At 40.9% G+C, this 60,948-nt stretch overlaps 4 protein-coding genes across 5 annotated transcripts in view; 3 read left to right on the top strand and 1 right to left on the bottom strand.

Moving 5' to 3' along the window:
* Positions 1-3,608, top strand: part of LOC124146886 — a 10,039-nt gene extending 6,431 nt beyond the window's left edge. Inside the window, exon 2 of the mRNA XM_046517408.2 lies at positions 175-3,608. Within this exon, the coding sequence (XP_046373364.2) occupies positions 559-2,496 (1,938 nt within the window). The 5' untranslated portion in view covers positions 175-558 and the 3' untranslated portion in view covers positions 2,497-3,608. The remainder of the gene's footprint in view (positions 1-174) is intronic.
* Positions 3,609-17,004: 13,396 nt separating this feature from the next.
* Positions 17,005-26,791, top strand: LOC125374605. Its single transcript, XM_048385522.1, has 2 exons — positions 17,005-17,114; positions 23,475-26,791. Exon 2 carries the CDS (start codon positions 23,525-23,527, stop codon positions 26,555-26,557), a length of 3,033 nt encoding a protein of 1,010 aa, XP_048241479.1. The 5' UTR covers positions 17,005-17,114; positions 23,475-23,524; the 3' UTR covers positions 26,558-26,791.
* Positions 26,792-29,846: 3,055 nt separating this feature from the next.
* On the bottom strand, positions 29,847-33,360 carry LOC124146853. The gene is made up of 2 exons (XM_046517336.2): positions 32,930-33,360; positions 29,847-31,276 (listed from the first exon to the last, which is right to left on the bottom strand). The coding sequence occupies exons 1-2, from the start codon at positions 33,145-33,147 to the stop codon at positions 30,493-30,495; spliced, it is 1,002 nt and encodes a 333-aa protein (XP_046373292.2). The 5' UTR covers positions 33,148-33,360; the 3' UTR covers positions 29,847-30,492.
* Positions 33,361-49,119: 15,759 nt separating this feature from the next.
* Positions 49,120-60,713, top strand: LOC124146888 (sulfotransferase 1C2A-like). 2 transcript variants are annotated; one of them, XM_046517409.2, is made up of 6 exons: positions 49,120-49,216; positions 52,269-52,459; positions 55,261-55,590; positions 56,965-57,068; positions 58,396-58,558; positions 60,410-60,713. In XM_046517409.2, the coding sequence occupies exons 2-6, from the start codon at positions 52,291-52,293 to the stop codon at positions 60,532-60,534; spliced, it is 891 nt and encodes a 296-aa protein (XP_046373365.1). In that variant the 5' UTR covers positions 49,120-49,216; positions 52,269-52,290; the 3' UTR covers positions 60,535-60,713. The 2 variants fall into 2 exon arrangements, with proteins under 2 accessions (XP_046373365.1, XP_046373366.1); XM_046517410.2 differs by lacking the exon at positions 55,261-55,590.
* Positions 60,714-60,948: the final 235 nt, after the last annotated feature.

Genomic DNA, 60,948 nt, shown 5'->3' on the forward strand with positions numbered 1-60,948 from the left:
AGGTACAGGGGATGATATTTTAAGATTTAATTATTTTATATGTGTTCCATGAGACTCGTTTAACTAAACTGCTTCCGATCTTTATACAAACCTGTCTTGGGTATCAAACTTTATTGTCCTTGTTCTCAACTACATTTTCAGCTACGTTTCAACACGACTGTTTTTCAATTTCAGGACAATGTAAAACACATAGCGCCTTCCTGATATATGATGCCTCCTGGTGGCGGGTGATATGTGCCGCCCTCTGGTGACAAGGCAAGGGAGGCAACTCGCTGACGCAATATGACGTCACATGCAATGAGTTCATTTGATGACATTATGTACTCAAAAAACCCCGAAGAAGCAGACTCCCGAACCCATGAATATCAATAACAGACTGAGAAACATGTTAGACAGACGGACCAATGTTATCAGTGTAAACCCTTGGGAGCCTTTGCAAGACACATGTTCATAAGTAGATATTGAAGAAGTTTATGAAATCAATGAAATATAATTTTGAATTTTGTTTTCGTGCGATTCCTTGGAAAGAACCAGATGCTCGTCGTGTAGGGTAATGTCATGGACACAGATAGGAAAACCAGAAGTAGCAATTCCTCAAATGAACGTGTAAACTCGGAGGTTAATAGGTTACCACCCTCGCATGAGATGGCCACTTTACGAAAGACTTCCGGTGCCAGTGATTATGAAGCTTCTGATGTTGAGAAGATGGCTGTCGCCTATAGCTCGTCGATCAATGGGAGGAAAGACGTGCACGGACGAACACATTTATATGATAAAGTTGCCGAAGAATCGTACGAAAACCCCGTGACATATGAGACGCTCAGAACAGAGGAGACACCGGAGACGTACACGAAACACGCGAGATATGAGACTTTCGTATCACAAGAAATGCAAGACGTTTATAGGAGTACAAAGTCGCAGGATTCTACGGATTCCAACTCTCGAGAGAAACCCCGAACTGTCTCCGAAATCAACATGGTTTTGTTACAGAATGCAACCATAGACACAAGGCACCTTCATCTATATGATCCGAATAATGCACATCAAGAATCCTTTTCCACAAGTGAAACGCAAATTACAGATCAGAAAGTATCTGATTTACAAAAGATAATTAATTACGATCCCGCACGTCACAGTTATTACTATCGGAAAGTATTAGCATCCGATGCGGGTGTATCTTCAATCAAAATGTTTCCCGGCGAGGATGAAACACGCTCAGTTGAAAGAAAAACCTTCAGTCCCATATCAGACCATAGGGAATCGACTTCTGACAAGTTTTCGAACAGAGATGCGGCATGCAGGACGACTGATTTGGATCAAGAAAGCACCGATGGTGAGTGTTATTCTAGGGGGGATACTTGTGATGCAAGTGGCAAAATGGAAGAGACTAATGACTGTCAAATTCCTGTTGCAATTGCAAATTTCTATTCCAGTGGAAATGATAGAAAATTCCAACGCGATCTATCATATATCATCGATTCACAGTCAAGAAATAAACTACCTCATATTAGATATATAGTCAATAAGAAAGCCGAGGATATTGCCTCCTCTGAGGCATCAAACAATGTGAAGCAAGGCGATAAGCCTTTTTCAGTTGAGATACATGGAGAACCCATCACAAGTGTTTCATCTCATATGAATAGTGACATACCGATCATCGAGAGAGATCTCCACATTGACGCATCTCATGCAAAGGACGCTATATTATACATTGCTCAAACAAAGGATGCTGCATTATATCTTGCTCAAACAAAGGATGCCAACCTGTATGTAGATCCTAGTAAGGATACAACTATATATATCGCTCAAGCAAAGGACCTCGCTCTTTATGCCCAGGCTCCCTTAGAACGATACGCTGCTGTTGAGGCACCGCGGCCCGAGGAGTCCTTGAAGTATATTGACAGACAGACCCTGGAAAAACATGTTGAAACTTCCCAGAGAAAAGACACATTTGTGTATGGACCAACTCCCACGTCTGAAACGTCCAATGACACAGAAACTGCAGAGGTGTCGAAAGATGACGTCGACGATCTGTCTCTCACCAGGCGTTCTGTCTTGAACAACAGCAAACATGCTGTGGAGAGATTCGACACCAGTGCCACCATTGTCGGAGATGCCTATTCCAGCAACATCTCTAGCAGCGATACGTCGTCTTCAACCGCTGACGTTACTGCTGTTCGAGATGTTGGTAACGTTGACGTCAGCTCGCAAGATGACCTTCAGGACGAATCAGATGTGTCTACCACCAATTCTACCCAAATCAAAAAGCGTCCAAGGAGAAGCGGATCAACATCTTCAAAGAGAAGCAGATCTGAAGCTGGGTACAAGTCCTACAAATGTACCTCTTGTGAGCGCTTCTTTCCGTGTTCCAGTGCACTGGACAGGCACAGACAGAACAAACACCCCCCACATGTGGTGTGTCACACATGTTCCATCTGTGGCAAGGCTCTGTACCACCCAAGTCATATCTATATCCATATGAGGACACATGTGTGATCAACAATGCGTCATCCAACGGGAAACAAGTGCAATCTGTCTTAGGACGAGGTAGGTATGTCGTTGTAAGTGATCCATATCGGAAAGACACGTTTCTTTAAATTTGTTATGTTCACCGAAAGCGAAGTGATTCGGGACATCCTGTGTCATCCGTATGTATCTTCATCTCGGTAATGTTACCGTTAGACAGAGGTGACACAAGATAACTGGTCATCAGGTCGTTGATGTTGATAAAGACACATATTTGATCATTTGAGCCACAGTAATTTTGAAGGGAGCCTATTTGAAACGAAAGCCACGTGCTTAATAACATATATGAAATTGTCGATGATCGTATCTGTTACGAAATAAGGCAACTGACCAATTTCGTTCATACATATCTCATGAAATTGGTAATGGGCGTGAAATTTATATATTGCAATGGGTGTGTCCAAACATGTGTTCTACTGAATATGTGGTTTTAAGAATAGAATCGGTACAGTTTGTGGTACAGTCTTTTATTACTGGGCTAGGTCTTATTTGTGATCATGGGGTGATACTCCAAGTTCAATATCACGATTTGTCGTTTGGTGGACATTCAAATATAGTGTTACTGAGAAAATGCATGACAATGTCGTTTTCCTATTAAATATATTTATAGGGAACTTGGATAGGAAATGGAAAAATGTGGTTGACTCAATGTGATGTAACAATACTGTAGACATAGTGGCGCCACTAATCCAGAAAAGAAGTTTAAGTTTATTGTACTTGTGTACATACATGTATACTCTATTTATGGATTATCTCGATGTAGCTGATTCATTGAAGCAAGTGATCCAGGCTTCTAAGACGCATGTAACATATCTCCAATTCTCTTTTTTCACTTTTCTCATTATGTCTTTCTAGTTTTTGAATGACCAGTTTCATATGACCTTTTCAAATATTTCAAATGTGATGTTTCTTTATGATCCTGTATTTTTACAAATGATCACAATCATAAATATGTTACGTGCTTTGCATATCAATTTCAGGACCGGACATTTATTATGGGGGGGTCGGTGAGATTAAAGTGAGTCCTGAAAAATGACAGAGTGAAAGAAGGGGAGGGGGGACGCGAAATTGACACATCTATTTTTTCATTATCGTGGGGGGGGGGGGGGGGGGGGGGGGGGTGCTTGAAAAATGTTACATGCATTATTGGGGGTGGGTGGGTCTGTTAATGAAAAAAATGCTGTTTAACATGGGTGGTGGGCTGTAAAACCAAACCAAACCATTCATACCGCCCCCTCCCCACACCCCCCGCACACACCCCTATAATAAAAGTACGGTCCCTTATAAGTTTACGTGGTTGTTGTCTTGCGGTTGCTTTGTCCTACATAAAGCACGGTGTTTAAGCACATATTTGGGAAAATGTGATGCTGAAATTTAGATATATATATATATATATATACCAGGTGCTGTAGTCATGTCTGAGAGGTCTTATTTCGTTGTAACAAATACATATCCACTTTTGGATATGTATCGAAACAGGTGCTGTTGATGATTATGGAGACACACGTGGATATCTTGTTTAGTCACGTGTCAGATATCACCGATGTTTATATGTAGTATCAGTGATTTGAAACAGGTGTACCTTGTAAAGAAGTAATGCCATGTTTGCATAAAAAAAACATATTTATCTATTTTCTCGAAGTTACCTCCTTGTGTTTTGTTTCGAATGTGTATATATGTTGGAACTTTTTGGAACATGGCGACTTCGAGACCAGTAAACTGGTGTTCATATTGACATTATCTATAGCTTGATCTGATTCTGGACATATTAGCCACATTCCTGTTACTAATTTGGTGCTGTAAATAGAAGCAACAAAACCCTTTCCATATTCTTAAGAACTCTCTGCCAAAAGCACAGTCGATTATTATTTTTATTTACGATTCCGATCATGAGCGTGTGTTCGCGAAAAGGGGGGCGTATCCTGCCCAACCGGTGGCACCCATCACAAACACATGCAATGGCAAGTTAATTCTTCACCTGAAAAAACACGGGAATACATGGTACAAGTCAAAATAGGGAATTGCAACGGACATCATTCTTGTAACTGATGCGTCAAATTCGGAAATGTTCTCCAACCTTTTGAAAACTTTACTGAGGCCTTGAATGTTGTAATCTTGATCAAGCATCTTCTGAGCAAGAGTTGCATAACGCTCTTTGAAATCTTGTAGAAAGAGCATGTTCGATTGTACCTCAAAAGTTGTGAAATGTAAACACAAAAGGCTGGAGGCGCAGGAATATTGCTCGACATAAAAGGAAAGGTTCCAGGCTCTTGGAACGAGGCATACGATTTTCATGTGTCAGTATTCCCCTCCTCTTACCTCGCTGCAACTCTTGTTCTTTCATTTTTCGTTAATGTCTTGTCAAACGGGTCATGCAAAGTTTATCATATCATAATATTATAAAATAATTCTATTTCATGAATTGATAGAGTGTATGTGTGTTTTCTTGTCCATTAACATTGCTATCTCATCGATTGAACTGCAAAGTTGATCCATTCATCACCGCCACAGCGATTACTACAGAAGCGTCTGTCAGATACCATTTATCTCACAGCGAGTTGTTTCAAAGGGCAAAAGCGAGTTAGATACGTTTGGAAACAACGAATTGTAAGGTAAATGGTATCTGACCGGCACGAGTGCAGTATTCCGTTTCTTTCACACCCTACCATTTCACCATGCATATTTTGCTTATTTTCTTGATCACAGTGGCGCATTAATACATAACACAACGGTCATTTGTGACGTCATCCAGCCTACTGCTTACCACCCATACCTTGTGTGACTTTCCACAATAAAGGTTTCGGCTAATCTGTGAATTATCAAGGAGATGATGATAATGCAAACTCGACTGGACTGAAGAACATTATTAACGCTTCGACAGATTTCAACCGACGTACGAGTAACTTATCAATGCATTACAGGAAAGTAGCCCGTCATAGTTTGACCTTAGGTCATCACCATGGAGTAGCCAATCACAGACCTGGAATTCGATCTCACACATATGTTTGATACCAGTTATCTCAAATGGGTTTCTCACCCACAGGTGTGTAAGGAACAGCTGCGTGTCAACTTTGTAGGTCATGTGACAAGGACAACTGATCGCTTTAGTGTGTATTTTCTTGCATGCTTTTCATGATCTTCTAATGATAATCACAGTCACTGAGGTACACTGAAAGTACATGCAGTTCCGGCGTAAATTATTTCACTCGTGTAAAATATTTAGAGATAAATAATGCATTTCATCACAAAATATATAATATGATAAACCTAGAAGCAAAGGAAAATACTCCTCTCAGTCTATTTTATCATATGTTTGATTTTCAATCTAAAACATCTTAAATTAGCGATAATATATCTAATATTCGTTCTTTATAGTTGTGAACATCGTATGGATGATCCTGGTCTATGGATCGGATCGGATCGGAACCATAGTGGCATGTGCTTTGGGTATCTACAATGTCAAGGACTTTTCTTCTTCATTAATACTTGACGAAAATGACTGAAAGACGATCTGCAGAGAAAAATCCAATATCTCTTCCTAATTAAATAATGACTGCATAACTGAAATGTCCTCATGACACATAGCCGATAGCCCTGAATGATGACATGACATATGGCCGATAGCCCTGAATGGTGACATGACACATGGCCGATAGCCCTGAATGGTGACATGACACATGGCCGATAGCCCTGAATGGTGACATGACACTTGGTCGATAGCCCTGAATGGTGACATGACACATGGCCGATAGCCCTGAATGGTGACATGTCACATGGCCGAATGCACTGAATGGTGACATAACACATGGCCGAATGCACTGAATGGTGACATGACACATGGTCGATAGCCTTGAATGGTGACATGTCACATGGCCGATAGCACTGAATGGTGACATGACACATGGTCGATAGCTCTGAATGGTGACATGATACATGGCCAATGACCATGAATGGTGACATGACACATGGTCGATAGCACTCAATGGTGACATGACACATGGTCGATAGCACTCAATGGTGACATGACACATGGTCGATAGCACTCAATGGTGACATGTCACATGGCCGAAAGCCCTGAATGGTGACATGACATATGGCCTATAGCACTGAATGGCAACATAACATATGGCCGATGACCATGACTGGTGACATGACACATAGCCGATAGCCCTGAATGGTGACATGACACATGGTCGATAGCATTGAATGGTGACATGACACATGGCCGATAGCCCTGAATGGTGACATGTCACATGGCCGAAAGCCCTGAATGGTGACATGACACATGGCCGAATGCACTGAATGGTGACATGACACATGGCCGAATGCACTGAATGGTGACATGACATATGGCCTATAGCACTGAATGGTAACATGACATATGGCCGATGACCATGACTGGTGACATGACACATGGCCGATAGCCCTGAATGGTGACATGACACATGGCCGATAGCTCTGAATGGTAACAGGCAACAGAACAGTATACACTTCACAAATGAATTTGATCAAAAACGTACGTTCTGAAAACGTTAAGAGGCTGATAACACTGAAAATTTAAAATCCAAAACACAACTGGTACTACCCGTATGAAAAAACAACTCCATCTAATAACCAGTTCTAGTTTGTTTTATTATTAGCTACAATCAAACACTGGTGTATACTTTCTTTTGCCCGGCAGTATATAACACTGTTTGTGGGTCACTTCTACCTAGGGTTCATATTCCATTTTGCTTTATAATATTTAATATTCCACATATTGGCTATATGAATAATATCTTCACGTGTACATTGTGGACTTTGCACATTATCAAACAGAGTGCGCTCATGTGTGTCGTCATGGACTGTCGCATTATTTAATCAGAATACATTTTTATATTTACAATACGCATAATAGATACAGCTGGTCTCATATTGTGGTCTCATTTGCATTCTTATAATGTTGAAAATGTGGATGTTTTTAATGAAATGTGTAACTAACACGTGTTCCATCCATTAGTGATGCGCGTAATCCCAGGTGCAGCACCAAACATGTCAACAAGCCCATCGTCGCAAACAAACGTCCTGCGTACGGAGCATATGCATACGTAGTCATCGTCCTGCTAACGTAACAGTTACGTTTGATATGTGTGCCGTATGAAATAGTGGTACAGTAAACTACGGTTATAACGAACTCAAAGGGACCACTAATTTTAGTTCGTTATAACCGTAGTTCGTTATAAGCATATATACAGCATATATACATGAAATGGCTGGGAGTAAAAATAAGTTCGTTATATCGGTCAGTTCGTTATAAGCGTGTTCGTTATAACCGTACTTTACTGTAAACGGTCATGCGGCATAGTGTGTGAATATACGGACGGAAACATACATGGGGTGCTGCTGCACACTGACGGTGGGGTAGCCTAGTGGTTAAAGCGTTCGCTCGTCACGCCGAATGCCCTGGTTCAATTCCCCACGTAGGTACAATGTGTGAAGCTTATTTCTGGTGATATTGCTAGAATAATGCTTAAAATCATATTCACTCACTCTTTCACACTACATTCATATGAGAAACTACATTTATATATGGCCATATATCCCAAGCGATATTTATGATCTACAGATCTAATAAAACAGACATATATAGTTCTATTTACGTTAAGGGCATAGCTCTTGTCCTTTGCCATTACTTTAGAATATACAGTAAACTACGGTTATAACGAACTCAAAGGGACCACCCATTTTAGTTCGTTATAACCGTAGTTCGTTATAAGCATATATACAGCATATATACATCAAATGGCCGGGTGTAAAAATAGGTTCGTTATATCGGTCAGTTCGTTATAAGCGTGTTCGTTATAACCGTACTTCACTGTATGTATTTCATGAAACCAAAAAACAATCTAAAACTCAAATCTAGCCTGCTCTATTTAACAAATCATCTTCAGCTAAAAAAAGAAGACTTTTTGGAGGAGAGATTTGCATTTTGAAATAAAAGATTTCAGAGACCATCTGTTAGCCTAGCATATATCATACGTACAGTGGTGTTGCATATATTGTAATATTACCTTGTGTATAAGCAAGCTAGATAAGTACGCATGTATGCATATTGCGTGGTACCTCGTACATAATCGATAATAACAGATTGCTAGTAGTGTCCATGCATAATTATAAGTGTACATGTCGTGTATCATATATTATTTATGTCTTCATTGCAAAATTTATACTTTAGTGCAGTGAAACCTGGGTAATCCGGATTATTCCACAACAACGGTTTCAGGGAAACAGAAATTAGGTACGGTTCCGGTTATACGAGGTTTTAAGTCCGACATGTGATAAATACTGTCGCACGCTATGCCGCTCTCGTGCCTAAAGAAGCTGTAGAAGACAAGCGTTTGATAATGTTTGGTCGCGAATGACAAAAGACAATTAACAATAGACTGTTTTCTGTTTTTCGTGTATCCCTTTTACACTGTTCTTGGTGACGTTGCCACGATGTGTATGCATTGTCACGCTTTGTCCATCTTCCCGAGGCAAGTGAGTTAACTGACTATAAAAGTCCAGTTTCCACCCTTGCCGAACTAGGCTGGTATTATGGAGTTACATTTTAGCTGGACTAACGAGTCTATGCATAGTCCAATCAAAATAGCGCACCGAAATCGAAATCCGGTTCGTAAACTGTCATGCAGAGTTCGGTCGACTGCAGGATTAGCAAAGCATGTGCACCGCTAACTCGTTGTCAACAGATATTTTCTAAATCTTTTCATGTTTTTAATCAAGGTGCTCACTTGATGTGATGCACTTCGCGACGTAAGACTCGTTTTATCACAATATAGATCTTAATTATCGATCAGATCGTCTTGACTGGGCGCCACCGTTTTGATTGAAGCAAATGCAAGTGATACGAGAGGTTGAATCTGATTGGTCAATAGGAGAGGCATAGAAAGGACATAACCCGTAATAGCCACTGGTGGCGCTACTATCCACCCCATGAATTCCAGCCTAGTTCGGCAAGGGTGGAAACTGGACTTTTAAAGTCAATTAACTCTCTTGCCTCGGGAAGATGCGCTTTGTCCTGGTGTTGTGTACTTCATTAGCTGTGCCAGGATCCTGTGATGCACTCGAGCTGTGCCAGGATCCTGTGATGCACTCTAGATGTGCCAGATCCTGTGATGGATTCGAGCTGTGCCAGGATCCTGTGATGCACTCTAGATGTGCCAGGATCCTGTAATGCACTCTAGATGTGCCAGGATCCTGTGATGCACTCAAGCTGTGCAAGGATCCTGTGATGCACTCTTGATGGGCCAGGATCCTGTGATGCACTCTAGATGTGCCAGGATCCTGTGATGCACTCTAGTTGTGCCAGGATCCTGTAATGCACTCTTGATGGGCCAGGATCCTGTGATGCACTCTAGTTGTGCCAGGATCCTGTGATGCACTCTAGATGTGCCAGGATCCTGTAATGCACTCTAGTTGTGCCAGGATCCTGTGATGCACTCTAGATGTGCCAGGATCCTGTGATGCAATCAAGCTGTGCCAGGATCCTGTGATGCAATCAAGCTGTGCCAGGTTCCTGTGATGCACTCTTGATGGGCCAGGATCCTGTGATGCACTCAAGCTATGCCAGGATCCTGTAATGCACTCAGTTTGTGCCAGGATCATGGATACACTCTAGATGTGCCAGGATCCTGTGATGCATTCTAAATGTGCCAGGATACTGCGATGCACTCCAATATTCCAGATATATGACGGCGGTCTGTAAATAATCGAGTCTGGGCCACACAATTCAGTGATTGACATCATGAGCATCGATCCACGGAATTGGCATACGATGACATGCATCAACCAAGTCAGCGAGTCTGACCACCCGATCCCGTTAGTCGCCTCTTACGATGTATTGTATTGAAAATTCTATAAAAGTTTAATCAGGCTTCAAACTGTTAAAAACATGTTCATTGTTTCAAGGTGTTTTCTTAAGAAAAATATTCAGGAATTCTAAATCTGTTTTTGCAGCTGTGCCCGAACAAATATCCAGTCCCCAAATCCGAGCTCCCCCCATTCCCCTCCAGAATATCCATTGGTCGGGCCCTTAAGCCATACCTGACGCTTCATCGATTTTCGGTTTTTAGCTTTTTTGTTGTCATTTTATTCTTTCTAGATCGAATGTCATTGAAGATCTTGCAAAGCAATGGGTATTCAGTGACAAACAAAAGGTCGTCATGGTAATACAACACGCTAACGACATCAAATGTTTCTATATACAGACCTCCACAATTGCTTCGGAGGTTAGACAATGGATAACAAAGATTATCTATTTGTGAAAACACAAAGCACGACATGAATATTTATATGCAATCTGTCGCATAAAAGAACTTAACCGATTTAAACAGCATGACATCCTACGTGTCTTAAATCATAGATACAGGTGCAGCCATTCTTTTGTACATTTGAGTGGAGCCTGAAGCAAGTTGTTGAAGCACTGCTCGCGGATTAAACACATTTGGGGTCGGTCGGTACAAGGTCAGAAAACCCAGAGAAACTCCCTCTTTGAGCTGTCGTTGAAATTATCAGTTGATCCTCAATGTATTATAGTAAATGCTTCTACCGACTTGAATACGGTCACCATTAGTATCATGAATTTATCCCACAATCTGATTCATGTAAATGTGAATTGTGGTAGACAGTCCCCCTTTTTTATAGTAATAATCATTTAATTTTATTTTCGATTGAATTTCATTTTTTTATTCTTTGAGGTTTTTACATAATTTTGTGCAAATAAATTTCCTTAAGTTTTATATGACGTTTTGGTATATTCGTTGATTTTACTAGTTCTTTGCGTAAATATAGTTAATGCCAAATATGAATTCCATTCTATGTAGGCAGAGCAGTATCACGTATTCATTGTGCTCATAAGGATTTCATTACGTAGATTATTGTCATGTGTGGCTGTAAGAGCATTTTGAAACTTTAGCCCATGTTGAAGGCAGAGTAATAAATTATTAATAGACAGGATCCAACACTAAAAGCGTGTTGTGTTCAACGGGCGATGTACTGTAGTGCAGTTATATCACAGCGTGTCAGCTTAATGTGAGAGGAAAGTCCGATTTGATACAAGTCGTAGGCGCCTACTATTTCGATGAAACCCACGGGTACAGCAATGGTGCTGACAGGCCAGGAATATTAAAATCAAGGTGTATCTTGGATTCGAACCCATGGTAAGCGGATCCTGGCACGATTAAGGGAGGTAACTGAAGAGCGGGTTTTGACGCCTTAAACACTGCTTCCGACTAAGAAACTTCTTTGCGTAAATATAGTTAATGCCAAATATGAATTCCATTCTATGTAGGCAGAGCAGTATCACGTATTCATTGTGCTCATAAGGATTTCATTACGTAGATTATTGTCATGTGTGGCTGTAAGAGCATTTTGAAACTTTAGCCCATGTTGAAGGCAGAGTAATAAATTATTAATAGACAGGATCCAACACTAAAAGCGTGTTGTGTTCAACGGGCGATGTACTGTAGTGCAGTTATATCACAGCGTGTCAGCTTAATGTGAGAGGAAAGTCCGATTTGATACAAGTCGTAGGCGCCTACTATTTCGATGAAACCCACGGGTACAGCAATGGTGCTGACAGGCCAGGAATATTAAAATCAAGGTGTATCTTGGATTCGAACCCATGGTAAGCGGATCCTGGCACGATTAAGGGAGGTAACTGAAGAGCGGGTTTTGACGCCTTAAACACTGCTTCCGACTAAGAAACTATGTAGAAATGGAGGGCGATTGGATATTCTGCGGATTTCTGACCTTAGGTTAATAAGATAAAGACGGTGGAGCATTCACGTTGAGTACTCGCTTTTCGGCTGGAACAATGCCGATGCGATGTTCAGTTTGAACTCATTCACTTTGAGTAACTGTCAGGTTCTTCAATCAATATATTTGTTTATTATCCATAAATTATGTCTACTTTGTCAACATATTTGTGAAAAGAAATCCAGATGAAATGATTCGTGTTTTTGAAGTATGATAGGATTTTTCTAGGAAATGGATTGTGTCCATATTAAGCTTAGATATAGTTTTGAAGCCATCATTTATTAATCCGGTGAATAGTCCTGAGTTATGTCCAGTGTGGTAACTGTACACGATGTAGAAGCGGACTGAAATAATAATGTATCTTAAATTAAAGCAACATTTTCTGAGTAAGAATGTATAATTTTGTGTAATTTTAGTGTACCCTTTCAAGGGCATATCCCCTTCAGTAGTCTAAGGTAGTAAGGGGCGGTCGGGTAGCCCAGTGGTTAAAGCGTTCGCTCGTCACGCCGAAGACCCGGGTTCGATTCCCGACATGGGTACAATGTGTGAAGCCAATTTCTGGTGTACCCCGCCGTGATATTGCTGGGATATTGCTAAAAGTGGCGTAAAACCATACTCACTCACTCACGCTAAACAATAATCAATCCAATTTCACATCTTATGAAGGATTAATCCTTGAGTCAGTCCCACACCATAATCTTAAAATTTATCAACACGGAATAACGGTTTTGGAATCTAGAATGTGTTGTCTGACAGTACCGAGCATTTGGGATAAATGAGTCCTCGTTTTCGTTTCATAATCATCATAAACAGTGGCTCAGACAGTACTATATACCTGGGCGGTTTTGCCAGTTATACACTACAGAGTGAGAAAATATTGCTAACGCCGCCTAACTGATGTATACAAGTATCATTATGTAATCGGTGGATAATACCAATGCCTGGAATGTCAACCACAGCGAAAACAGCTGAAACCCGTTTATCCGGACACTTGTGTTTTCTAAAATAGCGTCCGGATAAACGAGTGGACTCCATTGTTAACTGACGACAGTTACCTCCCCTACACAAAATACCGAGTACATTAAACAAACCCATGTGTATAACGCACAATTCAGTACGTTGTGTATCCAAAATCAACAAATCTGTACTTGATGTCTCACCATGACATTTTACGAGAAATATTTGTAGAGTTGAGTGTTGTTAGCCAACCCCTTGTTGGCCTAGTGGTTAAAGCCTTCGCTCGTCACGCCAAAGACCCGGGTTCGATTCCCTACATGGGTACAATGCGTGAAGCCCATTTCTGGTGTCCCCCGCCGTGATATTGCTGGAATGTTGCTAAAGGCGGCGTAAAACCATACTCACTCACTTGTAATCGCAGCCATATTGCAGCTGCTCGTGGCGATTGGCATCTGTTACACCATATACGGGAATGCCGTCGTCATGTTGGTTTCACAAATGTTGACACATTGTATATATGTTTAATCATGTTGACATGATCATCGTTCCATGGAATGAGTTAAAGAAAATTGTAAAACAACACAAACTGAATAATGAAACCGTCGAAAGTAATTCGAGACGAACTGAAACTACACGTAGGCGCTGACTGATATAGTTTGGAGATGCTTACATGTACGACGTGCCATTTTTCGTGTCTCTTCGTGATGCGGATCCTTACTGCATCTGTATACGTTTATGCCTCGCTATAGCGCCATGTGATCCTGGGCTGATCAGTGAAAGTTCATATTATCATAGCCTAAAAATCAAAACAAGACAATCGGTGTACCTTCCTTTTATCATGTATATACATCAAATCTGATTGTGCTCTTTCTGTGTGTGAACAATTGAAAAATAAAAAGAAATTTCAGACTTGTTTTTTTCTAGTTACTATGTACTACGTGAACTTATGTTCTTTGTTTAACGCCGCCCTTGGCAATATTCCAGCTATATTACGGCGGTCTGTAAATAATTGATTCTGGACCAGACAATCCAGTGATTGACATCCTGAGCATCGACCCACGCAATCGGGATCGAGTGAAGATTACGACGTTTGTAGCTTTTGTCTGTTTGTTTGTTGTTTAACCCCGAACTCAGCAGTATTCCAGCTATATGTCGGCGGTCTGTAAAAAATCTAGACTGGACCAGACAGTCCAGTGATTGATATCATCGATCCACGCATTTGAGATACGACGACATGCATCAACCAAGTCAGCGAGCCTGACCACCCGATCCCGTTAGTCGCCTCTTACGACAAGCATAGTCGCCTTTTACAGCAAGCATGTGTTGCTAGAGACCTTTTCTACCCCGGATCTTCACGGGTCGAACCAACAAATGAATTATGAAAAAAAATTACATGACCACACAAACACGTTATTGATGACACAAAAACAACGTCATCGAGCTTGACCACTTGATAGAGACTATTGTAATTAAGGCCGCACTCAGCAATAGTCCAGCTATATGGCGGCGGTCTGTAAATAATCGAGTCTGGACCAGACAATCCAATGATCGACATCATAATCATCGATGCACGCAATTGGGATCGATGACGTATATCAACCAAGTCAGTGACTTGCATCATTGTTTGTTTGTTTGTTGTTTAACGCCGCACTCAGCAATATTCCAGCTATCTGACGGCGGTCTGTAAATAATCGAGTCTGGATCAGACAATCCAGTGATCGACATCATAAGAATCGATGCACGCAATTTGGATAGGGTGACATGCATCATTGTTTGTTTGTTTGTTTGTTTAACGCCGCACTCAGCGATATTTCAGATATATGCTAGCTTTTTGACTGCGGCGTTAAACAACAAAGACACATTGTGTATATGAACTCAGAAGGTGATGGTAACGCTACCAACACAAGATGTAAATGTCATATCTTGCACTCTAGTTGCAACAAAATAACAATAAACATGTTTGCCTTTCACATGTCATCAAGTCATCTTTGGTTTTATACAGTCAAGTCCCGTTAATCCGACATTGTTGGTTGCATATGATTATGTCGGATTAACGAGTGTGTCGGATTAACGAGTGTGACGGATTAACGAGTGTGTCGGATTAACGAGTATGTCGGATAAACGAAATAAAGTAGCATCAACGCTCTTGATCGAAAATCGGACAACTACACGATAGATAACGATATAAACAATACAAAATACAAATGAAATATTCATATTGTACTTCGTTTCAACGTCGATAACCACATTGTAACAAATACATGTATCATGTTATATTGTTTTCAGTTATTCGTTCATCCATTTATTACATTCACTATACATGAAATTTATTTTTGTACTCACAAATAATTCAGTATCACGCCGTTCATGACTTTGTATATTACGATGATGTGATATGGGGTTTACGTCGCATTCAACATCACGGCACTGATATAGCGACATGGATGCACGTGTGTTTGTTTGTTTGTTGTTTGACGCGCCACAGCAATATTCCGTCGTCATGTAACTGGAATATTGCTGAGTGCGGCGTTAAACAACAAACGAACAAATCTGACCTGACTTACTTCGTATTGATTGATACCTACAGCGCGGATATATGGGCAATGTGTGGCAAACGATATTATTTTGTTCGTCACAATGAAAAGGAAGAGACAAGCTTCAGGGACTTGGTTGTATATTTTACGACCGCTTCAAAGTAATGCTCTGTTACAGAGATGGAAAATATGTGCCGTCATCGAACAGGTGAGGTGAAATTGGGTTTAACGTCGCGTCCACGATTATTGCACTTATATAGCGACGTGCATGCACGTGTGTGTGTGTGTGGCTGCTTGTACTAGTCCGGACTGATGCCGATTTATAGTGCTAGCCCACTGAGATATCATGCCGCAGTTTAACATGAATATCCCACTCAGACACAGTATACTGACTCCTTAATGCCGAGCGCCAGACAGGGTAACAACAAGTACCATCTTTTAACGTCTTTTGGTATGACGCGGCCGGGGATCCAACCCCGGACATTCCGCTCTCCGGGCGGACGCTCTACCACTAGACCACGGAGGCGGTCGTCAATAAATAAGAATAAAGTAATAAGAGAAAACGTGGTAAAAGTTTGTTTGTATTTCTTGTGTAACGCCGCACTTAGCAATATTCCAGCTCTGTGGCAGCGGTCTGTAAATAATCGAGTCTAGATCAGACAATCCAGTAATTGATATATTATGAGCATCGATCCACGCAATTTGGATAGATGACATGCATCAACCAAGTCAGCGAGCCTGACCACCCGATCCCGTCAGTCACCTCTGACAACAAGCATAGTCGCCTTTTACGGCAAGAATAGGTTGCTGAAGACCTATTCTATCCCGGATCATCACGGGTCCCACGCAGCTGGGATACGATGACATGCATCTACCAAGTCAGCGAGCCTGACCACCCGATCCCGTTAGTCGCCTCTTACGACAAGCATGTCCCCTCTAACGGCAAGCATGGGTTGCTGAAGACCTATTCTACCCCGGATCTTCATGGGTCGATGGACATTATGCCTTTGTAGAATGAATTCGCCATTTTAGTATATTCTTAATGCATGTCTGTACGTGGTAAGTTTTGTGGAAAGTTTCATCATAACTAAAAAGAAAGAAAAACACGGCCTGAAACAACAAGGTCAAAGAATCACATCGCGTTCATCTCACTTCTAAGGGAGATAACTGCTACCCGTAGAAAACATCGCACGTGCAGCTCATGGGAAACGTGATCTACGACGAGAAGGGAGGCATGTTAACAGGTTGACCAGGCCGAAGACCGCGAGAACGCGAGCCTTCAGCCGACACAGCCGTTAACTGGTAAGTATTCAAACCAGGTTGTTAATAATTTTCAGAGCTGTAATGAAATGTACGTCACAGTCTGTGTTTTAATGGACGTTCATCCACTCTTCTGCTTTCGAAGACGGAAACAAATATTAATTTAGTTCCCCCATTTCTTCTTATTTATTTATAGAATATATATCTGTTATCGAAATTACAACATTATTATTTATAATTTGTCCAACAGTTCTCAGCATTCGAGCATGTATCTGACGACACGTTTGCTGGTTAAGTATATGTTTTATTTGCAATTGGACCCAGTATAACGCAATGTTGCATTTAAAGCAGCCTGTGTTGACAGCCCACTGTCGTCGCGTGCGCTTTGTGAAAGGCCTTTGTGATTATGCATGTTTCGTTTCCGTATTGCCGCAAATTAGGCCTTCAAAACACGCCGGCGTGGAATTGACTGACGGCTGGCTACAACACTGTCCGAAAGTAGAAGCCTGTCCTCTGTTAGTGCAGAGTTGCAGAATTAGAAAAAAATTCAACCAGACCTCATAACTATGGTGGCCGAGAGGGGACATCGCTTTATCGCTCTCTCGCTTTCTCGTTCTATCGCTTTCTCGCGGTATAGCAATATTTCCTTTTGGCCACTATATGGGACGCATGTGTTATGTGTTTCTATACGATAAAAAGTATATACGTAAAACAACATTAATGAATTGTTAAACCTGACCTCAGTGGGCGGAGTCTGAGGTGGGTTTTAATCATAAAAGAGAGCTGAGATTTTTCCAGTCACATTTCAGATTATACATATGGATGGAATGTTGCCATTTTCTCACTATCTACTTAAACATAATTTAACAGTACAGACGTAGGGGCTTTTATAACAATCCACGGATTTCTGCGTACAAAAAGAATTTGATTGATTTATGGCGCTATTTAGGAGTTTTATTGGATCCCCCGCCACCAGGCCAAGTTATGAAAACAACAGCAAATAACACCGCTCATTAGCGCTGAGTAGTACGTACTTCCTTAATAACAATAGTGTTTTCCTAAAAAAACCACTCAGGTTATATCGATGTTTATTCTGTTGGCGGAGTAGATGTCATCAAAGTGGAAGTCCTCACCAAAGCAATGGTAATACTACCGGATGTCCATTATGTAATTTCTAGTTTTTGGATGACATATTGTTCTCAGTAACCGTAATGTGGAAGTAGATAGTTGATTGGTTTGCCGTCTTATCAACAGTCATTTCTGAGACATAAATGCAAAGTTTAATTAATTAAGTCTACTCTCATTTTTTGCATTTATGATTAACTCTAACGTTAATTTCAAGCTTTACAGAAGAGACTATTCAAAAGAAATTAAAGAACACCCGATTCCTTCATATGACTATGGTTAGTCATTCGAGAGAGCGATAGAGCGAGAAAGCGATATTTCCCATAATGCCGTATATTAAAACGGTTTTTGCTGATATTTAGTGAACCATTCCTGTAATTCTCACCGCTATTTCTGCCTCTTATAATTAGAATTTTTAAAATCCTTTTAGTAGATAAATATTTTGCAAATACATACATATTTTTTTCTCGATAAGTTTGTGAGTTTGTATATACACACATGTACACTTTCCTGTAGTATAGTAAATAAGCAAGATTCACAGACTACAACAGATTAGTCACTGTTCATATTTTCATTTTGTTCATAATAACCATATTTCATATTGTTATCAACTTTAACTATGTGACCACACTAATTATTATGGTTCTCCATATGTGTAATATACACAAGTACACATATCAACTGTGGTAAGGCCACGGTTATATCCCATTAGTTAGACGTCCCATTAGTTAGACGTCCCAATTGTTAGACAATTTTACCTAGGCTAAGAGGGATTATACCTACAGGTGTAATGGATCAGTCCTTATTAGATTAAAGTACTGAGTAGGGATAGGGGACTCACAGTTTAGGGAGTATATATGTTACAATTTCGTTTAATTAATCTAAACTACCTTACTCTCAGCACAGGTTCAATAGGCATGAGATTAACTATGTAAACTATGGAGTAGCTTAATTGTCTTACTGTATGATCAGTTGAAGGAGTTGAGTTGAGATTATCTAATCATCAAACAAATAAAAATGATCTTTGGGTACGTATCATTATCAGTATCGATGATGGCTGGTTTAAGGAAAGTAGAGTACATCACCTCTCGGCGTGGAAGTAAGCAGTTGATATCAGATGGATATATTTACAACAGAAACCGTGAGAGGCAAACACAGCCGACTGAACTACCTACTGCCACATGTTCACCCTAACATCTACAGATTCATTGAAGTCATCCAGAAAGTCGAGTTCAGTGAAAGGACTAAGGTGATGCAATTGAACTTTGGTGCGGCACCACGCTGCCGCAAGAGAATCTACAGAGAGACAGAGAACCGCCTGGTACGCCTCAAAGATCAGCTGCAGCAGGGTGACAAGTCTGCTATTGAGTATTTAGATGCTTGTGGACACTTCCTTCTTTAAAACTGTAAAAGTTATTAAATGTAAAGTTTACATTATCAAAAACTGTCAAAGTGTTGTTACAAACTGTATAAAATTTATCAAATGTAAAGTGTCATTAAATGTGAAGTATAATATTAAACTATCTATTTAAAGCTGCTTTGCTTTGTTTGTCAGATCTTATCTGGACTATTCCATTTTAAAGTCTGAGGTAACAAGCATAAGGATTAGTGTGCACTCAACCGTTTAAAGTGTTGTTATAAGCTGTCTAACTATTGGGACGTCTAACTAATGGGAGGACACCAAGGCCACAGCAATGGGGGCAATGGGGTAGCCCAGTGGTTAAAGCGTTCGCTCGTCAAGCCGAAGACCCAGTTCGATTCCCCACATGGGTACAATGTGTGAAGCCCATTTCTGGTGTTCCCCGCCGTGATATTACTGGATTATTGTTAAAAGCGACGTGAAACCATTCTCACTCACTCACAGCGGTGTTTATCAAATTACTATATGCAAGTACATATACTTGTAGATTTGCACAAGACAATAGACACAATTCAAGTTAAACATAAATCAAATGTAAAAAAGAATATTTACGGGCAACAGTATGACACACTGTAACATCATATACTACCGAAAACAAGTAACAGAACACCCACAATTATAAGATTGTATTTTTGCAAAACAATCAGCCATGACAAATTAACCATAGTCTTCTTAACGTCTTTTGAAAAGTATATATGTATATTTTAACCTGATTTATTTGGAGGGTATTGCCATGATCTGCCACGCGCTTTCGGCGTGATGGTCATATACAACTCAGTAGGGCCGTAAATCAATTAATTACATTTTACGCAAAATTCTGTGGATTGTTTTAAAATCACTTACGTCTGTACAGTTAAATTATGTTTTAAGTAAACAGTTCAACATTCCCTCCCAATTGCAGCAGATATCACAGGCGGCTCTTATAGCTTTGTGGTCAAGAAGGTATATTGCGTAACCGCGATAGAGCGAGAAAGCGAGGAAGCAATAGAGCGAGAAAGCGAGAAAGCGATGTCCCCTCTCGGCCACCATACATAACTGGCTGCTTGAAAATCTTGCCAGTGTTGTCAAAAGTCGCCCGTCCTTCGTGAAATTAGCCCGAAACGGTGTGTGTGGTGGTGGTAGTGGTGGTGGTGGTGGTGGTCGTCCCTTTGAATTCGTTATAACCGTAGTTTACTGTATTTCATATAATTACTGAACTTAACCGATCCGATTTTTATTCATATGCCGTTCGGAGTTGTCATTAAATACATCCAGTCGTTCCAAAAGGCAGAGTTTTGTCCCCGCAGGCAATACTGGTATATGTTTGTAATATGGAACGGTTGATTTAATCTATAAAGAAAACTCTTAACAGCTAATTCTTGGAATGATTGCATGAGCGATGTAAACCTTAACCATCAAGGTTAGAATTGCGGTTACCCGAGTCTGAAGTTCCGCCCCTTTCACAAAGCAACCGCAGCCCGATTTTAATTTGGTGTGTTGCAATCTTAAGGCTGTATGACATAGCGTGCTGAATCCATTACTCGATATGCTGTTATAACTACTTTCCATCTTTTAATTTTTGGCGTGATTTCTATTACAATTTGTTTATGCTGATTTTTAGTCCGGGTGTTACTACATGTACTTTGAACGACACAACATATACATTCACAATGGACAACAGATATCGACTCAATCTTACATATATTTCCTCACACCCTTATATTATACTATAAAAGGGGGGCACAGTCGTCTAAGGCATTGGACACGCCAGCAACCTATGATTGTGGGCTCGAATCCAGGTTCGCCCCGATTATGTTTCTAGGTTTGTCAGCACCATACCCGTGCTCGTTTACTGAAGTGGTAAACGTCTAAGACCTGCATCACATCGGGCTTTCCTCCCACATTAAGCTGACACGCCGCGATATAACTGGAACACTCTTCAAAGCGGCGTTAAACATAACTCACTCACACTCACTGAGATACCAATGCAAGCATATGTTTCCCAATCGGGAAATTGCCATTCGGTTAAATGCTACTAAATATGCATTTAGCATTTAAGTAGTGAGACGGCTTTCGGGGTTACAATAGGTCCTGTCATTATACTGGAAATGCATTTATCGTCTTCATAATGTCAGCTATAGGGACGAGACTCTAATCTGGTATGAGCTTTCAGTGGGCATGTGGAGGTAATGGGATGAACACTGGAAACACATGGCGGTATACTATGTAATAATTACAAGGGCCGTCTAGACATGTGGTAAATGCGTTGTTTCCTTTTTCATTTATTTGCAAACTCTTTCAAATTTTAAAATGTCATCAATTAGATCAGTATTGATTAGCAGATTTTCCCAGACAGATTGAAAGTTAATCTTAGTGTTCTCAGTGTGTGACTGATATATGGCTTAGAAATCAAAACGACCTTTGAAGATCTGGGCTAGAATAGATCTTCAGCAACCGCAACTTCAGCTTGCCGTAAAAGGCGACTATGCTTGTCGTAAGAGGCGACTAACGGGATCGGGTGGTCGGGCTCGCTGACTTGGTTGATGCTTGTCATCGTATCCCTATTGCGTGGATCGATGCTCATGATATCAATCACTGGATTGTCTGGTCCAAACTCGGTTATTTACAGACCGCTGTCTTATAGCTGTAATATTGCTGAGTGCGGCGTTAAACATAAACGAACAAAGCAATCAAAACTGTATATCAATTTTTTAACTTATCCTATTTCACAATGTCCATTTCTTTTTTCTTCTGCGATCCCGTGTAAGGGTGCTTGAACAGTTTCCAGGCTCTAAAAAAACATTTCACACGAACACTTTCCAGCAACAATGTGGCAGGGGTAATCACGAGATCAGTGAGTGAGTGAGTTAAGTTTAGCGTCACATGACGGCAATATTTCAGCCATATCGTGACGAGACAAAATTTGACATTAATAACATATATTTAAACTGTCTAAAAGTCTGTCGCAGAAGGACAGTATAATAACTAGAATATCACAGATTTACGTACAACTAGTTTGAGAGCATGTAAAAATAGATAACTAACTTACCATTCAACAAGACAATATAAAAACGGACTATAGATCGCCACCAACTGAAGGTAGATCACAATGCTGGGGTCAATGGGGACTTACAGTACTTTTGCTACCTGCATGGACCCCAGCCGGATTTAAATCATCCCTTCAGTTGTTAGCGATGGCTGACAAATTTAGCCAAACATTAAAATAACACTATTATTGCAATATGCTACTATTAAAAACGTAGAAATAAATATACTTTGAAAGACGTGGTCTTGCATACCGTCTCAGGGGGACAATATTTTAACACTTCTTTAACCCCCTTCGATGATATAGCCAGTAACAATCTCAGTTACTGATTTATTCGATCAATTATAAAAGTGAATTTATTTATTTCCGAAACATAGCAATCAAAATTTAGGAAATCAATTCTATTTCCTTTAAAAACACAAAATTAATGGGTACTTACCTGGTTAAAAAGATCCTTCATAGCTGAAACTTTGAAATACTTATCCCTTGTGATGGAAAAATCAATGCAGTCATGTGTTCGGGTGAATTGTTTTTTTGAGGCTTGAAACTCTGTTCAAGCACGTTTCCACATAGTGTCGAAGAAAGAAAAAAGTCATAGTGTGAGATAGGATATGTATATAAATATACAATTTATTATAAAAAAATCATTATCATATTCAATGATATATACAATATGTTCATAGCAGTTTTAAGGAATATGACTGTGGTTAAATACAAATAATTAGTTTAGCTAATTTGTGTTTGTTTTTAATGCAGCTTGTTAGGTGAGCATCTGTGACTGTGGTATTCTTGTTAATTGTGATGAGTAATGTATATATTTCTCTACTTTTAGGCGTGGAACAAATTTGTGACATCCTCATCATCACTGACAATCTTTCCACGATGGATTCAGAATCTTTCAAAAGTGTGATTGTCTGTGGACAGTGTGGAGAATGGTTTGGAGATACGTTATCCCAAGTCCAGCACATGACCACGCACACCTTCACAACGACAGCAAGCAGCTCAGTTGGGACCAAGATGGCCCTGGACTTCTTGCAGAGATGCGACAGAGATGCCTCTCGACAGAGTGAGTATGACCATGCTGATGCTGCAGATGAATTCTCCTTTGATAAGGGTAGCCTGACTGCAGATGACACTTCATCTAATAAAGAGAATGAGACTGAAGCTGACAACCAGGCTGCGCCCCCTCATCAGAGGGACAGACTGCATATTTATGGAGAATGGGGAGAATCTCTTGATGATTACATACATTGTGATACTCACTGGAAGCAGGTTCATTCTGAAAATGACTACACTCCTTCTTCAGCTCGAGAACATGAAATGGACAAAATGCCATGTTCAGCTCGAGAACATGAAATGGACAAAATGGGTAGCCATTGGTCACATTTATGTAGAGATGGGGCATGTGACTCTATTCACTTTGAGCAGCCTCATGAGAACTGCGAGGACCTGAGCGGATCTGAAATGGGGATGCAAGAACATTCAAGAGTTCTGTGCTCAGGCACAGCTGAGGATTCTCAGGATGCAGAGTCGGAGTCATCAGATGTGGAACATGCGTGTAATGAAGGCATGTGTACAATTGAACACCCGTCTGATGCCACACCATGTGAAGTGGAGGCCATGAGTCCTGTAAAAAGATCCTCAGGTGCAAATGGGGATGAATCAATAGCTAGTACAAAATGCAAGATAGATTGTGATACACTAGGAAGTATTGTATATGAATCTAAATTCTACGAGTCAAATAGTAGAGATGAAAACACCGGAAAAGGAAATGCATCAAATATTAAACAGAATGTTCGTCAGGGCAAGATGAAAGTGTATTTGAATACAGAGCTTGGCAAGAGAAAATATGGTAGAGGGGAGGGGAGTAGTTACTGCGCAGGCAGTATGAATAGAAATGGATCTCTGTGGGATGATGGCTCTAGGACAAATCACACACGAAGTAGCAGTGTGACTGAGACTGTGAGGTCTGTGAATGCAGGGAGCCGCCCTGAGCCTTCCATGGAAGATTGTCTTGGAGTAAAAGACTTGAACCGTATTACAATGCAAGATGGGCATGTTGAACATTCAGCAGACATTCAGGCTGTGATGGTACTTGATAATCAAGGCAGGAAGTACCCTCCTGATAAAATGCCTGGAACTCGGTCACGTTCTTTCTATCAGGATACCTTAGAGCAGTCTGAGGGATTCAGGAGGACTTCAGATACTGCCTCAAGCACAGTGGACATTTCACAATACCAAACCGTGACAGACACGCAGAACTTAAGCCACAGTTTAATGGTTGGTTTTAATTCTTCTTCTGGTGCAGAGTCAATGTCCAATACACATTTTGCAACTGATATGAATCACAACAAAAAGTCATTTCCGGGACAATTTATAGAAAGTAGAAATCAATTCTCTGATGAGCATGAAAGAACTTCAAGCCCAAGAAAATGTAAGAACAGAGACAACAACCTTGATAATTTATCATTTATCTTAAAAAAGAACAAAAATTGCAAAAGTTACAGTATTCATAAGGCGCAATTTATGGAGGAGACTCGCACAGGACTACCTTTGTCTGAAAACAGAGAACAGCAGTATGGTTACGACATTAATGAAACAAAAGACTATAACCTTAAAAGACACGTTTCTGACTCTTCATTATTGTTTGAGAACAAACACAGTGATTTCATTTACAGCAGCGTGAAACTGTCCAACCATTTGAACCATCAGAACTACCTGCCTATTGAGCAGCATTCTCCAGAAGGGACAAGATCAGGTAACAGTTGTACAACACAGTCTCTCAGTGGAGTGTTGAACCACAGGTGTAGCGTTTGTGGGGAGAGGTTTGAAGATGCTCGGGATCTACAGAAACACCTGATCTCTCACACACAACAGTGTAATGTTTGTGGTGAAGGTTTTGTCGAGTTGGAAAATCTCAATGCACATTTAGACATGCATCCGAAGGATGCTGATGAAGACAATGGGGATGAAGGCAAGGATGAGGAGGATCTTCAGCATCAGTTGTCAGGTGATGTAGATGCAACTGACCATGCAATCAAACACCGTGAACTTGATTATGATCAGGGATGTGCTGTAAAGGATCCACCGAAAAAGAGTTACAGGTGTGAAATATGCTCAAAATTATTTGTTGCTAAACAGACTCTTCGTATTCATATGAATATTCATCTTGGCAGACGATCAACATGTCCTGTGTGCAAGCAGACATTCTCTACAAAGTGGTCTCAGAAGAGACATGCTGACAAGTACCATAATAAAGTGAAAGTTTGTGAAAAGTCTTTTTCGTCACCAAATAGTTTAAATATTTATAAAGCTAGTAAAGACTTTATTCAACAAGACGACGATAATTCTTTTACGTGTGAGGTGTGTAAACGGGCGTTTTTGTCAATAAAGAGCCTCAACAACCATTCTAGGACACACCGAAATAGGGTGGAGGAACTGCAGCAGTATATGAAGACCTTCAGATGCAAGGAATGTGGTCAGATGTACTGCAGACAAGAGAGCTTAATCGCTCACATGAATGTACATGGTGACAAGTACATGCATTCTTGTGAGTCGTGTTTTGTTGGATTTTCTACCCTCATGGAGTTGGACTCTCACATGCAACAACACAACAATGTAGACGAAACGTTAAACATTTGCTCCATTTGTGGAAGAGGATTTGATCTTCATACAACGTTGATACAGCATGTGCAACAGTGCAGGAGCTCCCAACAGGATACACGTCGAGAACTGAATCCACCCGTTTGTGGTATGGTATTTGAAGATATTAAGGTGATGGAGAGCGACAAAGAAAAAAAGTTTCAGTGTCCTGTTTGCAGTAAAAAGTACTTGAGAAGGAAATCTTTGAGACATCATATGAAGATGAAAAAACACTTAGCCTCCGAGCGATTGTTTGGAAGTGGCTGTCATTAAAGCTGTGTTGAAGCCAGTCTCTGGTCTTTAGAAACCTTCTATTAATATACATGATGCTGTCTAGCACTGAAATAATGCAGTGTGTGTATATCTCTTGGGAGTCATGGGCCTTTCAGATTTTCTTCTTTTTGCATATTTGTTAAATATACAAATGTGAAAAGTATGTTTTTCACTTGAATGTTTTTCATTTTGTTAAGGTTTAGGCTCACCTTGTTATTTTGTCCATATTTTTTTTGAGTTAATATTTAAAGTTAATTAGTTGTAGGAGGTTGACAGAACTTGATTTGTAAAATCACAGCACACGGATTTATCTGAGATTCCATACTAGGTGCCCTGGGCAGATAAATGGGGAAAAACTGTTAAAAACTGTTGTTTTTTTAACTTACTAATTTTCATACGTTTTGGGGAATTTAGACATTTTAAATTATTTTTTTCAATTTGTGCTCTCATTTATTGCAACTTGGAACTAAACATTGGCCTCTGAGGAGGTCACTGCATGTCCTGTGTGCTGGTTACTGATTCCTGCCTACTGTAGTTGTTTTTCTCAAAACGAAATAATTACAATTACCATGAATATATTCAACAATTTATTGAAGTGTGTTTGCCCTTCTGTAATAAAAAGTGCCAAAAATGTTTGAAAACAGATCTGAAATGCTCTCTTTGAATTTCAACATACAGTTATGGAATTTGACCCACCAAAAAAGTTGCAAAAACAAGAGGTCACTCTGACATATCACTCAAGACCTAGTTTGAATTCCTTAGATGGTGGTAAACCCCATTTTTGGTGTCCACAATGAACATAAAGATGTAAAAAACAAACTGCTTTACTTATGTAGCAGACCCGTGACGACCCGGGGTGGAATATGTCTTCAGCAACCCATGCCTGTCGTAAAAGGCGACTATGGGGATCTGATGGACAGGCTCGCTGACTTGGTTGATGTATGTCATCGTATCCCAATTGCGTGGATCCATGCTCATAATGTCAATCACTGGTTTGTCTGGTCCAGACTCGATTTATGCCCAGTCGTCTAAGGCGCCGCGATTCGCCGTGCAGAGTTGCACGCGCGAAACCTATGATTGTGGGTTCGAATCCCCGTTCGCTGCGTTTGTTTCTAGGTTTGTCAGCACCATACCCGTGCTCGTGGGTTTCACCGAAGTGGTAAACGTTTGAGACCTGCATCACATCGAGCTTTCCTCCCACATTAAGCTAACACGCCTTGATATAACTGGTATACTGTTAAAAGTGGCGTTAAACCCAACTCACTCACTCTCAGTAGATGATTGTTTCAACTTGATGATTGGGCCTCCCAACAGCTATGACCTAGATAACTTGTAATGTTTAGGTGAGTGAGTATGGCTTTACGCTACTTTTAGCAATATTCCAGCAATATTATGACTGGGGACACCAGAAATGGGCTTCACACATTGTACCCATGTGGGGAATCGAACCAGGGTCTTCGGCGTCACGAGCGAACGCTTTAACCACTAGGCTACCCCACCGCCCCTGTAATGGTTTGGTAGTTTTTTTAGTTGACAGTCAGTCTCGGTTTTATCCATTCTTATGCATAGATTGAATAAAGTTGAGCCTCTGTACTTTTGGTATTTTGAGGTTTGCAGTAATTATTCATTGTGATGAAATCTATTTGTACTATTGAATTATTCTTTTTTTGCATCGGTATAGAGGGACCAAGTATTTACTTATTTATTTACATGTTACAATGAAAACAAGTAGACTCTTTCAAAAACATATATCAGTAACTCAGTAATATTATTTATTTTGAGTTGTTTACACATATTTATTAAGTTGTCAATAAACTATTGCTATTACATCTAGATGTGTTTGATTCCTTACTAAATTCTAGTGACATCATCCTCGATTATCCAGTTTAAGACCCATTCTCTGTCAGTTTCGTTTGAGTCGAACAGCACAAGGCTAAAAATACCCAGCCAGTCATATGAAACTAACGAGCGAGAGTAATTCCGTGCTAAGTTAAAGAGCAGCGATGGAGGTGGTGACATCAATGCCGAAACGAAGCTATGGTGGGGAATGGGGGTCTCTCTCTCTCTCTCTCTCTCTCTCTCTCCCAAACACTCACTCACCCACCCACTCACCGACTCACCAACCCACTCACTCACTCCCTCACTCACCCACCCACCCACTCACTCACTCACTCACTCACTCACTCACTCACTCACTCACTCACTCACTCACTCGCCCACCCACCCACTCACCCACTCACTCACTCACCCACCCACCTGCTCACCCACTCACTCACTCACTCACTCACCAACTCACCCACTCACCCACCCACTCACTCACCCACCCACATGCTTTCCGTCGCTATATAAGTGCAATCATATTGAAAGGGACATTAAACCCCATTTCAACTCACCACATCATAGAGGTCTAGAAATCATCAAATGTTCACGAAAACAAAGCTGACATCGTTTAAATACCAAATGTAATCGGAATACGCGATGGTGTTTTTTTCTTGGTTTGTTAGGACCATACCCGTGCTCATGGGTTTCACCAAAGTTGTAAACGTCTAAGACATGCATCCCTTCCGGCTTTCCTTACACATTAATCAGGCACGCCGCGATATAACTATAATACTGTTCAAAGCGGCGTAAACGCCGATAACGCTGTGTGTAAGCTGGCAAGTTCTGTCGCTACACAGCCGTCATGGCAAGAAACTTATGGACATAATTACGTCCACACATTAACATATAGTTAATACATAGCTGACTAGGGCGTATTAGCTATGCATAAATATAATACTCTACCATATGCCCCAGAAGGTACCGTAGTCATATTGGGGATAAGGATTTTAAGGAGATTAATAAGCATTAAGAACAACAATGAGATTTGCGGGGGTTGGTTTGACTTAGTCTAACAATAAACAGATTGGAATGTTAACAAACATAGAGTTGGGTTTAACGCCGCTTTTAACAGTGTTCCAGTTATATCACGGCGTGTCCGCTTAATGTGGGAGGAAAGCCCGAAGTTATGCAGGCCTCAGACGTTTACCACTTCGGTGAAACCCACGAGTACGGATATTGTGCTGATAAACCCAGAAACATATTCGGGGAGAACCGAGATTCGAACCCACAATCATAGGTTTCTGGTTTGTGCCCAAGGGACGCAACTCTGCACAGCGAATCGTGGCGCCTTAGACGAAAGGGCCACCCGTGCCCCCCACAATACACAGATTGGATTGAGCAGAGCGGAGGACCAAATTAGTTAACAAACATTCCAAATTTTTAAAGAAAACACATATATGTCTAAGAGTGAAATATTTATTATTTTCAGGAAAACAAACTATTTTACAACATAAACTACTAATTCAGAATCAACATGGAAAGGATCTCTGTAGCCCTGCACACAGATGCTACCATACCGCCAGCATCAGCAGCCTCTCATCGTTTACTTCTGGTTCAGAAATTTGTCGAAAATGAAATAAGTTTGAGAGGGGCTCATATAACATATGCACTATTAAGTGATTTCATTGTTTGAATCATGATTCACGGGGGCAACTCAGATATTCCACGAAATGCGAAAATCCGAAACTCCAAAACGAAAGTAAGAAATGTAATGACAGATTTTCGTGTTCAAAACATTTGCTTCGAAACATATATAAGAACACCCGCAGTATTGTGGCAAATGAAACCAAGGAATATGGAAACAGGGTAATTTGATTTTCCCGAATTGCTCGAAGTATCTGTAAACCTTATGAAAGCACCCACATACGTACTATCTTTATCTATAATTAATAAAAAAACGGAAAATAAGGTACAATTTCATAAATCAAATTTGAACTGAAATGTTCAAATTCTAACAGACACCACATATATAGTATTTTACTACACAAATTCTGTGAAACTATACTCAGCTCATGGACACTTTCTCGAAAAGAAATAGGGCAGTGAACTAAATTTCAAAATTGATGCATTTGCTGAAATCTGTCCATCTCTTCATCAGATTCGGAGTCAGATTCCGCTAGAGCCGCCCCGAGGCCTCTGGTTAACAAGATCCACCTTCTCCTCTTCTCCCATATTGGTACCTCAGCCATTCGCTCGTCCTGCTTCTTTTTGAGAATATCCAGCTTTTCATAAAACGTCCGAAGCCTCATTTCAATCGGGGGTTTCTTGATGGGCACAAGTGGGGGACAAATTAGCTCTTCTTCTACAGGAGACGTAACAGAATGACGAAAGTCTTTGGGTTTGATCGGAACTAGTTCGGGGATTGTTTGGGATATTCCTGGAGCGGGGCCTTCGAAGAGATCACAAGGACGATGCCGACTTGAAAGATTGCCCAGGCGTTCAATCGTATGGAAGCCACTTCCCCGTGGGCGCGCCCATCTTTCCGCAACTAGGTGTGGATCACAGTCGTCTGTGGCTACTGACAATAATCGGGAAATCTTTTTGCTGAAGGAGTGTTCTGGATCATAGTTTTTATCGATATCATCTTCCAGTTCCTCAACCTGTTTGTCACGAAGCCTCTTCAGGAAAATCTCGGCTCTGTCGTGGTTGTTCAAGGTAGGTTTACGGGCCTGGAGAAGCTTGATTTGAGCTTTAGTGAATTTGGGCACAAAGGGTTTCTTCCCATTGCTGCTCTCTGCTTGTTCGTCCTCGGAGCTGCTGTGTGCGGACGGGGCGGTGTGAGCTTTTCGCAGTCTCCGTCTAAACACGCAAGGGCCTTTGACCATGCCTTGAATAAGTCTGTGAAAACAAAATAGTTACGTTTGTAAAGTACATATTTCTGTAGGACATGGTGGTCCGGTCACACATTCGCTGTGCAGAGTAAAGCAGGCTTACCAGACACCTATGATCGTGGGTTTGAATCCCAGTCGTCCTGATTATGTTTCTGGGTTTGTCAGCACCAACTCGTGCTCGTGGGTTTCACTGAAGTCGTACTCGTTTAGGACATACGTTACTTCGGTCTTTCCTCCCACATAACAATTATAGGTCGTGATATTGAACTGAAATACTGTTCAAGTATTTAAACAGCTCACTCACCTACCCCATATTGCAATAATGTGCAATTTGATATGCAATCCTTTATGTGTTTCGGGGGCACGGTTGGCCCAGTCGCCTAAGGCGTCGCGATTCGCTGTGCAGAGTTGTGTCCCTTGGGCACGCCAGAAACCTATTATAGGGGTTCGAATTCGATTCTCCCCGATTAAGTTTCTAGGTTTGTGTGCACCATACCCGTGCTCGTGGGTTTCACCGAAGTGGTAAACGTCTGAGGCCTGCATCACTTCGGGCTTTCCTCCCACAATAAGCTGACACGCCGTGATATAACTGGACTACTGTTAAAAGCGGCGTTAAACCCAACTCACTCACTCACTTTATGTGTTTCGTAAGAGGTGACCCATTGTGAATTCCAGGCTGAAAATGTCCCCAGTACCTCGTGTTCATCGTAATACCCAAATAAAAGGTGAGCTGAGGTGAAATGTGTTTTAACGTCGCGTGCAAGTTCATTGCACTTATATAACGACATCTCATGCACGGGTATGTGTGGCTGTTTGAACTAGTCCGGATTAATGCCGATTTTATAGTGCTAGCCCACTGATTATACCATGCCGCAGTGTAACATGAGTACACCACTCAGACACATTATACTGACTTCGGTCGACCAGTTCTTGACCCAGACAGGGTAACAAAACAGTACCATCTTTCAACGTCTTTTTGTATGACGCGACAGAGGATCGAACACCGACCTTCTGCTCTCCGGGCAGACGCTCTATCACTAGACCACGGAGGCGGTCCAAATAAAATGGAGAACGAATGGTCACAATGACTACGTTGTCATCTGGCTGATTTTGTACCAACGTACACCGATTGCGATTGGGGATTGTTTCCTTCTCTATTCTTATTATTGGCTTCAACACACATTCAAGCACTCATTGTGATATTTGGACACAAACTTTGAAGATCGATGAAATGTTAAAATTTAAGGGGGTCTGCATCATTATTGCTCCAAATCCATATTAATCGATTACCATGACATGCTGAATAATATGTATAATAAACTCATTCAAGTACTGCGGTAGTTACAAGTGATAGAGTGTTGCTTTCACCTACTCGACCGTTTCCATTTACAAAATGTCTCGCTTTTGTATTCATAGAAAGAGTTTAATAGTGGACACAAAACTTTGAATAGGTACAGTCAACACCCTATTAATCACAAAAGGAATCCTGTATACATCAGTTACATAAATCAAGTCTCTCATTAACAATAGTGGTGATTAAAACGGCTCTTTGATTTAAATTTTGATAATTATTGTTATGCGCTATCCTCTATCCAACTTCATTATTAACGGAATTGAAAGTACCATTATTCATAGGATTCCTCATCATACATAATCTTACTCTGTATACGCTGGGACTTGGTTGGATTCACATAACTGCAACTGTTTTAAGAAGCCGTATGTGTCGATTTTGTCCTTGTCCAGAAGCTCCATGAGAAACTTCTTCTCTCGATCAAAGCTGGCCAGCTGCTTTCTCAGCTTCAGCCCGGCCAGGTTGTTCCTGTTGTTCAGCTCCCGGAACGCTCTGTTGAAGGGGCCGCGTGAAGACGACACTTCCATGGTGAAACAGTGGTAATAAGATAGGAGAAATACCACAACCCTGCATAACACCTCGTTGGTGCTAAAATAGTTCCATTACTCCGTTGGACACTCAGATGCTGGTTGTTTGAGTAAGTATTGCTTTAAACGAAAAGCGATCACATAGTTCTTATGTCATGTCCGTCCAAGTCATTTTCTCTGTGTCATTAGGCGTCTCCTAAGTGGTGGAGACGGTCTGTTTTGATGTTTAAGATTTCGGCAGACGGAAACCCTGCCTATGTTTGGAGACGACCAATCAAAACCGTTTCACTGTTACTAGCCTAACATTCAGAAGGTCATAACAAACCTTGTGTCATGCAAAGTCGGGATATACATGCACAAATGATCCAGGTTCAAACAATACATAAAGACTCTAATCGCATTACTCCTGATATAGCGCCATTATGAGGAGCAATGGTTTGTCTGTGATATGTAACACATAGGCTGCGTGTATAAGTGTATTAATGGCTTATCGGGATTACGTACGCTGCTCACTAGAGTCGGAACGATTGTTGATTATCGGATTGCATCATCGCTTATGAATCGTTGAGGATAAACGTAGTTCCATATTATGTGGTGGGCCATGACCTACAGACATATTCATGACTCACTTGTGTATATACGTACTTGTTCTCGTCGCTATATCGGTGACATAATGCCGATGCAACGTTAGATTTTAACTCACTCACTCACCTAAAGACATTACACTAACATTGCGCTTACTGAATCCCACTTCAGCAACCCCTTGGGCATTGCTGGCTAGAACTGGTCCCTAGAAAGAGATAACGTATTGGATGTGTGGGCAGGCTGTCATCGTTCAATGACGGAGGGGAATGTTGCTGACAATATCAACCACCGGGATGCCTGGTGTAGACGTGTTTATGTACAGACCCCCGTTATACAGCTGGGATATTCCAGGCTGCGGCGCTAAACAGCCGAACAACCAAACAAAGAAAAAACCCGCAAAAAAACAAACCACTTCTCCGTCCGTTTGTTGCTTCAGTTTCCTACGTGCACTTGTCAAATTGCCTTTGTCTTGTGTGTGAAACACTGGTGCTCCCCTTGACCAAGGGGACACGGGTGGCCCAGTCGTCTAAGGCGCCGCGATTCGCTGTGCAGAGTTGCGTCCCCTGGACACGCCAGAAACCTATGATTGTGGGTTCGAATCCCGGTTCACCCCGATTATGTTTCTAGGTTTTTCAGCACCATACCCGTGCTCGTGGGTTTCACCGAAGTGGTAAACGTCTGAGACATGCATCACTTCGGGCTTTCCTCCCACATTAAGCTGACACGCCGTGATATAACTGGAATAATGTTAAAAGCGGCGTTAAACCCAACTCACTCACTCACTATTCAAATATAAACCATAAATATTGTGCGCTGCCTCCTACCAATTTGGATCACAGCTTTCAAATCATCATGGATGCTGTCGAAGCATATTCTAAAACATGAGTCAAAAGAGAAGAGGAACTTATTGAGTGGCTTTCAATGTTGGTCACGTCTGGGCGTGATGTTGCAATTGGTGAGATGCATCACTGAAAAGAGGGAACAGAATTGGAATAATCCCATTCGTCCCAGCTAGCTGCCACCCAGAGTCTGACTTCCCTACAAACCACTATCCACATGATTGTTTAACAAGAGGGATGTCTTCAACTTTCCAATAGTCAACTTTCCCAAATGTCAACCGATATTAGTGCAGCTCCAGCGTTTGGTGTCTACATTTCACAACATTTTAGATACAATGGTCTTTCTATGAAGATTTCAACGGGAGTAAGCTGACACGCCGTGATATAACTGGAATAATGTTAAAAGCGGCGTTAAACCCAACTCACTCACTCACCCCTTGACCAAATCACAGGACGTGCATGTTGTATCATCTCCCTAATTTACGAAGTTGATACGGACTAGTCTAAGCGGGCCAAATGGCTTGCTACGCTAGTTTTAGTCCATTATGCCAAACACTATTTAAAAGTATATGCCAAACACTATTTAAGGGTCTTCTAACTCACATTTTATGAAATACACAGATGGCCTCACGGTTACAATTTCACACAGTAAAAACAACGTCTAGATTGAGGATGCTAGATTCAGACGGGACGGAGACGCCCGGTCCTTAACGTTTTTTGAGTAGTATACTAAGAAGTAGGATAAATGTGTTTCTTCAAGCAGATAACTTTTATGAATTTTCAGGAAAGCTGTGAAATCTTATAGAATTATTATGCCGAATATCAAAGTTGTACTGATGTGAGGTGCGAGGTGAAATGGGATTTAACGTCGCGTCCAAGATTATTGCACTTACACAGCGACGTGTGTGTGTGTGTGTGTGTGGCTGCTTGTCCTAGTCCGGACTGATGTCGAGTTGTAGTACGCAGGTGTTCGCGAAAAGGGTTAATCGAGACTGGTTATTCTCAGGCGTTGATGTTTGATGTTTCCTTGGTTCCTGGAACTTAACTGAGGGGCAAAAGAAAGTATACCTAGTTTGTTTTTATGTAATTGAAAATTCAAAAATTGTTGTTAAATTTGATTATGTCTTTTTAACCATCACTCATTCCTGCAACAGTTTATAAAAAGTAATCTGTGGCTGGTTAATTGTTTCTATACATATACTGGTTCAATGAAGCCATGGGTTAGAAATGAATTTGCAACGTCACCGCATGATCCCTATAATGTTTGAAATGTGGTAAAACTACCGAAAAAAGCAAATTTATTGATTTTCAAAGATAAGATGACTAATATACCCACCAGCTGTTATGTACTATGCGAAATATCAATTTTTAAAATGTTTTTAACTTAATAATATGTTTAAAAAAATAAAACCTTGTAGAAGTATACTGACTAAGCGCCAGTACAGGTTATGGATATAATATCCCTAACTTAAGATATTTTCAATTGAAAATCAAACATATAGTAGAATCAACTGAAAGGTATAGTTTCTTTTGCCCATGAGTTTATATAATTCTTCAGCGATGCGCGCTTGTCAGTGATGCACAGGAACAGGAGCCTTATGTTCTGGTGTCATCTGCAGCCGGGGGGCACGGGTGGCCCAGTCGCCTAAGGCGCCGCGATTCGCTGTGCAGAGTTGCGTCCCTTGGGCACGCCAGAAACCTATGATTGTGGGTTCGAATCCCGGTTCGCCCCGATTATGTTTCTAGGTTTGTCAGCACCATACCCGTGCTCGTGGGTTTCACCGAACTGGTAAACATCTGAGACCTGCATCACTTCGGGCTTTCCTCCCACATTAAGCTGACACGCCGTGATATAACTGGAATACTGTTAAAAGCGGCGTTAAACCAAACTCACTCACTCACTCATCTGCAGCCGGTATATTTTTCATTTCCGTTCACTCTTCGGGATCAACGGATTCCAGGCTGCGTCTTTATTGTATTTCCAGCTTCCACGGCGTTGTTGGTGTAATAGATGAAACTCATGTACAGATTATTGTCTGTTATTTGTTTGAATATTTTTTTATATTTACCTGACATTTTTCCAACCTTGATTTGGAAACACATGTATGTCGATTGTTGAAAGGCTGTGGGTGGGCATAGCCATAATCTGATAGGTCAAAAATCAGGATTATCTATGCCATCGTTGGGTCACAGCTCTGTCATTTATAGAAAAAAGCTTTTCTGTCTCAATATGTTACATATTTTACAACAATGTATTTTTATAAATCTGTCTATATGTGACTTTGTCAGTTATTACCGTGGGGTATGAATCTAATGTCTGTCACGACAGAGCTATTGTATAAGGACAATTTATTTTTCAATAGTGCAGTAACATTGATATGAAACTAATGTTGTATAATGATATAGATGTGTGTTATATGTGGATCGATTATACCTATCAAGATTAGGACAGTGGTAAGTAAGGCATATCTAAAACGGATTTAGCTGGGGTTATATATCGGGATGATTATCCTCGGCCCCTTTCCACATAGCGATCTTAGTGCGAAGACGATCGTAACTCCCATGCTTTCACATAGACTTAACACTGTTGTAGTGCTAAGACGATCGTAACTCCCATACTTTAACATAGGCTTAACACTGTTGTAGTGCTAAGACGATAGTAGCTCCCATACTTTACCATAGACTTAACACTGTTGTAGCACTAAGGCGATCGTAACTCCGATGCTTTCACATAGACTTAACACTGTTGTATTGCTAAGACGATCTTAACTCCTATATTTTAACATAGACTGACCACTGTTGTAGTGCTAAGACGATCGTAACTCCCATACTTTAACATAGGCTTAACACTGTTGTAGCACTAAGGCGATCGTAACTCCCATGCTTTAACATTGACGTATCACTGTTGTAGCACTAAGGCGATCGTAATTCCCATGCTTTAACACTGACGTAACACTGTTGTAGCACTAAGACGATCGTAACTCCCATGCTTTAACATTGACGTAACACTGTTGTAGCACTAAGACGATCGTAACTCCCGTGCTTTAACATTGACGTAACACTGTTGTAGCACTAAGACGATCGTAACTCCCATGCTTTAACATTGACGTAACACTGTTGTAGCACTAAGACGATCGTAACTCCCGTGCTTTCACATTGACGTAACACTGTTGTAGCACTAAGACGATCGTAACTCCCATGCTTTAACATTGACGTAACACTGTTGTAGCACTAAGACGATCGTAACTCCCATGCTTTAACATTGACGTAACACTGTTGTAGCACTAAGACGATCGTAACTCCCATGCTTTAACATTGACGTAACACTGTTGTAGCACTTAGACGATCGTAACTCCCATGCTTTAACATTGACGTAACACTGTTGTAGCACTAAGACGATCGTAACTCCCATGCTTTAACATTAACGTAACACTGTTGTAGCACTAAGACGATCGTAACTCCCATGCTTTAACATTGACGTAACATTGTTGCAGCACTAAGACGATCGTAACTCCCATGCTTTAACATTAACGTAACACTGTTGTAGCACTAAGACGATCGTAACTCCCATGCTTTAACATTGACGTAACACTGTTGTAGCACTAAGACTGGGTTGGAGAACACCCGTTTCTGGAGTTAAAAACAAGACTCAAAAACGTAAAATGCTTCGCGGAAAAACGCACGTGAAATCCGTGATTCGAAGTCCAGCTGTGGCTTCGAAATCCATGTACTAATCAGTCGAGCCTGGGTTGTCAAAAGGGCAACATATCCATTATTCCCGGTAAGGGATGTATTGTTGGGCTCGGCTCAAAGCTGATCTTGGTTAGGTCAGACTGTTGTCAGATGGGCAACAGGAGAAACTAGTCCCAGTAAGGGACCTTGAATTAATGTTTAACAGAAACAACTGTTAGAAAAAGCAAACAACTCCATTGTTTGGGAGACGATTGTAAATACATTTGTAAATACTTGTGGGATAATTAAAGGTGTAAAAGTTAATTTTGTCTTTTCATTTTGGATGGTTAACGAATCATCACTTCATTTATTGGTAGCAGAGCGTGGTTTGATTTGAAAATGAGTTTCTGAAGTAATTTGAAACTGTTTGATATTGTTATCACTAAGTTGAACTGAAGTCAAGCCTCAAAGGCAGTATTTGAGTTTAAAAGCACTTTTGTTTAGGCTGTTAAAATGTCCTATTTGGATTATGTGGAATATGTTCCCAATGAGCATAGAGCTCAAGGGATAGATGAGCACGATATCGGCCAGATAATTCGTGGTTTAAAACATCAAAAGGCAAAAGCTAAAACAGCCTTTACAAAAGCAAAAAATCGTCTGTGTAGTTTAGTTGAGGATCAAGATGAACCATCCCGTCAAGCGGTACGAGATGGTATTGATCAGGTCAATTCATTACAGGTTGAGGCAATAGATATCATGGTTAAATTATCAAGTGCTTATGATAGTATTGACGAAAAACAAAATGTCAGAAAGACTGATTATGAAATTTCCTGTATGGAAGATGAAGCAGCTGAAGCTGTTGGTGATGCACAGGAATATTTAGATAGTTCTCGCAGTCGAAAAAATGCATCTAGTCATAAATCTACAGCCAGTCGTAGATCAAATACTGTACAATCACACAAATCACAAGCACATGAGGGTTCGTCTCAAAGGAGACCACCACGTGACCATGAACTGGAAACACGTGTTCTGTCTCAAAGGCAACAAACACATGAGTCAATACCTAACTTAAACGCACATGATAATGGTTCTTCTCACAGAAGAAATGAACGTGCGTCAAATCATGAGGTCAAACAATCTAGAGATTCGGAAAGGTCAGGGTATGACACTGCTGAACGTTGTCTTAGAAATGACTATGTAAATTATAGCACAGCCATCGGCAATGACATGTGGAAGCAGTTAAAGCGTGTATCCATTCCAGTCTTTTCAGGAAATGTAAAAACTTATGAAAGCTGGAAAGCTGCTTTCATGACGTGCATTGATATGGCTCCTGCTACCCCCGAATACAAACTTCTCCAGTTACGTCAATATCTATCAGGTGAAGCTCTTAAAGTTGTTGAAAGCTTGGGACATAGTGCTGTTGCATATGATGTCGCCCTAGAGCGACTTGATAGGAAATATGGCGGTAAGAGACGTCAGATTGCCATTCAGTTAGATCAGTTAAGCAATTTCAAACCCATTCGTGAAGGTCAAGCACATGATGTCGAATTATTTGCAGACATCTTAGACATTGCAGTGGTGAATTTGCGAGAGCAGGATAGGGTAGAGGAGTTGGGCAATGGATTACTCTATGCTACACTATTAAAGAAAATGACTGAATCAATGGTCGCTCGTTATGAAAGATGGGTTTATGAACTTAACAGACAGCATTCTGTTGAGTCATTGCGTGAATGGGTTATGCAAGAGGCAGAATTCCTGACAACTGCTTCTGAAATTATTCACGGTGTTGTTCCAAAGAACAGGTCAGATCAAAAGGTTAGCAATTCAGAGCAAAAGAAGAAGTTGTCTTCTACCTTTCTTAGCTCTAAGGTTGAATCTAGTGAGGCAAAAAGATGCATCCTATGTCATGAAGGACACGATATATGGGCGTGTAGTGTATTTCTGGCCATGAAGGTGGAAGATAGGTGGAACGCAGCTAAAAAAGCAAATCTTTGTTTCCACTGTCTTGGCAAAGGTCATCACAACAAAAGTTGTAAACGTATGAATCTGTGTGGTATTAATGGATGCAGAAAAGCCCACAACCGATTACTTCACAGACAACCTGAAAATACAACCTTTGATTCAACCGCTTTGCATCTCACAACGGGAGATAAAAAAGCTACTGCTCGAAATAGTGCTTTTTCAGATGGTGAAATGGTTTCCACTGAAGATAGATCTCATGCTACTTTGCCTCACGTTAAGCAGAAACATGTAACTGCTCTAAGAACTGTACCGGTTGTTTTGTCTAGTGAAGGTAAACGCATCATTGTTAATGCCTTATTAGATGATGCTAGTACAAGATCGTACATTAATGCAGAAATTGCAGCAGAAATGGGTTTGCAAGGTCAACTACAGAAAATCTCTGTAAATGTTCTCAATGGTAAAATTGAAACCTTTCAAACAAAACCAGTGGAGTTTACACTTAAAAGCTTAGATGGTGTTGTCAATATGCAATTTGCAGCTCTTACAGCAAACAGAGTAACAGGCAATATGACAACCATTGACTGGCAGAAGTGCAAGCATAAGTGGAGTCATCTGAAAAACATTGAATTCCCTAGCACAAATTATGGATCCACTGTTGACTTGCTAATAGGCATTGATTACCTAGAACTCCATTGCTGTTATGAGGAAGTTTGTGGTAAACCTGGAGAGCCCATAGCAAGGAGGACACCTTTGGGCTGGACATGTATTGGCAATGTTGGAAAGCAAACACCTCTTCAGACATATTTTGTGGATGCTTATTTCACGCATGAGGCTGATAATGAACTTGATCATTTGATGCAAAAATTCTGGGAAGTTGAAGATATCAAATCTGACTTTCCCTCTACATGGACTCCAGATGATAGGTTGGCTGTAGACAAAGTCCAAAGTACACTTATGTTTGATGAAGGGCGTTACAAAATAGGAATCCCTTGGAAAGAAAAAAGTAGATGTTTGCCTAACAACTATGAAATGGCAGCCAGTCGTCTCAGAAGTATAGAGAAAAAGCTTATGAAAAATCCAAATGTTGCCACTGAATATGAAAATGTCATCCAACAGTATTTGTCTAAGGAATACATTCGCAAAGTAAATGTGGATGAAATATCTGAAGGAAAGTGGTATTTGCCCCATTTCCCAATCATGAAACCTGACAGAGCAACAACTAAGGTACGCTTAGTGTTCGATGCATCTGCTAGATATGAAGGCATGTCCTTGAATGATGCAATTTATTCAGGTCCCAAATTGCAGCGTGAACTGTTTGATGTACTGCTCCGTTTCAGAAAGCATCCTGTTGCAGTTATGTGTGATATTGAAGCAATGTATCTCCAGATTGAAATGCTTCAAGCAGATAGACCCTATCATAGATTTCTGTGGCGTTCTATGAAAACGGATGGGCCTATAGAAGTATATGAGTGGAGTAGAGTAGTATTTGGAGTAACATCATCTCCATTTCTTGCACAGTATGTCACTCAAGAACATGCCAGGTCATATGCATCAGAGTTCCCTTTAGCAGCTGAAACCGTGTTAAACTCAACTTACATGGATGATGGCATGGACTCGGTTGAGACTGAAGAAATAGGTGTTGAGCTCTATCAGCAGTTATCAGAGTTGTGGTCTAAAGCTGGTATGCATGCTCGAAAATGGTTGTCAAATTCGTTGAAGGTACTTGAACACATTCCTGAAGGCGACAGGGTATCTGAAGTAGATATTAGCAAAGGCTACTTACCTTCATTGAAGACACTTGGGCTTCTATGGCATGCTGAAAAAGATACATTTGTATTCAAATCTGACTTATTTGAAAAAGGAGGCAAAATTACCAAAAGGACATTTCTCAGCACAATAGCAAAACTCTTTGATCCTTTGGGTTTCATTTGTCCATTCACAATCACTGCTAAGATATTGTTGCAGGAATCATGGATGATAGGCTGTGGATGGGATGATGACATCAATGGTGATCTAAAAGACAAGATATCATTGTGGCTTAGAGAAGTGAATGATATGCATGGTGTTGAAGTTCCACGATGTCTTTTTAAAGACTACTCGGGAAGTGCATTTTATCATGTATTTGTTGATGCATCACAAGAGGCTTATGGTGCAGCTGTCTATGCTGTTCATACTGACTCTGATGGTAAAACAACAAGTCAGTTAGTTGCTGCCAAAAGTCGGGTAGCACCATTGAAAGCTGTGAGTATCCCACGTTTGGAGCTAATGGCTGCAGTTATTGGACTTGAGCTTGCAGTTGCAGTTGTCAAAGCAATGAACTTTGACCTGAAGAGTGTGATATTCTGGTCAGACAGCAATAATGTGCTCTGTTGGATAAAAAGCAACAGCCGTTCATTCAAAACATTCGTTGCCAACAGAATTGGAAAAATACAAGCTGCAACTAATCCCTCTCAGTGGAATTATGTCCCTGCAGACATGATATCCCGTGGTGTATCATCTTCTATTATGCTAAACAGCATGTGGTGGTGCGGACCAGATTTCCTACAGCAAGGGGAAAATAACTGGCCAAAACAAAACGTGACCTCCCTTCAGAAAAAGTCAAATAGCGCTATCTTAAAAAGTAACAGTGCTTACGTTATTGATGACTGCATTGAAGATGAATGCCGATTAGAGCCAGCACGATATTCCAGTTGGACAAAACTCACTAGAGTAAACGCTTGGGTCTACCGCTTTTTCCACAACTGTTCTGTTTCAAAGGAGTTGGCAAATGTAGGTGAATTATCTGCGGAAGAGATTGAAGATGCTGAGACAAAAATAATCTGCAAAGTTCAACAAACATGTTTCTCAGATGAGTATCAAGCTTTATCAAAAGGAAAACCATTGTCTTCCAAATCCAAAATAATCAGTCTTACTCCAGTCATTGATGACAGAGAACTCATGCGAATTGATGGGAGACTCAAACATGCAGAGTGTCTTTCCTTTAACTCAAGGTTTCCAATAATTCTACCTAGAAGAAACTGGGTTACTAAACTCATTGTAAAACACTTTCATGAGTTAGGAAATCACTCAACAGGCACAAATCAAACACTGGCATCCCTATCTTCAAAGTATTGGATCATCTCGAGCAGAGAAGAAATACGAGAGTGGGAACGAGAGTGTGCAACATGCAAACGAAGCAAGGCTAAGCAAGCTTGTCAAATAATGGCACCATTACCAAAATTTAGACTGCAACCTTCGTTGCGAGCTTTTACTCATGCTGGAGTAGACTTTGCTGGTCCTTTTGTCACCATTCAGGGAAGAGCAAAGAAAAGACAGAAACGCTATCTTTGCTTATTTACTTGTCTTGCCACCCGAGCCGTCCATCTTGAGATATCATATGGGTTGGATACGGATTCGTTTCTGAATTCATTTTATCGCATGGCAAGTAGAAGAGGACTTCCTGAAGTAGTTGTATCTGACAATGGTACTAATTTCGTTGGTGCAGTAAAGGAATTAAAAGAACTTGTACAGCAAATCAATCAAAATGCTGTATCAAGATCTCTTGCCAACAGAGGTGTAAAATGGTATTTTAACCCTCCACTTGCTTCACACTTTGGCGGTGTCTTTGAAAGCATGATAAAGGCTTCAAAACGTGCAATATATGCTATTCTCGGAAATGGAAGCATTACAGATGAGGACCTCATCACCGCAATGGCGGGAGCAGAAGCTCTTATAAATTCTCGTCCACTGACCTACCAGTCAGCTCATCCTCTCGACGATACGCCAATAACACCAAATCATTTTCTCCATGGGCAGGTTGGAGGTGTATTTGCGCCACAGTCAGTCGATGAAACAGACTTTAATCCTAGAAAGAGATGACGCAAGGTGCAAGAGCTGGTCAAACAGTTCTGGAAGAGGTGGATGCGAGAATGGCTGCCAACATTGAACACGAGGAAGAAGTGGCAAAAACCACAAAAGGATCTAAAGGAAAAGGACATGGTGTTGGTCATTTATCCAAATGTACCTCGAGGAGAATGGCAGCTTGGACGTATAATAAAGACGTTTCCAGGGTCTGATGGTCATGTACGAGTTGCTAATGTTCAAGTGGGACAGTCTATTCTGTCCAGGCCAATCAGCAAATTATGCCCTTTGGAATGGAATAAAGATGATGAGGATGAGTCTAGCAGACGATGAAAAGATTGGACATCCGAACTTCAGGACACTGGGATTCGAGGATACAGATTCCAGGATACAGATTCCAGGATACAGATGACAGGATACAGATGACAGGATACAGATTCCAGGATACAGATTCCAGGATACAGATTCCAGGATACAGATTCTAGGAGATGGATCGCTAAGATTCATGGATAGTTTGTTTGTGAACTTATGGACTAACGACAGTGCTTTCGGGAAATAACTGTGATTATGTAAGTACTGACACCAGATATGACAAAAATGTATTTTGTTTCAAAAATGAGACTATTTGTTTGAAAGAATTGACTTTTCATGGACATTTCCAAATTTTCAGAATGCATTGGTGTTTTGAATGCTTTTGTTCTTTTGAATTGATGTTTGATACTTTTCATGTATTGATGCATTTTCAAAAATTTGATATTTGATATGTTAAATGAAATGATGCCTCTATTTATTTAACTTGATAGATTAGAATCTATCAAGGAGAGGGGAAATGGGTTGGAGAACACCCGTTTCTGGAGTTAAAAACAAGACTCAAAAACGTAAAATGCTTCGCGGAAAAACGCACGTGAAATCCGTGATTCGAAGTCCAGCTGTGGCTTCGAAATCCATGTACTAATCAGTCGAGCCTGGGTTGTCAAAAGGGCAACATATCCATTATTCCCGGTAAGGGATGTATTGTTGGGCTCGGCTCAAAGCTGATCTTGGTTAGGTCAGACTGTTGTCAGATGGGCAACAGGAGAAACTAGTCCCAGTAAGGGACCTTGAATTAATGTTTAACAGAAACAACTGTTAGAAAAAGCAAACAACATGTCTCCATTGTTTGGGAGACGATTGTAAATACATTTGTAAATACTTGTGGGATAATTAAAGGTGTAAAAGTTAATTTTGTCTTTTCATTTTGGATGGTTAACGAATCATCACTTCAAAGACGATCGTAACTTCCATGCTTTAACATTGACGTAACACTGTTGTAGCACTAAGGCGATCGTAACTCCCATGCTTTAACATTGACGTAACACTGTTGTAGCACTAAGACGATCGTAACTCCCATGCTTTAACATTGACGAAACACTGTTGTAGCACTAAGGCGATCGTAACTCCCATGCTTTAACATTAACGTAACACTGTTGTAGCACTAAGACGATCGTAACTCCCATGCTTTAACATTGACGTAACATTGTTGCAGCACTAAGACGATCGTAACTCCCATGCTTTAACATTAACGTAACACTGTTGTAGCACTAAGACGATCGTAACTCCCATGCTTTAACATTGACGTAACACTGTTGTAGCACTAAGACGATCGTAACTTCCATGCTTTAACATTGACGTAACACTGTTGTAGCACTAAGGCGATCGTAACTCCCATGCTTTAACATTGACGTAACACTGTTGTAGCACTAAGACGATCGTAACTCCCCTGCTTTAACATTGACGAAACACTGTTGTAGCACTAAGGCGATCGTAACTCCCATGCTTTAACATTGACGTAACACTGTTGTAGTGCTAAGACGATCGTAACACCTATATTTTAATAGAGACTGACCACTGTGGAAGCGCTAAGACGAGCGTAACTCCCATACTTTAACATAGACTTACCACTGTTGAAGCTCAAAGGCGATCGTAACTCCCATACTTTAGTATAGACGTAACACTGTTGTAGCGCTAAGCCGATCGTTACTCTCATACTATAACAAAGACTTACGTCAGTCGTAGCGCTACGACGATCGTAACCCCTAGAGTTTAACATAGATTTACGACAGTCGTAGCGTTAAGGCGATAGTAGCTCCTTTACTTTAGCATAGACTTACGACAGTCGTAGAGTTATGATCGCTTTTGTGGAACGGGCCCTGTTCTCCACGTTGCCCCTACACACACACCTCTACGTTTTGTCTGATACGTGGCACATGCCTTTATACATTGATAAGAGATATCTGAACTAAATATTTGTTCTCACCATCTGTCATCTCACTTGGCATGGTGAAATCTCATCAAAACGATCAAACCTCTTACCTCTGCACTCCCGAAGACTTCTAAGAGTGGCAATGACATAGACATTCTTTCTTTAAGAAACATTCAGAAAAGGATGTGGGACATAATCTCAATGTCAGTGTTAATTTTGTTGATGATTGTGTACTGCTGGACGGTACAGAAATTAATGTCAACCGAGCGAAGTGCCATATCAAATCGCCTTAGTCCTTCGCTTGGATGAATGAGACTCAGTATCTTAGGCGACATTATGGTGTAGCTCGATCTTGTTTTTACCGTTTTCGCCATGTTTGTGGTTTTGTCACAGAGGTCCATCCATGGTATGACACAGACTATGTAGAGGGCGTCATGGAAAATGATAAATACAAAATTATTTAGAAATAGTCCCGTTTACAGCCACAGATCTATCCAGGCCAACAAACCTCATCTTGTCCTTTTTGATGAATCCAATGAAATCATTTATATTATTGAATTTGTCTGTCCCTTTTGACAAGATTCAGGAAAAGGATGAAAAATATGCAGACCTCGCTTTCGAAATGTCACGCTTGCATCCCAGGTACCAAGTTGTCCGTCTCCCCATTGTTCTCGGTGCCTTAGGTTTGGTACCTCCCAATCTGTTGATTGGCATTGGGAGAGCACCTGGGTTTGCTACCGGGAATACAGCCCATCTGACAATGTGGGTTATGCAGAAGGCAGCACGCGCAGTGTTGGGTGAGGTGAGGTGAGGTGAAATGGGGTTTAACGTCGTCCAAGATTATTTCACTTATATAGCGACGTGCATGTATGTGTGTGTGTTTGTGTGGCTGCTTGTACTAGTCCGGACTGATGCCGATTTATAGTGCTAGCTCACTGAGATACCATGCCGCAGTTTAACATGAATACCCCACTCAGACACAGTATACTGACTCCGAGCCGACCAGTCCTTGTTTAAGCCCCTTAATGCCGAGCGCCAGACAGGGTAACAACAAGTACCATCTTTTAACGTCTTTTGGTATGACGCGGCCCGGGATCGAACCCCGGACCTTCCGCTCTCCAGGCGGACGCTCTACCATTAGACCACGGAGGCGGTCTCGCAGTGTTGGGGAGTCTTCACATTCTCCCAAAAGTTCTGGGTGGGTTTGACTAGGCAGCGCTTCCTGGGAGAAGTCCCATTCGCTGTCTGGGCTACGTGTAGAGGGGGAAAGGGCCCTGAGCTATGAATGAGCCTAACCAGTCTGACTGTGCCAGGATCACCCAAACCCTCTGTGCTGCATTTTCTATTTTAATCTATAAAAAAATTAATTAAACAAATAAAATAAAATAATAATAATTTAGGACATAACAATATATTAGAATTATGTAAAATATAATCGTAAGTCACTCTTGCCTAACATTAGGAATAGAATCCGGAAGAGACACTCTCACAGCGGGATGCCGTGAAAACCTGCGATATGCAGATCCCATAAATGTATTAAGCAGACAATGGTCACTGGTCGATACATTAATAATTCTGCTTTCAAAAATGTGAAAACAAACTGATTCAGATTACATGTCTATAAAGGAATGATATTTACCCCTTATAAGTGGACCCGTGAAGACTCCGGGGTAGAATAGGTCTTCAGCAACCCATGCTTGCCGTAAAAGGTGACTATGCTTGTCGTAAAAGGCGACTAACGGGATCGGGTGGTCAGGCTCGCTGACTTGGTTGCTGCATGTCATCGATCCCAATTGCGTGGATCGATGCTCATGATATCAATCACTGGATTGTCTGGTCCAGACTCGATTATTTACAGACCGCCGTCATATAACTGGAATATTGCTGAGTGCGGCATTAAACAAACAAACAAACAAACAAACAAACAAACAAAACAAACAAATGTGACATGACTGAACTTCTGATACAATCGGTGTTGTCAAACCAACCAACCAACCTTATAAGTGAGTAAGTGATTGAGTATGGTTTTAAGCCGCTTTTAGCAGTATTCCAGCAATATCACGGCGGGGGACACCGGAACAGGGGCTTCACACATTGTACCCATGTTGGGAATCGAACCCTGGTCTTCGGCGTTTACCCCTTATGAATGTTATTAAGGGGGTATGTACGAACAGGTAAGCTGCGTTATCTGACACCTCTCTGTGATGTGTACATGCGGATAACTGTTGACATGGAACCACTTTATGCATCTAAACAATACTAGTAGAGTCCGTAAATATTTTCATAACTCGTTCCACTTTCACGATAGATGTATCAATTCAAAGATTATTGGACCCGTGAAGATCCATGCTTGTCGTAAAAGGTGACTATGCTTGTCGTAAAAGGCGACTAACGGGATCGGGTGGTAAGACTCGCTGACTTGGTTGATGCATGTCATCGATCCCAATGGCGTGGATCGATGCTCATGACATTAATCACTGGATTGTTTAATCACTCGATTATTTACAGACTGTCGTCATATAGCTGGAATATTGCTGGGTGCGGCGTTAAACAACAAACCAACCAACCAATCAAAGATTATTTTGTGTCACTAATAAATCCGCAGTAGAGAAATGTTTAACGCTAGAAATTTAAGTCCACTGTACATTGACTTAACCAAACTAAACGTTAGATAAATGAAGGAATTTATATTTTGTAATTATATTCCACCGTTGATAGGCTTATTGAGACACATGAATGACTCTGAATCCGACTTTGAGATCAGACAGTCAGCTCACGACAGTCATTCTGAAACACTGAGCTGAACATTGTCCACGCATCTGAAACCGATCGCAGAAACGCAACCGACTTAAACCGTCCCGGATCTTGTTGGGCTACAACGCAGGGGCCAGATAAGACTCACCCGTCCTTTGTCTGTATGAATCATCAGGTAGGCAGTCAACAAATAATTTATTTGTACTAGTTTTCTGTATCTGCCTTTCATTGGGTACTGATCTTGTATGTTGTAGATAGATATTGTGACGCTCAAGCCACTGAGCCACAATGTAGGACACTCACAGTGATCAGTGTCATGTCACTTCAGTCGGGCTCAAAGGTTGATGTTGCGTTCCTGTGCAAACACCGTATGTAAAAATATTCACATTGCCAACCGTAAGTGTATTGAGGTTGGCAATCTCCCCGTTTCACTATGATATATATTTATTTCAGCCTGTCAGCGTAATTGTCTTTCTCAAACCAGTACCCGTCCGCGAAATGTGCTTCACTTTAGAGTTTTCGCCCACGTTCAACTAACGCTGTGACGTAACGGTAATACTAAAACGGCGTTTAGCTCACACTCTCCTACTAAATTGACACTTGTTACTCCAAGTAAACACGCTCTTTATTGCAATGGTTGGGAACCGCGTGGCGCACTCTTTTCAGGCGCTGTGCATACAGACCGCCTCCGTGGTCTAGTGGTAGAGCGTCCGCCCGAAGAGCGGAAGGTCCGGGGTACGATCCCCGACCGCGTCATACCAAAATACGTTAAAATATAGTACTTGTTGTTACCCTGTATGGCGCACGGCAGTAAGAGACTTAAACAAGGACTGGTCGGCCGAAGTCAAATTATTTGTCTGAGTGTAGTATTCATGTTAAACTGCGGCGTGGTATCTCAGTGGGCACACACACACACACACACACACACACACACACACACAGACAGACACCATGAACATATGATTGCAACACACTGGAAGGATGTCCCTTTCTATGACTGTGGAGAGATGGGCAGCAGATTTTAAGCTTGGCATGGAGAGGCTTGAAGCCAACCCCCATCCTGGAAGGCCTTCACGTCAGTAACACCAGATATGATCTAGACAATCCATAATACGGTGATGATCGACCGGCAAATGACTGACCGTCATATTACCAATTAAGGAGGCATTTTCCAAGGAGAGAGTACATTCTATTGTAATAGAATCTTTGCAGTGAATATAGTGTCAACTCGCTGGGTTTCAAAGGTTCTGACACCAGATAAAAATCGCACCAGGCACAAAATGTTTTGAAATAATCTAGATCCCGCTGAAGCTGATCCAGTGCTTTGTGACGATGGAGAGTCAAAACAACAGTGAAAACTGTGGAAGCTTTTGACAATAGCATCACCTAACAATGGAAAGCCTGTTCCATCAACTGGAGTGGTAATGTGAGGTGAGGTGAGGTGAGGTGAGGTGAAATGGGATTTAACGTCGCCTCTTAGATTATTGCACTTATATAGCGACGCGCATGTGTGTGTGTGTGTGTGTGTGTGTGTGTGTGGCTGCTTGTACTAGTCCGGACTGATGCCGATTTATAGTGCTAGCACACTGAGATACCATGCCGCAGTTTAAACATGATCATGAATACCCCACTCAGACACAGTATACTGACTCCGAGCCGACCAGTCCTTGTTTTAGCCCTTTAATGCCGAGCGCCAGGGTAACAACAAGTACCATCTTTTAACGTCTTTTGGTATGACTGTACTACTGTATCTCTTGCCTAACGCCGCAACCAACAATACACCTGCCAGACTTCAGCCTGTGAAATACGAATCTGGACAAGACAGCCCATTGCGTTACTGATTTTGTTGAAGCACAAAACGATATGTTAACTTTAAAGTTAGTCTGCGGCGATTCTGCAGAGATTCTGAGAAACACCAGAAGGCTATCTGTCAGCAAATACACACACAATATAATACATGATTTAACAAACAGACAGAAGACTTAACATACCACTATTGGAAAGAAATTATTAAACACAATATAATATAATATAATATATACTCACCATCAATAGAAACGCGAATACCATAAATGTTGGTTACTATATGAAGATTTCTTATATTCAAGAGATATTAGCTTGGTTCGACGCACAAGCGAACATACTGGTATGTCGGTGAACCGATCGATGTTCATGAAGGCATCACATGTGACGTCAAAGATCCGTTTCGAGATGCACCATTTGTCTCGTGCAGGAATACCGTGCAAAGCCTCTAAATCACGTGCAGTATATCATGATAAGAATAAAGACACTCTTTGGTAACACTTGACTGATTGTTAGTTTTGTCATTAAGTGGTACACATTGGAAACATCTCTTCTTAACGTACATACTTCTCTATATGTTTCCATGGGTCGCGTTTCTTTAGGGGGTGAGTTTATATTAACACTGTAGTTTATTTAAGACAGTAAACATAATTGATAAGGTTGCCAAAATCTTCTGATATTCGCGTCTGAGATGAATATTTGAATTGGTCGGAATCTACCCTCCCTCGTTTGGTTGGTTGTGGGAAATTGTGTATCACTTTACCACGGATATGAACGTATTGTCCAGAGCTGAGGATGACAATATTACAAGAAGCTACGTTAATGATTGTCTTCCAGGTGACAGTCGTAGACTTCAACCATGCCAATCAGCACAGTGTCTCCCAGCGCTGGGAGTACAAAATATTAGACGTCAGCGGAAGACGATTTCCTTTTGTATTTGATGACCTTGTCTCGAATATTCCCAATTTGAAACTTTGATTATGACGTCATGCTATGTGGTCACATGAGATCGGGTAGGTGATAAGTCCCAGTGTCCAGTGTCACTGCCTGTTCGTAGTATATAATTTTCAACATATTATGAAACAACTAAGAAGCCATGGCAGCCTCTGCCAAGCCTTACAAGAGGGATCATTTCAATTTTTCAGTCGTGAATTTCTCCTTAACGTTGAGCAGTACCGCCAGCCCCAGGTAAAGGGTCTTAATTTTACAGTTGCTATTGTACCCCAGAGCATGTCCATTTGATTCAAATATCACGGAAAGACATTTTGCTTACAGGTAAGCCTTTAAATCAAGGTTACGTCTTCTACCCTCCCTTCTTGGTTGGTTGTGGGAAATTGTGTATCACTTTACCACGGATATGAACGTATTGTCCAGAGCTGAGGATGACAATATTACAAGAAACTACGTTAATGATTGTCTTCCAGGTGACAGTCGTAGACGTCAACCATGCCAATCATCACAGTGTCTCCCAGCGCTGATCCGACAAACGAGCACAAAATCTTAGAGGTCAACGGAAGGCCATTTCCTTATGTGTTCGATGAGGACCTTGTCTCGAATATTCCCAATTTGAAACTCCGTGATGACGACGTCTTGCTCTGTGGTTACATGAGATCGGGTAGGTGATAAGTTTGCATCATACACTATACTATGTCCCACATCACTGGCTATAAGTAACCCGATATCATGATCCGGGTCAGAATTGGCCTTCAGCAATCCATGCTTGTGGTAAGAGGTGACTGACACGATCGGGTGGTCAGGCTCGATGTCTTGGTTGATTCATGTCATCGTATCACAATTACGCAGATCGATGTTCAGGATGCCAATCACTGAATTTTCTGGTCCTAACTCATATTATGCCAGCCTCTGTACCAAGCCTTTCAACAAGAGGGATGATTTCGATTTTCCAATCATTAATTTCTCCTTCGTGTTGAACATTACCATCTGTTCCGCTCATGACATCTACATATCTCAATTATCTCAGTATCTCAGTATCTCAATTGCTTTTAGAGCATGTCCATTGTATTCAGATTTCACGGAAAGACACATTTTGCTTACAATTAATCTTCTCAATCGCCAGTTTCACCTCCAAAGGCCATCAAACTCATTTCCATAATGTCTTCAGACATGTTCTGTTAGACATTTAGAGGAACTTACTATATATGAGGGCACGGGTGGCTCAGTAGTCTATAGCGCCGCTGAGCAGAGTTGAGTCATTGGGACACACCAGAAACCTATGATTGTGGGTAAGAATCCCGGTTCGCCCCGATTATGTTTCCAGATTTGTCAGTACCCAGAGCTCCAGATAAGCTGCGTATCTGCGTAAAATACGCATAAGAAATGCAGAAATACGCGGTAAAATAAAATCCAAGCGTATCAAATACGCAACGAACATTACAGAAACGCTACAAAAATAAAACTTGTGCGTATCATCAAAATATTGTGAAGTAACCCTGCGTATTCGATTAGCAAATCAGCAACTTATTTTGAAATTATAAACGGGCATTCCGTCAACCTTGCCAAACTCCACGATGACAGTTACATCATGATCATTTACCATCACACTTTCTTGTGGAAGTATCGTGGTATTTTTGAGTCCTTTAAAGCTCTCGAACCCACACGAAACCAGTTTGCAGGGCCAAGATGAATAGTGTTTTTAAATATTTAACTTAAATACCCACATGTGTAAAAACTAGTGGGTAACAGAAATTTGAATACCCAGATAGAATTACTGATACCCAATGATTTTTAAATGCATGGGTAATATAAAATACCCACAAAACCAAAAGCTTATATTATCTGGAGCTCTGAGTACCATACCTTTGCTCATCACTTTCATCTGTTTCACTTCGGGCTTTCTTCCTGGATGAAGCCTACACGCCGTGATACTGTTCAAGCGGCGTTAAACCTCACTTACCCACTCCTGTACATGACACGTTGCTTGTCAACAGTATGGGCGCTGCTATCCCATGCCATGAATCATACCACTTAAAGGGCAAGTTCACACGGAAATGAACCAATTTTTCTTGTACTTTTTCCACATTAAAAGTGTTAACATAGAAGTGTCATAGACAAAAATATAAAAACATCAAATTTAATTAACATATTTTTTGCATTAAAACGATTTATATTTTTCACTTTTACCAAGTGTTCTATTTCCATAACAAAAACACCATGGCTTATGCCCCTTGCAATATGACGTCATTGGTGCCAATTGATAAACATTATGACGTCATCATGCTTCGTTAGAGCCGCTTCACGTGGTGTAGGTACAGTTTTGTGATTCTAGCGTCTCAGATGCCAGCCAGAATTGTGTTATGCTGAGTCACCACTGCGCCGGAGTGTGTCGTAGACCATGTTGTTTTACCGCAAACTGGTCGTTGATATCTTTTGCGTTGAGAATAGACAGGGACCCAGTTGAATTGGCACCAATTACGTCATAATCTAAGGGGGATAACTCAGCCCTATTTCTCTCGTAAAACGAAGGCCTCATAACGGCACATCATTTTAACACTATTGGGAGCTTCCTACTTTCACTGTGAAAAAAAATGAGTGTATATTTTCAAACACAGATACTAACTTATTCTAAAATTGCGTTTTGTTTAGAAAAAGAAAGAAAGTGATTTTTGCGTGTACACTTCCCCTTTAATGAACATTGTGATGCATGTTCTACATACTTATCCTTTTTGCGTAGGCTGTGGCATCACTGATCTTACTCAGTTTGGTACCATAATGCAATTGCTAAAGACGTTGTTGTCCAAAGTGGTAACATGTACGAGCTGCATCACTAACGGTTCTCATGTCACATGGTACTGACACTGACTGTGATATGACTGGACCCGTGAAGATGCTTGCCGTAAAAGGCGACTATGCGTCGTAAGAGGCTACGAGCGAAATCGGGTTGTCAGGCTCGCTGACTTGGTTGATACATGTCATCAATCCCAATTGCGTGGATCGGTGCTCATGAAATCAATCACTGGATTTTCTGGTCCAGGCTCGATTACTTACAGACCGGCGTCATATAGCTGGAATATTGCTAAGTGCGGCGTTAAACATACAAACAAACAAACAAAACAAACAAATGTGACATGACTGAACTTCTGATACAATCGGTGTTGTCAAACTCAATCAATAACTCATTTCTCCCGATAATGTGTTTACGCTCGTCAGCACATACGGTGGTCGTGGGTTTCACCAAAGTGGTAAACGTCTGAGACCTGCATCACTTCGGGCTCACACCCAACATCAAGCTGACATACTGGAATATTGTTCTGCAATAAACCTAACTCACTCAATCAATCAATCACTCATTCACACCCTCACAGGAACTCATCCCACATCAAGTTAACATACTGGAATATTGTTCTACAATAAAATTAACTCACTCAATCAATCAATCACTCATTCACACCCTCACAGGAACACATTGGAACTTTGAGATCATCAGCATGCTTTTGAATGGTATTGTGGAGACGATTCCACACAGGAAGGAATCTCTCCACCTGGAACAGGCATCGCAGGACAAACTGGACCATTTCCCATCACCAAGAGTCCTCAGTTCACACCTTCTATTTGAAAACCTACCAAGGGAGATACTAGACAGGAAGACGAAAATTGTGTACCTCATACGGGACCCGAGAGACGCCTTGTCATCCTGGTATACATGCATTAAGAAGATTAATCTTTCTTATAACGAGCAGTGGAATATCACGTTACCGGATTGGTTAGAACTGAGTACCAGTGGTAAATGTAAGTCTGTTATGCATAATTACATACATCGCAATTACAGATTATTTATAATATATAAGATATCTGTATGTTATGTAAACGCCACAGAGTGTGACATTATTCATATTTACATCATTTATCTCGCTCGCAATGCCAGAATCCTAGTGAGTTTGCTATGTTAGGCTTTGGGCGTCTTAGTTATTATGCTAACTTTAACATGCATGTCACACAACAAACAGAAAAGGGCACATTCATATTCGAATATATATAAAAATATGGTGAAAAGAGGACTTGGCAATTCATTTTGTCAAACACGAAGGACACCATTTTGAATTGTGACTGATGATATTATTTACCTTTAATAGTATATATTATTATACAGTGAACTACAAATGGACCACAAAGTTTAGTTCGTTTGAACCGTAGGTCGTTATAAGCATATATACAGCAATGGCTGGGACCAAAAATATGTTCGTTATATCCGTCAGTTCGTTATTAGCGTTTTCATTATAAACGTAGTTTTCTGTGTGCTGATATTAATGAAGCGAAGATATAGATTCCTATTTTATTTACATTCTCTGAACAATGATTATTGTCATGATTTCCTGGACGTTTATCTTTTAACGTCTTCCCGTACTTAATTCTTTCCACAGAGAAGATGGTATTTGGTTTGCTCGTGGCTCTTTTTCTTTAAGTAAAATATCGCTGTTGTAAGTTTGGTGTTTACTTACATGTCACTGTCTCGTGTTGTTTTCTGTGTGATAGTGGAGTGGGGGAGCTGGTTTGAGAATATCGCTGTTGTAAGTTTGGTGTTTACTTACATGTCACTGTCTCGTGTTGTTTTCTGTGTGATAGTGGAGTGGGGGAGCTGGTTTGAGAATATCGCTGTTGTAAGTTTGGTGTTTACTTACATGTCACTGTCTCGTGTTGTTTTCTGTGTGATAGTGGAGTGGGGGAGCTGGTTTGAGAATATCGCTGTTGTAAGTTTGGTGTTTACTTACATGTCACTGTCTCGTGTTGTTTTCTGTGTGATAGTGGAGTGGGGGAGCTGGTTTGAGAATATCGCTGTTGTAAGTTTGGTGTTTACTTACATGTCACTGTCTCGTGTTGTTTTCTGTGTGATAGTGGAGTGGGGGAGCTGGTTTGAGAATATCGCTGTTGTAAGTTTGGTGTTTACTTACATGTCACTGTCTCGTGTTGTTTTCTGTGTGATAGTGGAGTGGGGGAGCTGGTTTGAGAATATCGCTGTTGTAAGTTTGGTGTTTACTTACATGTCACTGTCTCGTGTTGTTTTCTGTGTGATAGTGGAGTGGGGGAGCTGGTTTGAGAATATCGCTGTTGTAAGTTTGGTGTTTACTTACATGTCACTGTCTCGTGTTGTTTTCTGTGTGATAGTGGAGTGGGGGAGCTGGTTTGAGAATATCGCGAGCTGGGAGAGGGCTCTACAGGAACACACAGATCATCCCATACTCCTTGTGTTTTATGAAGAGCTCCTGCGGGTATGTTAAAAGTATATCATTAGTTATGGTGTGTTTAGTTGCCGTATACGCTACGCCCAATATTTTTCTGCTAACCTAAAATGACACCGTATACGGCAACTAAAGACACCATAATGAACTTATTATGCCGAAGGGGCTGTCGGGTAGCCTAGTGGGTAAAGCGTTCGCTCGTCACGCCGAAGACCCGGGTTCGATTCCCGACATGGGCACAATGTGTGAAGCCCATTTCTGGTGTCCCCCGCCGTGATATTGCTGGAATAGTGCTAAAAGCGGCGTCAAACCATACTCACTCACTATTATGCCGAAAAGTTTACACTTTCTGGTATCCATATCGCACATTTTGCCTTTTATCAGAGATTTCCTCATCGGTACTACCAGCAAAGCGTTTGACAGCCATTGCTGATGTCAAAGGGAGACTACTCTTCAAACCTTGTTGAAAATTTTAACTATAATCTTTATCAATAAAGTCACGAATGTGATCTCAAAACAGATTAATGTCCTTGCATATCACAATTAATGATAGTAGAGCACAAAAAGAGTCAAAAAACGGTACCAGCATTTCCATGTGTTATATGTGAAGTGGGTGTTGGAATATCCAAGATGGCTGTTACTGACGGTATACGGTCTCATGCTAGGTCAGTATCGACCATCTTGGATTTTACGGACGGTATACGGGCTCATGTGGGGTCAGTAGTTCTGCTCTCTGAATGGTCAAACTCACTTTGAGGCAAAATAAACATAAAGATGCATGACCATTGTTATTGTCATGACAGTTATGAACAGATACAACGATTAACATATTTTAGAGATGGTCAGATTGACTTATGTTAGTAAATGGAACAGTTGAAAATGGTTTCTTTGATTATCGACTTTTTGAACCCATCTATTTATTTAACTCACCGTTAAGTTGTCGTTTGCAGGCAGTTCTGCAGGATAGTTATAAGGGTCGCCCTGGAATTCAATACTGACTTTTGTTTTTGGTGTTGGGTGGGTGAGTGGATGGTTGTGGACGTGCTTCATCAAGAAATAACTTACCTTTGCAATACATTCGGGTCGGTTTAGTGTGGTTTTAAAGTGTATTTTGGTTATTAAGAATTCTGATGTGATCTCGAACAAAGACCTTTAGGATGAAAGGACCAGAAGAAAACCAGATTGACTTTACATATCTACTGCTCACTTGAACCGACCCCCAAAATAGTTTCGGAACAATACGTTTACAATGAGAAATACATTTAATCCTCGATAATCCGGCAGTTCTGATTATTGGTGCTTTAAGACTGAAATATTAGCTGATTTGGTTGAACCATGCATTTTCTTATTCATCCAGGAACCTCTCAAGGAAATCACGCGAATAAAGGATTTTCTTGGCGTACCTCGAGATGAACATTTTTGTAAAAGAGTGGTTGAGAAAACAAAGTTCGAGAAAATGAAAAACGACAAGGAAAAGTATACAGAGAAATTTGCAGGGAATGCGGTCCATTACCATAAAGGTAAAATTATATATGATACATGCCAGCCATGAACTGTGAAAATTAATTAAATGTAGCTTCCCAAGTAAAAAGGCATGGTCTGATATTGTTAAGGAAAGGATTATTTTTGCAGACCAGGAAGCTGTATGCTCTAAGCTGCTATCTAGACTTAACTTAAATAGATATGTTTCGCTACGTAATGATAAAGAACACAGACTCTGGCTGCTTGCACTTGAACGTCCTGAACAGTTCCCAAACCTGTCTCATCTTGTACGGCTGGGATGCCTAAATATAGAATCTAGGGAATGTCGATGTAGAATTGTAGCTCATGATATTTTTAAGCCTGCCTTTTTGTATTGTCCATTGAATATGAATGACAGAAATGAACTATTTGAAATCATTTGTGATGTGATAGATGTCTCTACATTTGCAAGGCTATGAAGTGAGGACGATGATATAATCCTGTCTGTACTACTTGGAGGTATGGCTGAGTGTGTTAGCTCTTTATCTCAAAGTCTATGGGGTGACCTTATGGTTATTGTTTCAAGATACTGTAGGAAATGGCTGTATCTGTTTCAAAACAGTTATAAGAATGCTTGATTGTCATACATTTTGTAGGTATCATTTCTCATAATATTGTTAAATTGTACTACTGTACAGCTCTGTAATTATACATAATATCATATATGATATGTATCTTCAAGATCTGGAGGAAATAAAGAATATCTATCTATCTATCTATCTAGGGCTTGGGACTTATCGCTTTGATCTTTGTCGGTGCTCATTATCTAGCTGGCGTCAATTTGCACATTGCTGTTTCCATTCTCTCACCTATTAGTGCTAATTACCGCCGGCCTCCTGTTTGCCCTTTGCCGATTACCTGTCAATGATAACTTAAGTGCTGGCTTCCATACTATCAGCGCTAAATACTGTAAAGTGTTGGTTTCCATTGTCTATTGCTAATCACCTATCAGCGCCAATTATGTTTTGGTTTCCCTTGTTAGTTTCCCACCCTTGTCAGTTTCCACATTTTGTTATCTTATTAATTTTGTTGTCCTCAAATGTACATATATTTGCTCTCTGCCTCATGGCATTCATTCTAACAAGGCTCTAACTCTAGAAGCAATACTAAACCCACAAAATAAACTAGAAAACTTCAAGGCCTTAGGCGTATTCTTAATAAAAACGGAACTAATAAAACGCATCTAAAAACACAATAACCTACCAAATCAAAATCACATAAACAAACAAACATCCACCATACCCAGGTCCCTTAGTTCTCCTCCCCAATACCATCGGCATCTATTCCAAATCTCAAAATTCCCAAATTCTATATAAGCAACCCCTAAAACCCCCCTCTTGGGTTGCACAGACCACTTTCGCCCCTTTCGGAAACACATTAAATGGCCTGGCCGGGCCCGTGTGCCAAATACGCATCAGTCGGAAAGCGCACGTTAAATCTCCAAAGTAAGTAAGTAAGTAAGGCATTCATTCACCTGATGAAGGAGTAAACATGTACTCCGAAACGTTGTGTTCCTCGTAATAAAGAGGCTGACAGCCATGAATTCTCTTCCTTATGTGTATCACGTCTAAATGCCTTTCAAAGGCATGTATGATACGTTTCGCGCAAAAATGACAAAATGTGCGACAAAACCATTTCTATACTCAAAAGAAATCTCTGCTAAAAGTCCACTGAAGCTGTCCAACTGGTGTTTGTTAATCACTATGAAACAGTGATGACACCAGGTCCTCACGTCAAGTGTAAAAGGTGAGGTTAACGATTCCGCTTCATCGTAGGCATGTGTTTCTAATTGCACTATCAAATATGTCAACCTATATCGTTGTGTACCTAAATTTGTCTATCTGCTGCAGCTGTTATCGGGAACTGGAGGACGATGTTCACTGTTGCCCTGAGTGAGTGGTTTGACGACCTGTATGAGGAACAGATGGCTGAGTCGGTCTTCAGGAAGAGGTACTCTCACAGTGAGATGTCGTGAGAACATGTGAAATACACATCCCACCAATGGCATATGTGTAGGAGAAACCATGTCTCCGAGGGTTTACAGTCTCTAGTAATCTCTAGGAGACATGTTTTTTCAAACTTATAAACCGACTCATCGCATAGACCAACTCTCAAATGTATAACCTGTATCGGAGATTAAAAATATCGCCTGCAGTCGTGAACTCTGTTCAATGAAACCGGTGACCTCAGCACGTGGGTTTCGCAATGGCACGAAATCTGCACGTGCGTCTTGTAGGCTGTTCGTAGTTTTTGTTCTATCAAGGGTTTACAATGATTGTAAGCCCCCCTGCGAGGTGTTACCACAATTTCAAAAACTCCATATCAAGTTACACAAACAGCCAGTAGGTTTATAAGAAGCAAAACAGTGGTTAATTGTCGATACATTAAT

This window comes from Haliotis rufescens, unplaced genomic scaffold, assembly GCF_023055435.1.
Source record: "Haliotis rufescens isolate VD_foot unplaced genomic scaffold, xgHalRufe1.0.p SCAF_6, whole genome shotgun sequence".
Classification (NCBI taxonomy): domain Eukaryota; kingdom Metazoa; phylum Mollusca; class Gastropoda; order Lepetellida; family Haliotidae; genus Haliotis; species Haliotis rufescens.

Excerpts from the sequence above, each read along its gene's own strand:
- LOC124146888 (XM_046517409.2), top strand. The coding sequence starts at position 52,291 with ATGCCAATCATCACAGTGTCTCCCAGCGCTGATCCGACAAACGAGCAC. Across the intron at positions 57,069-58,395 it reads TTTATGAAGAGCTCCTGCGG|GAACCTCTCAAGGAAATCAC; the intron begins GTATGTTAAAAG and ends TTATTCATCCAG. Across the intron at positions 58,559-60,409 it reads TGCGGTCCATTACCATAAAG|CTGTTATCGGGAACTGGAGG; the intron begins GTAAAATTATAT and ends TATCTGCTGCAG.
- LOC124146853 (XM_046517336.2), bottom strand. The coding sequence starts at position 33,147 with ATGGAAGTGTCGTCTTCACGCGGCCCCTTCAACAGAGCGTTCCGGGAG. Across the intron at positions 31,277-32,929 it reads CAAGTCCCAGCGTATACAGA|ACTTATTCAAGGCATGGTCA; the intron begins GTAAGATTATGT and ends TTGTTTTCACAG.
- LOC125374605 (XM_048385522.1), top strand. The coding sequence starts at position 23,525 with ATGGATTCAGAATCTTTCAAAAGTGTGATTGTCTGTGGACAGTGTGGA.